Here is a 72,089-nt window from a genome sequence, read left to right as displayed (position 1 = left end):
GGTATACAAAAATGGTTTGAAGCACATACATACTTTAGAATTTTCCTTAAGTGCATACATCACAACATGATACATTTTCAACGATAAGCAAAAATGATTTGCATGTTTAGGATCATGTTTGTGGTGACGACATCTCCCAAACACCAAGTAGAATTTGTCACTTTACTTTGGAAGTATGATATGGACTAAAGAGCAGACATGCTTGCGGCAGCTAAGTCTCCCAAGCAACAAATGGATTAGTCATCCATTCTGGAATGATGTCGTAGGGTAAAAAGGGATCCTCTATCCGCTAAGAAACATGGACTAATGACTAGGCTTTATCTTCTCTACCTCATAGTCGAGGACGACTATGATTTCAAGAGAGAGGTAATGTCATAAAATATAATATCTAACTTTTCCAAATGGTTTTCTCATATTAAACTAATCATTTAATATGGAAAGATAAAAGGGGAACAAAAGTTAGGATATAAATATATGCTTATAGAACTATCTCAACAGGGAACCAAAATGAGAAATAGTTTCATCTCAATAGGGGTCCAAAAGGAGACGGTCTACCAAAGAGCAATGTGCAATAAGTGTCTCTAGATTTATCTCAGCAAGGGACCAAGCAAAGTGATGGTTATATCTCAATAGGGGTCCAAAAGGAGGTAGTCTATCAAAGAGCAACGTGCATCTAATGGAGCTTAAAAGACCTTAGGGTTAGCTTCATTAAAGACCTCCAAAAGTTAGTGTTAAAAAGTCCTTTGACCTTAGGCAAGCTAGGGTTAACCTTGAGGTGGGAATCCTGCCCAAGCATGAGGTGCTAAGATGCTTAAAGTGGTTGTGGGAACCTTGCCCAAAGCTGTTTTCATGCTTAAATGACTAAGGTTCTTGAAGTGTTCAATTCAAAGATAAACTCTCAAGGGGCATAAAACGTTTCCATGCTTGATTGACTAAGTGCTTGAAGTATTCAATTCAAACCAAACGACTTAAGAAGCATAAAAGACACATGTTCAAATGATCCTCCACATGTGGCCCTCATGAGGTGCTTGAATCCTATTGGATAGGTTTTAAAGGGGTCCAATGAGAATTTAGATCCATAAAAATACATAAATAAGTTCTTTCTCTCAAAGAGGAAAAAGAGGACACATGTCCAAATGAAATAATTAAATAATACGAGAGAGAGAGAGAGAGAGAGAGAGAGAGAGAGAGAGAGAGAGAGAGAGAGAGAGGTGGACCAAGCATGAGAGGGGGGTATACTCTCCCACACACACACACATTCTCTCATTGTGTGGAGTGCAAAGTGCAAGAGCTCCATCTCCTTCTCCAAGCTTGTTGAGAAATGGAGAGCCTACACCAACACTCTTGGCTATGGAATGCAAATATAACCAAGAGCCATGCTTCAATGCTTAAGCTTACCATCTTCTTCATCTTCATTACTATGCTATTAAGTTATGCTAAGAAAGAAGAGTGATGATAAGTGAGGAACTATTTCTTTCTCCTATGAATGATTCTTCTTCCTCTTCCCTACCCTCATTCCCCGCTAGCTCTCTCCACCTTCGAAGGTGTTTGAGGCCTTGGGACTGAGGCTTGGGATAGTTAATGCTTTTGAAAATTTTATGTTATGCTCATGATGCATGAAGCTTTCCATCTTCATAGCATCACCAATGTCACAAGGAACACAAAAATTGTATTGTACCAAGTCTCTCTTGATGGAAGAATCTATAATACAAATGCCTTTTGGAGGGGGAACCGGCTCCAAGTAAATCCGGTCCTCAACTATTGTCATGTTCTCTAATACTCTCCTCTCGCTTGCAAAAGTATTGTTCATGCCAAGTCAATTAAGTACTATGTTTATGTTGCTACCATCAATTAAGTTCATCCTCTATGTTCACAAAGTAATCTCACAAAAATGCTCACTCTAATTCTCTTAATACCGCTATTCTCAAAGTTCATAGGCCACTTCCCATTACATATATGATTGCTACTGCAAAAGATATTGTGAATTGAGATCAAGAGGTTTAGCTTTAGGTTGTTTCTATGACTAGGAATAAAATTAAGAGAGGGCAAGATCTTCTACTAATGAAAAGAAGCTCTTTGGATGAGAAATATTATCCCTCTAGTATGAATCAGACTTTCTCGGTTGCAAAGGGCTTTCTAGGATTAACATCACAAAGCAAGATGAAAATGTCTCTTTTAGGCAATTACTAAAGAGAATGAGTTCACGTAAGAGATAAAAAGATAAGAAACTAATAGCAGCAGGGATCTTGGATGTGAGGGATTAGCCCGATTATGATGTGATGGACTTGGACTCTTGTATCAATACAAAGACCTCGAAGAGGAGCTCAAAACTGAGTCAATGAGGATGATTTGTCCTTCTCAAGAGGGCAAAAAAGGTACTCCATTCATGTGTCACCTATAAAAATTGTATGAAATCCAGATGGTTCACTTTAGAGAGCTACAATGACACAATGTGCTTTAGCCAAAGAGAGGAGAGACCTGAGAGAGCAGAGGCAAAGGACCATGCTTGATTCCATCATAGAGGACATGAATCGTCCTTGGCAATGTCTCAAGACAAAAATTGGAGTGCGACATCTCGCTCAGGAACTTTATGGTGTAGGACTTTCTGCATATGGCATGGATTGGAAGAAGGACGGATTTGTTAAGGCACCCACATTTGGCCAGCGGTCAAAAGCTATCAATATAGGAGCAAAATTATTCACATTTACAAGTTGAAAAATGGGTTGGTTACAACAATCCATGAGAACCAGCTTTTAGTTGTGATTGGAGAAACTAGTTTAGGGAACATAACGCAGGTTTACACAATATCTAGGAGAAGCAAGGTACACAACAAAAGGAAAGATTGGTTGCACACAACCTCGGAGAGTGGTTGCTATGCTTGTAGCCAAGAGGGTTGCTTAAGAGTTTGGTTGTAGGCTTGGTGATTTGAGGATTGCATAGGGCCTATGACACTAATCAAGTATATGACGTATGGAATGCTTCAGAGATAAATATTTGTGGATAGCCAGCTCTCATCATATTTTTTTGCCATGCTTGATGAAGAACACGAAAGAAAAATACATATCGATGTCTTCTTTGAAGAGTGTGTGTGCACGGATGCCTACGTGCACAGTGCGGAATGCGGTGCAGTGTACGTGTGGGAAGGAGAGAAGGAGAGAGTAGATCGTGTGGGTGGAGCAAGACTCAACTAATGAGCTGCCCCTTATTTTTTGTATATGTACACCAGAATAAGGTGTCACTGGGCTGCCGCCCATAGCCTGGGCAGTTGGGGAAGGCACAAACACCTGTACCCAACAATCTCCCACTTAAAGGCGAATGTGCCGATAAGTGGGTCCTACTAGCTATACTACTAGTATGTACAAGGAAAACAAGTGAGAGACTCTCTCAACCTATGCCCACTGGCTCGCTCAATCAATCTACTTGCAATCGTATTAGCTCTAGTGGTAGGCGAGCGTGCATACCCACGGTAGATCTTGCATGAAAATCCCATAAACTTATGTGTATGGTATGTAAAACTCCACTTTGCAACATGCTAGTGTCAATCATTGCACGACTGGCAATCCCTGCTGCAAATGGTCCCACTGTAGTTGCTAGGGCGGGCCTCAACACTAACAAGTTGACCATGAGACGCCCAAACGCTGACAATATCTACACAAACCTGGTTGTACTTGCCTCCCTTGTGCTATTTGAAATCACTACATCATAAGGACTACCCATCACGTATGGATGTGTCAATGCCAACACTGGGAGGGCTACATCCCTGTCACCCATAGGCGGAACTATGCACCCTGGCATGTCTCCCATAGGCAAAACTCTGCGTCAGGGCACCAACTCATCAGCCTCTAGCATGAGCATTTCAAAGAACTCCATGCCTGTCATCTCTGTATGTGTCTCTAGGGTGAAGAACTGCTCTACCTCTGCCTGCACAAACTCTAACAACACCTGTTGTGTCTCACTAGAGCACTTCCGCTCTATCTCTGTCTCTACAGAGTCTACTAGCACATCTTGCAAAGCTAAATGCTATGTCTCATGAGCATTGTGGAGCTCACCCGTGAAGGAGATGTATCTTGTCTATCGCTCAAAGAATGACATCAACAACATCGACACTATGCGATCTCGAACCTGATCCACATGCATAGGGTAAACCATGCCATCCCTCGCACCTCTCGCAAGGACCAATGAACCCAAATGCACCGTAAAAAATTGCTCTTGAAGTGAAGTATGGCATCCACAGTCTCTGAGTTGACCAACTAAGATCAAACTCATTGTCATGTCTGGAACATGACGCACATGTCTAATCACATATGATGCACCACTGGGTAATGACAGTCTCACCTCTCTTGCACCAACTATGTCATGCATTAAACCATTAGTCAAGCGCACACTACCAAACATCCCACTAGAATATCTATAAAACTAGCCACAATGTAGAGTGACATGAAATGTAGCATCCACATCTAGCAACCACTGCAAAGGAAGTGCACAATCCACAGACATAAGAACATAAAGAGAAAAAGATGAAGCAAATGTGACATCATCGTCACTAGCATAGGAAGCCATTGCTCCAGCACGTGTCAAAATCTCATTTGCACCACACATAGATCTCTGTTGTTGTCTCATACACCTGAAATAACGGCACCTAATGTGCCTTGTGTGAACACAATGCCAACAACGCAAGTATCGGCAACTACGAGACTGCCGTCTCTCATGAGTCATCACTGTAGACTCTAAACTATCACACATGTCTGCAACTGGATGCCAAGAAACCAAACTATGTCGAGAAAACCTAGGAGAAATTTGGCAAAAATTGATTAAAAAACTCAAGAAAAATCTCACCCGTATACCATGCCAAACTGGCAACAAAGTGGGAGGTAACTTAACCACTACACAATCATGGAACCATGATCAAACTGCATAAAAATCGATGCTCACATATGCATAAAGTCGCTCCACAATTTACAAACAACAAGCATATAATCCGGGACAAACTGCTCAATTGAGCGTAAAGCGCATAACCATATACGCAAGTAGAGAGCAAACTAGCTCAAAACGCATCCCATAAGAGAAATTGCCTGCAAATATCCACAAAGAACCTTGAAGTCATAGACTGCAAGCTTTTGTAGGACACATGTTAAGTACATAAGTAGCACACATGATAGCCTCAAGCAAAAACGCATGTGGTAAAGCTTGACTCTTGACCATACATCATGCCATCTCCGTACGCGATCTATTTTTTCTTTCAATAGCACCATTTTTTTGAGGTGTATACGACATTGTACATTGGTATTTTATCCCATGACTAGCCAAAAATGCATTAAATTCATGAGACATATACTCCCGCCCTCGATCTGAACGGCGGGTGCCCATAGTACATTTAGAGACATTTTAAGCCATAGCCAGAAATTCCTTGAAGCACATAAACACTTCAAACTTAGCTTTTAAGTGGATACACCCATGCATTCCTGGAGCAATCATCAATGAAAGTCATGACGTACAGGTAATTGCCTAAGGATGGAGTTTGCATAGGCCCACAAACATCACTATGCACAAGCTGCAACCTGCATGTAGCCCTTACTAAACCATCCTTTGGAAACTTCGAACGTTGCATCTTACCCAAAGTACAGCCTTTACAAACATGCTTTAGAGGTGCTTTAAGAGGTGGCAAAGAAGCAACCATATAAGATTTCTACAAACATAGCAAACTTGGCAAAATTTAGATGCCCAAAATGTGCATGCCAAAATTTTGCATCTGAAACAACCTTCGAATCCACAACTTCATTTGCAAAATTCTACCCACACTTGTCATACAAAGTGAGCCTGTACAGCCCATGACATAAAATGACAGATGCAACAATTTCATCACAAAAATTGAGATCATGAACTGTACATCTATCATCCACAAATTTGACATCAAGCCCAAGTTTAGCAAGTGCAGATGCAAACAAAAGGTTCTTTTTTATCCCAAGTACATAAAGTGCATCAACAAGTGTGAAAGGACTACTATTTTCAACAATCAACACAATCTTTCCAACTTTGGATAAGAGGCATTGTTGGCACAAGTGACTGAATTCCCATGAGGGACATTCTCCAGAGAGGAAAACAAGTCACGATGAGAGGTAATGTGCTTTGTAGCACTACTGTCAAAGTACCACATATGTGCATATGCAACAACTGACATACATAAGTGCATTATGTACTAAAAGCCCATTTTGCATCTACATCAGTATCACAATCTCCTTTCATAGAAGACTCTACAATTGCTGCACTTGTAGTGGAACCAACCTCGTTCTTCTTAGTGTTACATGGGGTTTTAGTTGCCACTAACAAAAAAATAGTGTATATTTTTATGGAACAAAAGTTGAATGTATAAAGTTTTGGATAACACCTGTGGAGCACGAGATGATGAAGCTAAGAATTCAAGATGATACGACAAAAGCAATTTATGCATCTTAGGGTTTGTCCCATGTTGCATTTGTTTTTTTGCGTATGCTTCCCAAGGATTGGCGACATAGCTAGTTCGCATTGAATCTTCCATTGTTTATGCATTATTGAAGGTTGTTGGAGCCTCAAGATTCATTAGAAAGCCCTATTGACATTGCTTTCAAGTCATTGTAAGATGAGTTTTGGAAAATGTTCCAGAGCCAATTTGATAAATCTTTTGTTGATCACTGGTTCAAATGAGGCACATATATTGCTGAATTTAAGGCTGATTTGAATGCTACTTTCAAGATGAAATTGCCTTGTTTCAAACAAGTTACATAGAGACATTGCTATGTAAGTTTGAACTTGAGGACTGCAAGCCTATTTCCACTCTCATGGAAACAAGTTTGAAGTTGAGTCTTCATGATGCTGGCAATTTTGTTGATGTCACTCTTTACCAAACTATTGTTGGATGCCTCATTTATGTATGCAACACAAGGCTGAATATTCAATTTGCAGTCTCACAGGTCAACATATTTATGCATAGCCCAAGGTCTAAGCATTGGCATGTTGTTAGGTGGATCTTTCACTACTTGAGTGGCACTTTACATCTTGGTTTGTTTTATCCCAAGGTGGGATCATTGCCGCCATATTTACATGATTTTTTGGTCTCAGATTGTGCTAGTTGTTATGACACGCAAGTGTCCACGAATGGTTTTTGTTTCATGCTTGGTAGTTCATGCATATTATGGTTGAGCAAGAAGAAACCTACTATGGAAACTTCCATTTGTGAGGTTGAGTACATGGTAGTCTTCACAGCTATGGTTGAGTGTGTATGGCTCAAATGCCTTATGAGACTGATTTGAGTGTTGGACAGGACACTGCCAACATCATCTACATTGGTAGTCTGAGCGCATTGGCAGTTCCAAGAAACCCAGTTTTCCATGCTCGCAAAAAGCACATTGAGGTGCATTACCACTATGTTAGGGAGAGACTCTCTGTAGGAGAGATCAACTTAGCTCATGTGCCAACAAAGGACAACCTTGCAGATCTTTTCACAAAGGCTTTGTCTCGTGAGAAGTTCAAAGCTTTCTACAAAGCTTTGGGCTTACTCCCCTTTGTGGACTGATCTTATCCTCAAGGCATGGAACTTTCCTATATGTGCCAGCTCTCGTTCACCGCATCACTCCTAGGGGGGATTTGTTACCATACATATGTGGTGGTGATGTGTGTAGACACACTTAGGACTACTGGGGCATTTTTCCCTCACTAGGCGGTTTTTTCCCCCACACATTGTATTTACGTCCATCATTTAGGGCTAACTTATCTTTCCATTGCACACTAAGTAATGCTATTCTCTATTGTGTGCCTTGAGCTTCCTTTGTCTTCTCCAAGCTGTGTGTGTTTCCCTGCAACCCTATTTCCAACAGGAGAAAGTGTCCCCATCCAATTTATCCTCAGCATCAAACATCTTGAACACATATGTGTTGTTGTCAGCCATGGTGAATGCCTACACTTGATGTGAAAATTGTGGAAAAGAGGAGAAACAAAGCAACACCAACACGTGCTGTATAGCACAACCCGAAGAAGACTATAAGGGACGTGCTATGTAGAATATGGTACTAGCAAAATTTTTGCACAAAATGACAAAATTGCCCGCACAATACTGTCTATAGTGGAAATGGAGGCCAAAATGAGCGCGATTTGAAAATATCAAAGTATTTGTCGACTTGCTGACGCTCACCAAAGCTTATTGAAATCTAAGAAAGTGAGTAGGCGTGTTGAAGATGCTGACGACTAAGCTTGAGAGGATGAAACCTGCTCTAATACCAATTGTTGGAAATAGGGTTTCAAGGAAGCGCACATAGCTTGGAGAAGATGAAGGAAGAATAAGGCACACAAGAGAGAGTAGTATTACTAAGTGCGCAATGGAAAGATAAAATAGCCCTAGAGTGATGGGTGTATATACAATGGATGGGGGGGAAAACCTCCTAGTGTGGGAAAAAATGACCCGACGGTCCTAAGTGTGTTCACACACATCAATACCACATATGTATGGTAACATAAATAACCGCATAAGGCGGCAAAAATGTTTGCATCTTATAGTCATCTCAGCTACACTTGACAGTAATAAGTATTTAGACGACTTTGTTTACTATAACATTTTCAGTTCCATGAAGAACATTCCTCATTGAGACTCTGTTTGCAAAGCAACCGAAAAGTGACTATCAAGATGATGCACTTATTAGAGAAAAGAGGTCGGGTCCCGATGTTCCAAAGCTGATAGTACTCCCAATTTATAGTACCCTTCCTAGTGAAATACAGACAAGAAATGATCCAACACCACAAGGAACTGATTATTCTCCCAATTTATAGTGCCCTTACTAGTATAACACATACACAAATTTTTGATCAAGCACCACCAAGAACAGGGAAAGTGGTGGTTGTAACCAACGTTAAAGAGGCATCTTTAGCCATTGATGGAATCTACTATGGAGTAGATCCAAGTTTTGCTAAGTAGAATGTCTATAATCCCAAGTTTAGGTTCAATCCTCTTGTTGTTATGCCCATTTCTCAAGCTTTTGCAAAGCAAAGAACAAAGTGAGCAGACGGAATGGGACTAGGAAAGTGTTATTGCTTGTAAATGGAGAGTGCTACATGAATGAAATGTTACCAACAATGTTTTGAAAATTCCTTAGAATGCTAGGATCACTTGTTGTTGCTACCAAACCATTTGATGGAGCAAACACTTTTTAAAGTTTAGAAAAAACTAAACTCAAGTAAGGATGTACGTAATTCTTGGTTGGCCTAAGGAGAGGAGGTATGGTGACGGATTAGTGACCAAATGGTGCAATAGTGAATGGAAGGCTTAGGTGTTAATCCATCTATGTTTGTGCTTTGGTGATGTATATCATGAAAGCACAAACTAGTGGTGCAATAGTGAATGGAAGGTTTAGGTGCAAATCCATCCAAGTTTGATGAGGTATATCATGAAAGCACAACTAGTGGCCATGTAATGGAACAATGAAAGGAAGGTTTAGACCCCAATCCATCCAAGGTTGTGCTTTGATGCATACAACCAATACCAAAGGTACACTTATACTCCGTATTTCAATTTCCTCTGTTATCTCGTCAAGTATTTAGATTATAAAGCAATGAATTTACATCGTATTTATTGAAAAGTTTGTAGATGATGATGACAAGGATTGAAGAACTTTTTTGATGAGGGAAGGGATACATGGAGAGTACATCATGGCATGGAATTTAGAATATCATAGGCCTACAAAAAATCACTAGTAATGAATTCTTTGTTGTGCAACTACAATATTTGGATAATAAGAAAGTTCCTCCAATAGTGGTGGAGAAGCACAAGTCTTCCTTTAACATTGGGTGGGATAAAAGTGGTGGGGGAAGGGCACATTCTCTATGGTATTATTGTAAATGTGGAGAACGATACCAAATTCATGACATACAATATAATATACAATATGTTGGTATGGTCATTTCTTTTTTTTTAATGGGCACAAGCATCCCAATGCATGAAATGCATCATCCTCTATCTTTAAAATTATAAACTGCACTTTTTTTGCTCCATACCTTTGCTAATGCAAATTTTTATTTGTGTTGTGAGGTGGTAGAGCTTTTTGTAAAATCATCAAGGAGAGATGCTACAAAGCTTTCAAAACAAGCTGTGCCATGAGGTAAAGCTCACACTACTAGCACTTTTGAATTCTTACCATCTGCATGGTGAACTAATCAAGGCAAAATAGTTAACCATCTTGCAAGCAATGTATCACAATGCTCGCCAACAATCAATATACTTCCACTTTCAATACAATGTGTTTGTCATTATTAAGAATGTCTTTGCACTCCATATAAATTTTAGCTTACCTAACACTCGGGATGGTTTGTGGGTCCTACTTTTCCATCCAAGTACTTCACATTGAGCACTTGGAAATTGACCTTCATTGAATAAAATGAGTTGAAGAGTTAAGGTTGGTATGATACTTCCAATTCATTGGAGCCCTTCCAAACTACATGGTCCTTAATAGAGCCATGATCCTTAGTTGATGGCTTTATGACAAAGTTATAGCCAATATTTCTATCGATCGAGTTGTTAATAGGGATAGAACTAGAACAAAATTTAGAAAAAGAATTCTATATGGCTACCCCCAACATCCCCACGAGCATCATTTGTCTTGATCCCTGTTACCATATACATGTGGTAGTGATGTGTGTGAACACACTTAGGACCGCCAGGGCATTTTTTTCCTCACTAGGAGATTTTTTCCCCCGTGCATTGTATATACGCCCATCACTTTAGGGATATCTTAAATTTTCCATTGCACACTAGGTAATACACTCTTCGTTGTGTGCCTTGAGCTTCCTTTGTCTTCTCCAAGCTGTGTGTGTTTTCCTGCAACCCTAATCTCAACAATTGTTATCAAAGCAGGTTGCATGCTCCCGAGCTTAATTGCCAGTAGCTCCAACGCATGCTTGCTCACTTTCACTGATTTTTGTGAGCTTTGGCGAGCGTTTGTAGGTCGACAATTTTTTTTGGATTCAGGCTCATTTTGGCCTCCGTTTTCACTACAGGCAGTGCTGCACATGCTATTTTGTCAATTTGTGCAAAAATTTTGTTAGTGCCTTTTTTTGCATCACAGGTCCCTTACACTTTTTAACCGTTTGTGTTATATAGCACGTGTTGTTCTTGCTTTCCTTCTCCTCTTTTTGACCCGTTTTCACATCAAATGCATCATTTACCATGGCTGACAACAACACATATGTGTTCAAATGTTCGCTACTGAGGACAGATTGGATGGGGACAATTACCACATGTGGGCTTATATGATGCAACATCTTCTTATGTCAAAGGGCATTTGAAACATTGTGCAAGGCATTGATGTACATCCTGGTTCTGAGGATACAGGTGATGTTGAGGATGTTGCAGGTCTTACTGCTGTTAGAGTTATTTTACCTATGAAAGAACAAGCTCATTGGGATGTGAAAGATGCGCAGGCTCATGCATTGATTGTGTTGTCTGTGAAGTGCACTCACATTCATTCAACATAATCTACAAAACAGTCTTGGGATATTTTGGATGGTCTTTATGCAAGTTGCAATGAGGCAAAAATTGCATTGTTGCGTTAAGAGTTGGAGTCGAAGATTACGCATGAGGAAGATGACATGGACACTTTCCTTGATGGTGTCAAGGATACCAATGAGCAACTTATTTTTGCAGGAGAAGTCATTTCAGACAGTTCCCTTGTGCATATTGTTCTTGATGCCTTGCCAAATTCTTACCAGACTTTTGCTAGTACTTGGAGACTTATGACCCAAGGAAATTCTGAAGTTGTCAAATTTGATACATTATGCACATTGTTGTTGCAAGAGTTGCTTTAAAAGGACCAGATAGCGTGCATTTGAACATGCCTTTATTGCTGCTCAAAGAAAAGGTGGTAACAGCAATGCAACCACTTCTTATGGTTCTTCTGCGAGTGGAAAATCACCTGTTCTTAATGCTTTTGCTCTGGCATCAATTCTTCTGGAAATTCTGGTGATAAGGGAAAAAAGAAAATGCGTTGCCATTATTGTAAAGCTAATGATCACTTGATCAAGCAGTGTCCTAAGTTGAAGGCCAAAGAGGCTAAGAAGAAAGAGGCTGGTTCCACTACAAATGCACCTATTGTTGAGTCTTCTGTGAAAGGAGACTGTGATGCTGATGTTGATGCAGAATGGACTTTTAGTGCAGAGTGCACTTATAATCCTGTTTTCCATGATGCATGCATGTAGTTGCTATACATTCACTTGTGTGATATTTTGATAGTGGTGCTTCAAAGAACATTACCTCATATTGTGATTTTTTCACATCTCTTGAGTCTGTCCCTCATGGGAATTCAGTTACTTGTGCCAACAATGCCTCTTGTCCGGTTAAAGGAGTTGGAAAGATTGTGCTTACTGCTACGAATGGCACTTCTTTCACACTTTTTGATGCACTTTATGTACCTGGGATCAAGAAGAATCTTTTTTGTGTATCTGCACTTGCTAGACTTGGTATTGTAATCAAATTTGTGGATGACAGATGTACAATATATGATCTCAATTTCGGTGATGAAATTGTTGCATCTGGCATTTTATGTCGTCGACTGTATAAGCTCGCTTTGTATGACAAGTGGGGGCAAAATTTTGCAAATGCAATTGTGGATTCTAAGGCTATTCTAGATGCCAAACTTTGGCACGCACGTTTGGACATCTGAATTTTTCCAGTTTGCTACGTTTGTAGAAATTTGATATGGTTGATTGTTTGCCGCCTCTTGAAGCACTTGTCAAACATGCTTGTGAAGGTTGTATTTTGGGTAAGATGCAACATTCAAAGTTTCCAATGGATGGTTCAGTTAGGTCCACATGCAGGTTGCAGCTTGTGCATAGTGATGTTTGTGGGCCCATGCAAACTCCGTCCTTGGGAAATTACCTTTACTTCACGACTTTCATTGATGATTTCTCCAGGCATGCCTGGGTATTCTGCTTAAAATGAAGTCCAAATTATGTGCTTTAAACAATTTCTGGCCATGGCCAAAAATGTCTCGAGATGTACTATGGGCACCCTCCATTTCGATCGTGGGGGAGTATATGTCTCATAAATTCAATGCATTTCTCGCTAGCCGTGGGATAAAACACCAATATACAGTGTCTTATATGCCTCAACAAAATGGTGTTGCTGAGAGGAAAAACAGGTCACTTACGGAAATGGCACGATGTATGGTCAAAAGTCAAGCTTTGCGGCATTCATTTTGGCTTGAGGCCATCATGTGTGCTACTTATGTACTTAACAAGTGTCCTACAAAAATGTTAAGTCCTACAAAACCTTTGTAGTCTATTACTCCATATGAAGCATGGCATGATAGAAAGCCTTCTGTTGAGCACATGCATGTTTTTGGATTTTTGGCATATGCTTTGGTGCCACAAACACAACACAAAAAAATTTGGATGATAAGGCTGTCATATGTATTTCTGTTGGTTATAGTGTTGAAAGTAAAGGTTACAGGTTGTATCATCCACAAAAAAAGTGTATCTTGGTCTCACGGGATGTTGTGTTTGTGGAAGATTCTGTTCAGTCCTTGTTGTCATGTACTAGAGACAGTAATGTAACTGGAAATTTATGACACTTTGTTGCCTCTTTTCAGTGGTGGAAGTTCAAATGTAAACTCCAATGAGGCAAATATTTAGCCTATGGGGGTTTCTAAAAATGTTATAGATTAGCCTATTACTGATGCAGATGTACATGATGTACTTGATGAGGAAAGGACTGAGAATGAGTAGGCTAAAGTATGCCTAAATGGCTAGTGCATACTTTGTGTGATAGTAAATTGGATGCACCTTTGTCTAGTCATACTCGTTCAAGTTCTTGCCATGCATCTTATGCATAAAAGTGTTATGCTTTGGCTGTGTCTAGCTTACATGATGTTGAGGAACCTCTATCTTTTGATGAATCACAAAATTCAAAAAATTGGATGGCTCCTATGCAATCAAAATATGATGCACTTCTAGAAAATGAGACATGGACTTTATGTGATTTGCCTCATGGCAGAAAGGCCATTGGTACGAAGTGGGTTTACAAGTTGAAACGCAAGCAGGATGGTGAGATTGATCGCTATAAGGCTTGACTTGTTGCAAAGGGTTATGCACAACAAAAAGGAATAGATTATGAAGAGACTTTTGCTCCCACTTGTTGTATGACTATTGTACATTTTCTTTGTGCATTGGCAGCTCATTTTGGTTGGGATGTACATCAATTTGACATTATTACTGCTTTCTTCAATGGTGACATATTTGAGAAAGTTTATGTAACGCAGCCTCGCGGTTTTGTCAAGAAAGGACAAGAGGATAAAGTGTACAGATGTAAGAAAGCTTTGTATGGGTTGAAGCTATCTTATCACGCTTGGTATGAGAAGGCTGACACTCATTTGGTCAAACGAGGCTTTCGTAATAACAGTGTATGTAAAGCATGAGGGTGATGTACTTCTCATTGTGGTTCTTTATGTGGATGACTTTCTGATCACTAGACCAAATGAGAGACATATTGACGATGTTAAGGCTGATTTGAATGCTACTTTCAAGATGAAAGATTTGTGACTGTTGCATCATTACTTGGGTATACATTTTAAGCAGCATGCTGGTGGTATTGCCTAGTGTCAAAAAAGTTACATAGAGACATTGCTATGTAAGTTTGGACTTGAGGATTGCGAACCTATTGCCACTCCCATGGAAACAGGTTTGAAATTGAGTCTTCATGATGCTGCTGATCCTGCAGATGTCACTCTTTACCAAACTGATGCTGCTGATCCTGCAGATGTCACTCTTCATGATGCTGCTGATCCTGCAGATGTCACTCTTTACCAAACTGCTATTGGATGCCTCGTTTATGTATGCAACACAAGGCCGAATATTCAGTTTGCAATCTCATAGGTCAAAAAATTTATGCATAGCCCAAGGTCTAAGCATTGGTAGGCTGTCAAGAGGATTTTCTGCTACTTGAGTGGCACTTTACATCTTGGCTTGTTTTATCTCAAGGGGGATCATTCCCATCAGACTACATGCTTTTTTGGACTAAGATTGGGTTGGTTGTTTTGACACGCGAGTGTTTACAAGTGGTTTTTGTTTCATGCTTGGCAGTTCATGTATATCATGGTTGAGCAAGAAACAACCTACTGTGGGCACCAAATTGTGAGGCTGAGTACAGGGCGATATTTACAGCTACGGTTGAGTGTGTATGGCTCAGACGCCTTATGGCTGATTTTGGTGTTGGATAGGACACTACCAACACTATCTACACTGACAATCAAAGTGCATTGGCAGTTGCAAGGAACCCATTTTTTCATGCTTGCACAAAGCACATTGAGGTGCATTACCACTATGTCAGGAGAGACTCTCAGCACAAGAGAGATCAGCTTAGCTTATGTGCCAGCACAGGACAACCTTGCAGATCTTTTCACAAAGGCATTGTCTCGTGAGAAGTTTAAATATTTCCACAAAGCTTTGGGCTTACTCCCTTTGTGAATTGATCATGTCCTCATGGCATGGCACTTCCCTTTACTCTATGTGCCAGCTCTCGTTCACCGCATCACTTGAGGGGAATTTGTTACCATATACATGTGGTAGTGATGTATGTGAACACACTTAGGACCTTTTTTCCCTCAATAGGAGATTCCCCCCCCCCCCCCCCCCCCCCCCCCCCCCCCCCCCCCCCCGTGCATTGTCTATACGCCCATCATTCTAAGGCTATCTATATTTCCATTGCACACTAAGTAATACACTCTCTGTTGTGTGCCTTAAGCTTTCTTTGTCTTCTGAAGGCTATGTGTGTTTTCCTGCAACTCTACTTCCAACAATCCCGTCTTGATAAACGAGAATAGTACAACCTACTAACTATTGTGTACCACAGCTACTCATAAAATCTCTATTTTCTCATGAATTTTTTTTGTAAACTCATCTATTTTGATTAATAAAAAACAAGTGAAGAGCACGTAGTTGTGTGGAATGCATGCCTGCGATGAGAAAGGAAAAGAATAAGCACACACAGAGTGGGTGGAGTGCCTCTCATACCAAGTGTGAGAGAGATCCCCCTTATTTCATATTTATAAAGACTAAGGGCATCATGTGTATACAATGGACGGTTGGCCACTAGCACGTGTCTGGGCCAGGGAAGGCACGCCGCCTTTACCCCAACATACGCCCACTTAAAGGTGAGTGTGCTGATAAGTGGACCTACTAAATAACTCTAGTATATACAAGTGACAAGGAGAGAACAAAGACTATATTAGGTGTTATGGTAAAAATCTCGCAGTATGGGAATCTTCAAACACCAAAACTTAAGAGAATACATAGGGTGGGATTAGAAGCATACCATGAATTCATTAAAACAAAAAAGATACCAACACCAATCTTGTTTATAAAATTGAGTAGTACAATGACAATATGAACTCCTATATATCTATTCCTCATTTGATGCCATACCAAGCCTTTGATTCAAACATGGTTGATGTGCACTGGTCAGCCTTGCTTTGGCTTTAAGAGCATGCCTTTCAGGAATTGTAATTCTAGAAAATGTCCTTTGTTTTTTTGGTCTCCAAGACCAAACAATTACATCAACATTTTCCCACACTTGCAGGTCCTTGTAGTTTATAGCCCCAAAACCCTTCCAACAATTAGTGTAATCTTGAGCATTAGTCGTACCACTCTTTCTAGCACAAGGTGCTCAATATTTAATCAAAATCTTTCTATATTATGGTGATGTAGGCTCTTTGTCAATGTTTGACAAATCCATGGCAAGCCAAACGAGATATGTTTCTGTGTCACTTGGTAGTAGCATTACAGATTCACCCTATTGCACATCAATCATGGGGTCAAATTCTTCCCTTGATCTATCCCGTTAAGGTCCACAAAAATGATCATTCAACTCTTCCAAGCCTAAGACATGACTCGGACTTCATTCATAATGGGAAAAAGTTGGTTAACCCTTTAGATAATGCTTCTAGAAGACTTGCCCTTGGCAAGAATATCGCTACATTGAATCATGTTGCTCTTGTATATGAACATTTTATGGTTGATGAGCATGGATTGCAAGAGGGTGATGTGGAGAGAAAGGATAGACAAAACTGGAGATCAGCCCAAAGATGGGCAGGATGTAAGGTGCAAGCGTGTTTGAAGGATTTGGAAGTCAATTTCAGCAAGAAAGCACACTTGGAACAAAAATGTATCTTTCAATAGTAGCTTCATATATTGATATTTTTTTGTCTCCAACTCTCTCATTATTTGAGAGAGTGAAAGCTTCCGGCAAGGTTTCCTTATTTTTCAGGTATTCAGTGTTTAGACAAGGTGTCATTCTTTAGTTTTCCATTAAAATAAGACAATAGTATTCATTTTGTAAGAAATATCTAACGTTGTCTCCTCAGGATGTGGCGCACTTGGATCATGAAACAAGCAATATACACTCTCAAGGAGAATTTCATAAGCAAAGAAACATTCCTTGATATTCAACTCTCTTGCCACTTTGCAGTTCTTCTAATCAAGCTATTCAGAGAAAAGTATACACATCTAGAAGTTCCTTTGTTTGCAACGGGGTCAGACACTTGTGAAAATTTCTTTAGCAAAGTTGGCGGTATGGTTAGAAATCGGAGGAGTTATGATGGAGTTGATTTGTTAAGCAATGCTTGCGTGCTAAACAGGATCGCCGAGATTCAATCAAGCTCCATGCTTGTTTTTCCAGTAGCACACTCTAAGCAAGAAATCATATGGAGTGTGATGAATCATGCACCTGGCGATCCATTTGCCAATCGGTGACTACATGTCTGTATCTTGTGATGAGGACATAGTACGAGCTTTAAGAGAGGGCTTTTGTGAAGCGAAGGATGTGTGCAAAATACTAGGCATTCACGATATCTCTTGGTGCCATGACACATGGCAAGAGAGAGATCTTGAAGATATAATGTTTGACAATGCAAATGACCAAATTTTGGATTATGGAGTTGTTGATGACGTTCCTCTTGAGATAGAGGAAGGTGTAAATGAGTTGAGCACATGTGACAAAGATGACGTGATAATCGCAGAATATGAGTTATGCCATGTGTTTGATGAGATAGTTGATGAAGAGGAGAAAGTTCAGAGCCAGTTCTGTTATTTTGTAGAGAAAGATGGCAAGAAAATGTGTAAGAGTACTCTTGTGAGTCAGCTAAATGGAAATCCAACTCTGTCTAAGGACAAACTAACAAGGGTGAAAAGTGGTTTATTCTTCAATGGATAAAAAGATCAGGTTTCAAACAGGAACTTCTCTTGTAGTAGGCTCAGATTGTGTTGTTTTATTTGAAGGTTTGTCTTCCAAAGACGACACAAGGTGCAAGAGGAAAGGAAAGATCTGTAGACTAGCGAAGGTGGAGATAAAGGTACATGGTATCTTGGAAGAGTTGTGTGTATGAGAAGAAAAGTGGGAGCTGCTATGAAAGAGATCAGGGGTCCTATTGTCTTCTTGACCGGCTTGCAAATGTAGAGATACATCTTGCATGGTATCAAAAAGCTAAGGGTGCAAGGAGCTATACATACGATCTTGTGGACAATCAATGTGTATCCTTAGAGTCTATAATTTCATTGCAAACTTGACGTATGATTTGGAGACTAAGGAATACTAGCTTGATGCTAAGGACTACAAGGTCTTCAGTGAGTATGTGAAAGGTAAATTGACTTCATTTGCAAATTAGGTTCAAGCATGTGCAAGAGAAAAGTTCATGGGATTGGTTTGTACAATAAAGAGCTATATTTATTTGCTAATTCTAAGCGTAACTATTTTGAATCTTACAGGTTGATACTTATGCTGGATGCAAGTGGCAAAGATGAGGGATGACTATGCTTTGAAATATTGACTTATAATTGTGCTCAGTACCTAGTTAGGAGTACTTGCATAAAAAGATGATATGCTCTGTGAAAGATGTTTGTCCGACATGGCATGTGGACCAGTGAAATGTTGATTAAGGGGTGCGCATTTGGTTTAGGAAACTCTCTTCAGACATTTCATTTTGATGTTTTGATTTATGTATTTTATGTACACGGCAGCCATATGACATAAAAGAACGTCCTAAGAAAGAATCTAAAAAGGAAAACTCTATTGCGTCAACTTATGACTCTACCCCTCAAGTGAATGTTATGAATGTGGTACAATAAGAAGCTAAGCAGGAGGGAACTTTTGAAGAGGATTACCTCATAAAATGTTATGGACATGTAAATGGATAAAGAATTGAAGTGTTATTTGATTGTGGAAGTTTGCATGATGTCACAAGTGAATCTCTTGTGAAACACGTACGTCTTCAGGCTTCTCCTTTTCCCACCCTCCCAATGCAGGGGGTTTTTCAAGGCATGGACACTTCGGTCTCTCGAGAAGTTAATAGTGCCAAATTGGTCATTCAACAAACTCAATTTACTCGCCGTATTGTAGTCTCCAACTTGCAGGATGTGATATCATTTTGGGCATTAAGTGGTTTCACATGTCTAAGTCCATTATCGATTGGGAGAAGTTTACGCTTCTCATCAATGATAATTTGTCATAGCAGGTTCTCATTCAAGGCGAGAGCGGTATTCTCCCTCTTCCTCTCATTTCTCATGTCTAGGCTAAAGACAGCTACGTCGAGGAGACCAAGCGGCGGTCATCTATGTCAACCCCACATCACAAAACTTGGGTATTCCTCATAGGTATGATGAGTTGTTTGAAAAGTTTAAGCACTTCCTCCCGAAATGGGATGATTTTTTCCCTACACTTCTACCCACATCAAATACAATGAGCCGCGTGCCTATAGCCATAACATCTTTTGGTCAGCTGATTTTTTGTTTAGTGACCACGGATCAATTTCTACAGTGCCAATAATATTTTGAGTCAATTAGCACACAATGAAGATCCTACAACAACTTACTTATAGGGTCAATTCAAAGATCAAAGGGTCAAAGTCTACCACAAGAGAGCACAATATAAGAAGCAAAATGTAACCTGTACTCAAAACATATGGTAATAGATAGAGACCAAAATATAATCTCAGCGCATTACATCAAGACACAGACTGCCAATTACAAGGGTAGACATAAGCTAAAGTTTGCAAGCACGGGACCAAGGAAAGAACCATGGCAGTAACTAGGCACTATTACAATAAGTATCTAGAGACATTACCAAAAATAATAGCAGGTAGGAGTTAAAAAACCACTCAATAGACTATGGAAAGGTACCAAGACTAAACGATTGGCACTATGCCAAGGAAGTAGCAAGGCAGTCCAATCCTACCATGATAAGGTCCAAGGCACTACCAAAACAAAGCAAATAACCAAAACTACCTACAAAAACTACCAAAAATTTTACCTAAGAGTCCAAGGGTATTCTATGCACCAAAGAGATCAAGAACATACAAAGGCATCTTCTAGTCAAAGGTAGATTTGGTACTGTAATAGGGAAGCACCAAGGCAGTACCATCCTAGATGTCTAAGTATCCATGCACTTCCAAGACAAAGTAAACATACCAAAGCTAGCTAAGAACCAATACCAAATATAGTTGGATGCAGTACCTACAAATCCCAAAGAGACCATGGAAAAGTATCCGAGACAACCCACAATCATTAAAAGTACCAAATAGTATTGTATGCACCAAGACCAAGGACATGCCAAGGAAGTCCTAGAGAAAGCTTTGATTGGTGGTATATCAAGGGAGCACCAATGCATCTAAGACATTACCAAAAATACTAGAAGGCAGGAATTAAAAACTATCAAAGAAACTATGGAAAGGTACCAAGACTAAACGATTGGCACTATGCCAAGGAGGTACCAAAGCGGTCCCATCCTACAATGATAAGGGCCAAGGCTCTACCAAAACAATGCAAAGGACCAAAGCTACCAAAAAGAGTACCAAAGAGTCCAAGGGTACTTATGCACCAAAGAGATCAAGAACATACCAAGGCACCTTCTAGTCAAAGCTAGATTTGGTATAAAACAAGGAAGCACCAAGGTAGTAGATGTCTAAGTACCCAAGCACTTCCAAGACAAAGTAAACATACCAAAGCTAGCTAGAAGAAATACCAAATACAATGGGAGCTGGTACCTATAAATACCAAAGAGACCATGGAAAAGTACCTGAGACAACCCTGCAATCATTAAAAGTACCAAACAGTATTGTATGCACCAAAGACCAGGGAAATGCCAATGCAGTCCTAGAGAAAGCTATGATTGTGGTACATCAAGGAAGCCGCAAGGCAGTACCAAGACAAATCAAACTACCAAAGTTAGGTAGAAGTCGTACCAAAATTAGATGGGGTAGTGTTTATAAATACCAAGGAGACCATGGAAAGGTATCAAAGCCAATCCTACTGTAGTCAATAGTGCCAAAGAGTATTGTATGCACCAAAGACCAAGAATGCTGATGTACAAGGGAAACCTTCGATTGTATGCACAATCCAAAATTGCAAGATGTATTACCAAAATGCATTACACTACTACCAAGGAAGTATCAAATGTACCCAAATGCCCTAATGTAAAACATAGGAGTCCCTAGTCAGATAGACAAACTAGGACCAAGGGAGCATTTACCATACCTGCTTTTGCTCAAGCTCCATTTGGAGCTGTTTTAGTCCTCAGTGACCCCTAGGCATTGTAACATGCATTGGTTTGCTGCAAGATTAGCTTCCACCTCCTTCACCTCTTCGTCCTTAATTGGAATTTGGTTTTGGAGCTCTTGCAATTGCACTGTATACAGTTCGATGTCCACCTTTATCTGCTTGGCCACAGCGTTGGACCCCTCACACCTAAGCAGTGCCTCCTTTTTTAGTTGGATCGAGGTCCTCATCTCAAAGATCCTATCCATAGTGTGCCTGCTCTTGGCAGGCATCCTCTCCACCAATAACTCCAAATTAGCGACATAGTCACAAACCGACAAATTATGCTAATAAGTTGTAGCTAGCCCGGTCTCCGTGCACAAGTTGCTGCTAGACTGTGTAATGTGAGCCTTTTTCCTGCTGTGATGGGCAACCTCAGAGGCACCGTTTTCCTTTCTCCAACCCTCAATCTTCCACTCCAACCCCCCTCCTCTTGCTCTGCACATCTGAATAACATTCTCACCAAACTTGGCCCATGCCACGGTGTGGCTTGTAGGGTCTTTCGTTGTAGCATGGCACCTCTCGAAAGCGTACCCTCGAGCAAACTTTGTTGTAATCTCTCCACAAGATGGTGGTGCTTGATACACCTTGTGGAAGAGCAGCTTGCAATCGTCTATGAAGCGAGGGTGCCCGTGATTAAGATAAATCTTGGCACCTTTGTTGTGCTTAAACTTGAACATTGTTAACCACTGATACTTTGAGAGCATAACTTCATTTAGATCCTTTGGAAGCACCCCTAGTAGGCTTAGCCCATACTCCTCGTGTAGCTCCTCTACTATATGATAGAATTTTGTGAGCATGGGGTAATCTTCCATACCGTTTTTCCCTACAAAGATCAAGTCAATTTGCACATTCCAATAGTTAGAATGTTTTTTTTTACAACATACATAAAGTATCAAATCTCGTAACATGCAAATTGGCATGTGCAATGCAAATCTCAAACATGCCGCTTGCACTAGGACACATGCAAGACCTTGTTTTGAAAATCAGCTACCGTAAACCTTAAAAATTACATCTTTTATTTATGTATTGACATACAGATCAAACAATGCTCGACTAATCTGCATTAATAGCGCTGCATGCAAAAATGTTCAATATGTAGTTTTCATCAGAACATGCACAACTCACCTGTGCTCTTTGATGTAGACCTATCGTCGTCGACCAGGATAAAAGAACCTCGATGTTCCACTACATGCTTTCACCCTTCACTATATACGCCCATCACTCTAGGGCTAACTTATCGTTCCATTGTGCACTAATCACTCTCTGTGTTGTGTGCCTTGAGCTTCTTCATCTTCTCGAAGTTGTGTGTGTTTCCCTACAACCCTATTTCCAACAGAATTAGTAGAAGCTCACGTGTCAAAAGTTGACGAGTAGGCTTCGATGACCCCGTTGATAGCGAGTTTGCCAAGTTTTGTGTAGCTCGTTTTTTTTTTTTGGCCTTCTCTTTGCAAGCGACTGCTCACACATAGACCACAAAGCTGAGGCTATGGATGCCTTACTTGGCTATGGCGAATGGAGATGCACAACAAACATGGTGAAGAAAAAACATAGAGAGAGAGAGAGAGAGAGAGAGAGAGAGAGAGAGAGAGAGAGAGAGAGAGAGAGAGAGAGAGAGAGAGAGATCAACACACAAAAAAACCACCACTCTCATTAATTTAATGAGCCTTTACGTATAATAGTCTAACTACTAACTACTCTACAAGAGTTGTTGAATGCATGCACCAAAAAAAGAAGCGTGTGTGTGTGTTCGTGCTTCATGGGCAATTCCCACCAAGTAGACGGGCTTGAACCCAACAAAAAGCAACCTTAAGCATACTTATCAATTATTTTACATATTCCTATTAACATGCCTTAATCAGGTTTTTGCGAGGAGAAATTGTGAGTATAATAGAACCACAGCGATGGGTTTGCAACTATGCCACTTTTTGGCATAGTTGTTCAAATAATTAGGCACATGCCTTAGTTAGGTTTATGTGAGGAGAGTTGTGGGTATAATAGAACCATGCAAATGGGTTCACAACTATGCTACTTTTTGGCATAGTTGTTCAAATAATTGAGCCAAAATTTTTAATAGAAAGAATTTGTGCTACAATGAGCAACATAGCTCACCTAAGGACCAATGTTTGTGTCTCATCGTCTCAAGGTTGCACAAGGTGGTGCGGGATGCACACTAGCTACACCGCTAGTGCTCTCTCTCTCTCTCTCTCTCTCTCTCTCTCTCTCTCTCTCTCTCTCTCTCTCTCTCCACACACCACCACATGTGCCAACCATTCGGCTTCCACCTACTTGTGCATATCAACTGAGGGAACTATATCCCCACATGAACACTCTAAAAGCTTAGTTGAGGGTAGTAATCACGATTGATTCTTGATGGGCATCCCTAACCTTCAAATTTACTAGATTTTATAAATTTTCCCCGCATCTTAGTGCATATTTTGAAGGGTGGCTCACATTTGACCCACAAAATGCCTCAACATGGGTAAAATGGACGGCAAAAGCAACCTTGTTTATTAGTAATGTTTCATTGTTTCATTTGAGGGAAAAAAAAGAAGAAGAAAGAAAACTTATTTCAAACGGATAACTTATGCATCGTGTGACCACAGCCTAACAAATGGAACTAGCGTGAGGAGACCCCATTTGTGCACACGCGGAATATATAAGTGATCGAACCTGCAAAGCTCGACGTGACACAGCAATGATCCTCTGGTTGGAGATTGCCTGGCATTTTACAGAAAGCGGCACTTCTTCTCTAGCTTTTCCTGCATCATGGGTTTGTGGGAGGCATTCCTCAATTGGCTACGCAGGTTCGCACTCTGTCACTGAGATCCTGCTTGAAGCTTCTGCTTGATGACCTAATACATGCAACTCTACAGACTTCGTTCTAGGCATTTTTTGAATTTCTTTGAAGAGAGATTGGTTGCCGTGGACTACGGCCTGATTAGGGCAGAATTCTAGTATTTTGTTGTCAGTGTTGGCAAGCGATGCTTGCCAGGAGAGTAAGGAAGAAGGAGTAACTTTCTTGGCCAATTGGTGATAATCTGAAGAGGTGAATGCAGAGCGTTCATCTCCCTTGTTCTCTGAATCCTGATGTAAAGTGTAGTGGGGATTCCCATCCATCACATGAACTGCATTGATACTTCATGTGAAAAGACAACGTGTTTTGGTCACCGTTTTGTCTTGTCCCACAGTCAATTCTTTGACTGCAAAACAAGTGTTAATAGTAATGACTGAAATGATGGATTTTTTGAGCAATATCAAATATGTTGCATCTTTCCAAGCTACTAGGTGGAGCAATAGATGCTCTACATCAATGCCCTTCAATAGGGGTATAAATAACAACTTTGACCAGCAAAATGTCTTTCTTTTTGAATGGAATGTTTTCCTTGCTTTTCGAACAAGTTGAGTGCAGAAGTCAAAAGACACATTTGCGAAATGGTTTCAGGAACACACAAGAGGTCAATTGTGTGAATATCTTACAGGCTTGTAGTGAGCCCAAGCGCGCGCGCGCGCACACACACACACACACACACACACACACACACACACACACACACACACACACACATGAAGATGAGTCTCCCAAGGTCAGGCACAGCCACAAAGCAGCCGTCTTTTTCTAGATCTAGGAGGGTATCCCAGGAGATGACCCTTAGAACTCCCAAGCATAGGTCATACTGTGAATATGTTCAAGTCCGTGCCGAGTGCAATTCAAGAAGATAAAGGACCGGATCCTAGCATTCAGAAATCTTATGAGCATTGATACTACTCTAATGAAATCATCCAATGTGAAATCAAGAGTTTGTCTTCATGAGAACTCTTTGCAACATTCTTCTTCAGTGCCATGATCAAGCTGATTTAAAGTGAGAGAGAGAGAGAGAGAGAGAGAGAGAGAGAGAGAGAGAGAGAGAGATTTATCATCCAACAATCATGTCCTCTCAAAGACACCAAGTTTTGGATCGTAGAAGAACTCACTCCGCTACAACTCAAACGCAAAAGTGAAGAGCTCAAGAAAGTACATGAAGCCCGCAAACAAGGTAAATGGGCAATCTACCGCGGTGGTAAAGCTATCATCCAGGAGTTCCGAAACCCCAAACCAGTTCTCTCCACATTTGACCCCTCTTAGGTTCCCCCTTTTTTCCTTATCTTCCCTATGGACCCTCAGTCCTTAACTGATATGTATCGTCATCGTCTGCTTAAGACGCAACCGCTGTAATGTTTGTTTTCGGTCCCATGGGTCATATCTGACCTCCGTGGATGATAATGCAATCTATCTATCTATCTATCTCTTTCAGGTGTGTGTGTGCTAATAAAAATAGGAAAATGCTATAACCTTCCTATCACCCAAGTGTGGGAGATTGGTTATGCCATTTCCCTCTTGAATAGTAGGTCTTGAGTTCAACTCTCCTCGTCGGATAGATCTTTAAGGTCTCTTGGGATTGTTTCCTACGACGTCAAAATATGCTCTCTCTCTCTCTCTCTCTCTCTCTCTCTCTCTCTCTCTCTCTCTCGCGCGCGCGCAGTCTCCCCTTGGTCTCTATGCTTTCGCATCGTCGACTTTGACATGGTATCAAAGCCTTGGTGGAGCAAGGCATCTCGTTGAGAAGAACCGAAGAGACCCCCCCCCCCCCCCCCCCCCCCCCCCCCCCCACGCGCGCGCGCACACACACACACACACACCAAACCCCCCAACTCCCTTGTCGGCGGCGCCACACCTCCCCCTTCTCTGCTACTTGCGTTCTAAAACGCTATTAATCGGGAGCTCCTTCGTTTTCTGTTGCTACTTCCCCTAGTGCCCCGCTGAGTTTGTGCCGCTCCTAGCATTTTGAAACGCCAACGTTTGGGGCACCGTTGACAACCACAAGGCGAGAAGCTTAGCATTTTTCCGCCAGCGTTTTGATACGTGAGCAATCAACGGTGCCCCTCTTCTCCCGCGTGCGTTTTGAAACGTTGCCTTTGACGGCGACACCTTGGTCCCACCCACTGCCGACAACACCATACTTCCCCTCTTTACTAGAGTTTTGAAATGCTGATCTTGTTGCGCGTTTGTGAGCGCCCATTGGGCAGTAAGGTGAAACCCCCCACGGCCAACTATCTAGGTGTCTTGGAGTGCGAATTTTTGGAGCTAACATCCCCCCCCCCGGTAGAGTTTGGTGAAAAGCTTGGAAGTTGTTGCGGCCACCCCTTGGAGTGCAAGAAGGAACCTATTATCTTCAGATCTTGCAACTTCATTATGGCCCCCCCTTGCTCGAGCGCCAGCGACATTGATGACCAACACAAACTATATGTCACTACGGAATTGAGATGGTGAAATCTAGGTTTTACACTTCCACAAATCCTTTTCTTTCTTTCCTTGTGTTAGAGATTTCTTCTAGCTTGAAAGATGGTTCCTTTTACTTTTCCCTGAAGAGGGAATGAGAGAGTGCGGTAGCCCAGTGCTCTTTATAGGGCTGAAATTGGACCTATAAATTTCTTTAGGCTTGGGTAGGGCAAACCATCCACCAGACCCAACACATAAATCATAAAAATGATTCATTAAAAATTTGGGCAGGGGGGTCAGTTTTGGGTGAAATTGTCGCACATCTGCCCACGCGAGAATCCGATCGACGCGGGGAATGGCTCATTGGATTCTCTAACCTAAAACTACATGCATGTCATGCCAAATGCCCACCATATTGTAATAACATCTGTCATAACGCGTGTACATACCATTTATGCAAGAGGGTTCCAAAATTGGAAAAACTAATCTAATGGATTCATCCGAACATGCCCACCGTATTGTAACAACATCTGTCAAAACGCGTGTACAAACCATTTATGCAAGAGGGTTCCAAAATTGGAAAACCTAATCTAATGGATTTGTCCGGACATACAGGTCCTGCAAAGAGGCTCACAAAATTGTTGATACTAATCCTCCTAGGATTCTAGACACTCCTATCTAGGAAGAAGGGGAAAACTAGCTCTGGATGTCGACGAAGCATGCCCACGTGGCACATAGAGCCAAGTGCACATGACATCCCCTCCTGCTTAAGGTGAGGGAGGTACCGGTACCGATCTGCATGGCCCCCTTGTATGAGGCTAGCAAATCTTGGTGGTCGGTGAAAAATTCCTTGTTCACCCAAGCCGCTTCATGTGTCCTTCGATCTTTGAATTTGAAGAAATATTACTTTGCTTCCTTCTTATTGACACTCTGTAATGGAAGCATTTGAAAATGCTTCGACTTGGTGACAATGATCTACGGTGGTTCTGCATTTGGATTGCTCCTTGGAAGTCCACCCTTGTGGCGGCAACTCGACAGGTCCACTGTGGAAACTCGCTGTGCCTCCTGTAGAGGCTCCAAGGGAACGACCATGTGAGGTTGCGGCTTCTGGAATTTGACCATCCCTGTCCCGAGTACCCTGAAATTTACACAAAACTGAAATGAGTTTGATTTCTTACGAACAAAGAGAATTGGTAACCCAAAAGACTGTATCTTGGGAGGGCGAGGCCTCCTAAGCAAGAAATCACATGGTTTTGGCCTCTCTTTATCCCGTTGAGAGAAAATTTTACCTACGTCTTCCGCATCATGCAATTGGTCAGAGACAATGTCCATACGTCGATGGGGATGGTGTGTAGGGGAATGATGATCTTGGGAAAGTAGGGAATTGACCTTGACAAGACCTTCGCTATACATGTCAGGAATACCCAAGTTCCTTGATGTGGGATTGACAGAGATGACTGCCGCTTGGGCTCCTCGATGTAGCTCTCTGTTTTGCTGGACGTGAGAGATGAGAGGGACAAAGGGAATACCACTCTCGCCTCGAATGAGGACGGGTTGCAATACATTATCTTTGATGAGAAACATGAGCTTCTCCCAATTGATAATGGGCTTGAACCGGCCAAACCACATAATGCCCAAAATAATGGCACATCTTGCAAGTTTAAGTACTACAAAACGACGAGTGAATTGGGTTTGTTGAATGATTAATTTGACATCATCACGTTCTTGAAAGATCAAAGCATCCATGCCTTTAGAGAACCTTGAAGATGTGCACATTTCACAAGAGATTCACTTATGAGATTGTGAGAACTTCTAGAATCAAACAACACAATGACCCTTTGACCATTCACACGTCTATAACATTTTATGAGTTCATATCCTTCAAAAGCTCCCTCTTGCTTAGCTTCTTGCTTTAACCACTGTCACGTGACACATCCAACCCTATGTGTCCGTGGACAAGCTACAGCATGATCAAGGTTCAGTGAGTCCAGTCAGTTTAGATTAGAAGTGATCTGGCACTTTTGTGAATCTATCCGTAGACTGTGCATGCCTAGACACTTAGTGTAGCTGCATATCCTCTGGTCGCACACAACATGATCATAAGCATTCCCATCAGAATCCTTCAGGGAATTTTCCAGTGCATTTAGCCTATTTTTCCTATTTTTGACATTTTTCACTTATTATTTTTAAGTGACTTTTGTTGGAAAGTAGGTAGGGCAATTTTGCTAAGTTTGTATATAAGCAAACTAGAGCTAGCACTATTTGGCAGAAGAGGCAACAGGAGCCGAGCTCAGCAGGCAACTTCTCAACAAGACCTTTGGCAGATTTCCTCTAAGCAAAGAAAGAACCATTCCCATAGCTTAGCGTTTTCCTTCCATAGGTATCCCTAGCGTTTTGGATCAGATCTTCACCACCGGCATATCCCATCCCCTAGCGTTTTGAAGAAGATTATCGCCAGCAGACCATCCACAACACCTAGCGTTTTTGAAGGAAGCCAGTGATTTGACAGATCCTTGACCAAGCGTTTTTGGATCCCAGCATATGCAGATTTGCAGCGTTTTTCAGCCACAGCGATGCTACGATTTGCAGCAGTAGAAGACCTTCAAGTTCAGCCCTAAAGAAGTAGCAGATTCAACCGGAAGGACCCTCAGTTTTCAGCCCTTAAGAACCTCAGTTTTCAACCCTAAACTTGCAGATTTTCAGTGTCAAAGACCCACAGAAACAGCCCCCAAAATCAGCGTTTTTGGACTAGTCGTAGATTTCAGCCCATAGCGTTTTTGGACATCTGTAGAAAGATTGCAGATTTCAGCCCTTAGGTCGACTTCGTCATCCCCGTCGTCATCGCCTACATAGCCTAAACTTGCATCAGTCTCATGCATACAGTTTGTACCAGATTGTGCAATCATAAGTAGACCACTCTCGCCGACGAGAGTGGGGCCTTCGGAGGAGGGTTTTACAACAGTCTCTGGTGTCGTATCTCTCTTCTCTCTCTATCTCTCAGTCTCATACACTTGCACGCAGAGTGTCCATTCGCTTTGTTTATGATCATAGCATTCTCTCTCTAAGAACGGAAGGCTCTCCCTTCCATAAGAACAAAAGGAACCTTGAGCACAGTTCGGAGCACTCATCTTGAGCAAAGCGCAAACATTCATTCCGCTGCACCTAACAACCACACTCATAGCATTCACTTGAGGGGTTGAGTTAGAAGTTGATGCAATAGAGTTTTCATTTTAGATTCTTTCTTAGGACACGCCCTTTTGATGTGACCTACTACGTGACAATGAAAACACTTATGTTCCTTTGCAATCTTTCATCAGGTGTGAGTTGACAAAAAACAATGGCTGATGTTGTCCAAAAACTCTAGCTAGTCTACAAGGCTGAAAAACGCTAGGATTGAGATTTGCAAAAACGATGGGCTGCCTGCTCCTGCTAGCGCTCTGCAATCTAATATAAAGCTTGGCTGCCTGGTTCCCTCTATAGGGCTGAAATTGGACTTATAAATTTCTTTAGGGTTAGGTAGGGCAAACTATCCACCGGACTTAACAAATAAATCATAAAAATGATTTATTAAAAAGTTTGGCCAGGGGGTTAGTTTTGGGTGAAATGTCGCACATCTGCCCACCCAAGAATCCGATCAACGCGGGGAATGGCTTGTTGGATTCCTCTAACCTAAAACTACATGCATGTCATGCCAGATGCCCACCATAGTGTAATAACATTTGTCAAAACGCGTGTACAAACCGTTTATGCAAGAGGGTTCCAAAATTGGAAACCTAATCTAATGGATTTGTTCAGACATGCAGGTCCTGCGAAGAGGCTCACAAAATTTCCAATCTCGGGTCAATCACGAATGGTCGCAACTTTGGCGGGGTCCATCTACCTTCCGTTGAGACGATGTGTAACAAACTGCTGACGTGTCAATCCATTGAAGAACGGAGCTACCGGCCGAGGGGCCTAAGAAGAACAAGTAACAGAAGAAGAAGTCCTACCAACTTATGGGGACCCCGTTCGATGGGGCCCAAAGTGACAAAGGATTAAAATAAAGCATGACCTACACACACACACACAAACTGATGATGTGGTAGATTTCCGAAAATTGCGCTGATAGGATGACGTGGCAGGCTGTACGGATTTCCGCGTTTTGGGCTGGCTGTTGACGTGGCAGGCTGTTCGGATTTCCGTAAATTGCGCTGGCAGCTTTTTGGCTTTGCTTTTGGACCAAAAGCTTTTGAGTTTGAAGGCTTTTCACTATAATTGCGTTTTAGGCCAAGGGCCTTTAAATATGAGGTTAGGGCTCATTCTCTGGCATGCTTCCTGGAGAAGGTGCAGACTGTGGAGCATCGGCTTGTACTGAGTTGATGCAATATAAAGAAATACCGAAAGGGGCGCCAAGGTTTGGGGCCAATACTCTCTGGGGTGGAATTCGGCCACTCCGTGTCGCGTGTCGTCTCTCTTTTTCAGTTCAGTTGTTATTGAAGTGCTAAATGTCTGTTCAGTCTGTTCTTTTCTATTTGCACGTGGTGCCCGTCTTGTGACACGATGTGCCCAAAAAGTGCTATCTTTGGCAAGAAAAACTCGCTTTTTTTCGCATTTACCACCAATCTATGTTGCCGCAATGCTTGGAAAGTTTGTAACAGATGGTGTCTGTGCTCTGTCTCATTCTTGGAGAAAGACGATGATGTCGTCGAAGAAGGTGTCTACAAATGATCGGTACTCTCTAAAAATCCTATCCATCATGCGGTGGAATGTAACAAGAGCATTCGTGAGATAAAAGGGCATCACCAAATATTCGTACAAACCAAAAATCGTCCTGAAAGCTGTCTTGCAGACATCCCCAGGAGCAATTCGGATCTGATGATAACCACTCTTCAGATCAATTTTGCTAAAGCAAGTAGAACCGTGAAATCCGTCGAGTATATCATCGATGCTCAGGATAGGGAATTCGTTCTTGATGGTGATTTTTTTGAGAGCTTTATAGTCAATGCACTTACTCCAAGGTCCATCTTTCTTTCAGACTAGCAACATAGGTGAATAGAATGGTGAAGTACTAGGCTGGATGAGATCTTTCTCAAGAATGTGGTTCATTATTTCTTTATTTGGGCTCGGCTAACTCAATAAGGTGGCCAATTTGGTGGTGTACTATCGTGAATCAAGTCAATCGTGTGATCTTCAATCGCGCTGAGCTTGCAGAAAATCTTGTTGTTCCTTTTTGAGATCTGGCATATTTGACCTTTGATTATCATTCAATTCTTTCAAGAAGATCGCGTGAACAAAAAGACTAGATTTCATTAATTGGGAAAATGTTGAAGCCGATACAAGTGGGGCAGACTCACCTTTTAGTTTTACATCCAAGTACAATTTCTTTGTCCTTCTCATTCTTCAAGATGGCTTTCCTCGCCCTATAATCGCGACCACGACGTTGTTCTTGTGGAACCAAGGGATTCCTAGAAGGACCGTCAAGAACGTCACACCTTCCAAAGGCATGATGTAAATGTCCTTGTGCCCTAAATACCCTTGACAATGCAACCGAAGTTTGCCAATGACAAGTGTAATGGCAACATCTTGTCCAGGTGCCGCTAGAACTACCTCAATCGGTGGTCCCATTTCCTCGAATGTAATTCCAAGTCGAGCCGCCAATTCGGTTGAATTGAAGTTGGCCTTGGCTCCATCATCAAAGAAAATAAGGGCTTTTTGGTCGTGCACGTAGACCCATGCTCTGCAAAGTTCAATACTTTCGTCCATCTGATGAAGGGTGTGTCCCCACAAAGTCTGGTACTAGTCATGCTTTCGTCTTTCCTTTTCTTCTGCGCTCTTCGGCTGCTGTGGAACTCTCTGGCTTGTCTTCTGGTTGTCCCCTAGGTGCCTTGTATAGGCACCGAGTCGATACATGCCCGTGTTCTCCACATCCGAAGCAGATACTCAATTTGCTCTTCTCTTGACAACTGAGGGGTTGAATCTCTCTTTTTCTGAAGTTTTCCTCTTCGTTTGTTACGGTTGTTCGAATTTTGTCCGGTCCTTGCTGTCAAGAGTTGATCAATGGGATACGTAAGAGTTCCTGCATGCATTGCAAACCCTTGCTTAGCATTTCCCATTAGTTGTTGTATGGACTCGGACTTTTGCAATAAAGAGTAAGCCCATATCTCTTTAGGTAGACCACAACAAAATTGCTCTATCTGTTGCTTAAAGGTGATCTTTTTGAAAGAAGAGGCCGGTAGAAAAATATCCCAAAATCTTTGGAAGTATCTTCCTTGGTCATTCTAAGGTGATTTTAAGCGGTGATTGGCTATGTCATAGATCTGCATCCTTTTTTGGGGTACCACATAAGGCATCTTAGAGTGGATACGAATGATTTTGGAGGCACAACCTAGGGGTTTCACAGTCCCTCGGCTTTTGTGAGCTGCCATATGAGGTTTTTTACAGCAAATTCTTTATATCAATCAGATACATAGCATATGACTTTGTGGGTTTTGCTGCATCGCCTGAGGTGGACAACGCTTTAGGCAGATTTGTGTAGGCTTACCACAAGCCAGCTAACTACTTCGATTAGACAATATTTATCCCTAGTTGTATCCTGTGGTTTGTTTTGGGATTTTTCTCCATGATCTTATTGTATACCTTTCAAGGTTTTTCCCATAAATCTTTTGTATGGAGCTTTGGTCGATTTTATGTAATGCAAAGGGTGAAAGGCTTTTCTGAGAGAGAGAGAGAGAGAGAGAGAGAGAGAGAGCAATGACTTTTGCAGCCTTTTCTTCAAGCAAGAAATGGAACTTTCTTTGATCGGGCTACAAAATGCTGGAAAAACTTCTCTTGTGAACGTTGTAGCGGTACTATTTAGTTTGTTGAGCTTACATTAATCAGTTTTGTATTTGTTAGCTCATAATTGTGTACATGTGATTTTGCAGATGGGTGGCTACAGTGAAGACATGATTCCAACTGTGAGTAGTTTAATTGTGCATTTTCAACTTTGAGTATTATGCATATTATGCTGACAATGCTAACTATTGTGCATTTGTCTGTACATGGGTGCATGGTTGGTGTTTCTCGTGCACGTGTGCACATACAGGGAGAGAGAGAGACGTACACACATACACAAATATATATATCTACATAGTATACATACATGTGTATACACGCTCACACATATACATATGCAGGATTTTTGCGTTTAGTGCTGGCTGACCTAGAAGCTAGCTTTTGGGGTCAAGAGGCTTTTGGACTCGTAGCATTTCATGTAATTGCTTTTGAGAGCCCTAAGGGCCTTTAAATTGAAACCCACGTCCACTCTCTGGCTCAGTCTGGCTGACGAGCAAAGCATAGCAGAGAGGACCCTCATGCCTTGTAACTTTGCTCAAGCATTAATACAAAAATAAATACCGAAAGGGCGCCAATCTTTGGGGCCAATCTGTCTGGGCACGAAACTACGTCAGGCCGTGTGGACTCAATTGAACTGTCATTAAAGTTGTGAAGTGTTTTTTTAAAAAGTGTCTCACGTGACACATCCAACCCTATGTGTCCATGGACAAGCTACAGCATGATCAGGGTTCAGTCAGTCTAGTCAGTCTAGATTAGAAGTGATCTGGCACTTTTGTGAGTCTATTCGTAGACCGTGCATGCCCAGTCACTTAGTGTAGATGCATATCCTCTGGTTGCACACAGCATGATCATAAGCATTCCCATCAGAATCCCCTTCAGGGGAATTTTCCAGTGCATTTAGCCTATTTTACCTATTTTTGGCATTTTTCACTTATTAATTTAAGTGACTTTCCAACAAAAGTAGGTAGGGCAATTTGGGTAAGAAAATATATAAGAAAACCAAAGTTAGCACTAAATGGCAGAAGAGGCAACACGAGCCAAGCTCAACAGGCAACTTCTCAGCAAGACCAAGCCTTGGTGGATTCCCTCCAAGCAGCAGATCCCCCTCATCCTAGCGTTTTCAGTCAGCACCATAGCCTAGCGTTTTTGCATCAGTAGGTCCTCGCTAGAAGATCCCAGCAGATAGCGTTTTTGCATCAGCATCCTCGCCAGCAGGAAACCTTAGCCTAGCGTTTTTGGGAACTTCAACCTCTAGCGTTTTTGGTCCCAATTTCAGCCCTTTGCGGATTCAGCATGCAACGTTTTTTCATCATTAAAGACCGTCAAGATCAGCTCCTAAAGGAGTAGCACATTCAGCCCGGAAGGACCTCAGTATTCAGCCTTAAGCAACCTCAGTTTTCAGCCCTAAACCTGCAGATTTTCAGCGTCAAAGACCCACAGAAAACAGCCCATAAATCAGCGTTTTTGGACTAGTCGCAGATTTTAGCCCATAGCGTTTTTGGACAGCAGTAGAAAGATTGCAAATTTCAGCCCTTAGGTTGACTTCGTCATCCCCCCCGTCGTCGTCAACATAGCCTAGACTTGCATCAGTCTCATGCATCACCATTGTACCAGATTGTGCAATCATAAGTAGACCACTCTCGTTGATGAGAGTGGGGCCTTCGGAGGAGGGTTTTACAATGTCTCTGGTGTCGTATCTCTCTTCTCTTTCTATCTCTCAGTCTCATTCACTTTCACGCATAGTGTCCATTCACTTTGTTATGATCATTGCACTCTCTCATTAAGAACGGAAGGCTCTACCTTCCATAAGAACAAAAAGGAACCTTGAGCACAGTTCGGAGCACTCATCTTGAGCAAAGCGCAAACATTCATTCCGTTGCACCTAACATTGGTATCAAAGCTTTGGCAATGTTCTGTATCACTCAAGGAAAGAATCACAAGAATTTTTTTTGCTTGTTGCGGTCGCACGAACCCAAGTTCGCTTGGGCGTGTCGATTCCTAATCGTGTTTTTGAAGAGTGACAGGAATCCCAGGAAAGAAGGGCTTGTCCAGTCTCCCCTTGTGTCTATTTTCACTCATTGAGAGCGGACCGTGCACTTAGCGGCCGGCCAATCGACGTGAGGTGGGAAAAAGCAACCTTGGTGTGAGCGCAAGGCCGGCAAGGGGTGCGCCCGCAGAAAAGAGCAGAACTTGGGTAAAGAGAAGATCCTTCTCTAACACGGTTTGTAGGCGAAAGAAGAACCTCAAGAACCTCAAGAAGCTCAAGAACCAAGACCCGTAAGAACCCAAGTTCCTCGTGAACTTAAGAACCCAAGATCCCCAAGAACCCAAGTTCCTCGTGAACTTAAGAACCCAAGACTACAAGAACCCACAAGAACCCACGACTTCATGATGGTTATCACTCGAAGCGGAATGGATACTTCGTTTGGAGGTGATGAGCATGAGAGAGGTGAAGAAGAATTTTCCCCACCAGGAGTTTTTTCCGACCCTCCCCCTTCCCCATCTACGTGAAGGATTACACTAACTCCTATGGAGTTGGACCAGATGTGTATGGAAAGGAAGTTAGAACGCGAAGCAAGAAGAGCAGAAAGAAAAGTAGAAATGGAGCGCGAAAACCAAGAAAGAATAACAGCTATAGCGTGTGAGCGCGAGCAAGCACGCTTGGAAGCCAAAGAAAGACAAGCCAAATTGGATCGTGAGTGCGTAGAAAGACAAGCAGAGAACAAAGCAATACAAGAACAAAGCGACCGACAAAACAAAGAGTTCTAGTGACTCTATTTCAAGTTCAGACACAGATGCAAGAGATTTGGGGACCGGAGACTCTCTTAGTCTCTTCTTCTCCCAAGCATGATACACATGATTTGCATGATGATTTGAATGATGATGATAAGCATGATGCTTTGAATGACAATGATTTACATGATGATTTGGATGATAATGATGAGCATGATGATTTATTTGCATGATCAAGATGTGATTTCTCACAAGCATGATGAGTTGCATGAAGATGATGTGATTGTTCACAAGGATGATGTGTTAGTGGATGTTTTTTTCTAGCGAAGCTAACGTCGTTGTAGATTCGATCAATCACGAAGAACCGATGTTGGCTTTCGAGTCGAGGTCCAAAGAACCTCCACAGGACGATTCGATCATTCAGGAAGAACCGATCTTGGCTCTCGAGCCTCGGTCCAAAGAACCATTACAGGAAGTATTATGTGTTCGCATGATTGATACGCACGCATTGTTCGAGTGTTTCATTCGTGATCGTTTCCTGTATTTTAGTCAGCGTCTTTATGTGATCCCTTTTCCTAGGCAAGACATATTGTACGTTGAGCACGTTTCACTCATGAATGAGCACGGATGCATGCGGATTGTTCATGAAAAGTTGAAAAGTATGTATGTAAGGAAGTCACATTCGATGTCTCTTCCTTGGCATGACACATTGGTAGAACGAGCACATGAAAGTTTGAGCACCAAGCATAGGCATTTCCGTTGTGAATTGCCACAGTTGATTGCTCTAGATCAAAAGAGAAAGATTCGATCTCATTGTTTACATGTGTTTGATAAACAGCTTGTCACTTTGTCTCTATGTTCATCTACATTGCATACACAGCCTTTGGAGAAGACAAGATTTTTTCCACTCACTTTACATGAAATAGGTATGTTCATGGTTTTGTGTTGGAAATGGTTTCATGAATTTTTAGCCATGGAGATTCTTGAAAAAGAAAGAAGCATGACTCTGGACGAAGTTGAAGCATTGAAGGAGCCACAGAAGACTTTGTGTCGCTTTCAGCGCGGCCCAAAGAAGCAAGCGTTGCAGACCTTTATGAAGTTCAAGTACCGCACGACCCACACATCAGATTGGGCCAGCAAAGAGTCCCTTCCAGGATTCCGGATGCTATCGGCGATCTCCCTCGACGCCATACAGTTCGGTACCAGTATTTCACTTTGAAAAGGAGGGGATGTCACGTGACACATCCAACCCTATGTGTCCGTGGACAAAGCTACAGCATGATGAGGGTTCAGTTAGTCCAGTCAATCTAGATTAGAAGTGATCTGGCACTCTTGTGAGTCTATTCGTAGACCGTGCATGCCCAGTCACTTAGTGTAGATGCATATCCTCTGGTTGCACACAACATGATTTTAAGCATTTCCATCAGAATCCATCAGAATTCCCTTCAGGGGAATTTTCCAGTGCATTTAGTCTATTTTACCTATTTTTGGCATTTTTCACTTATTAATTTAAGTGACTTTCCAACAAAAGTAGGTAGGGCAATTTGGGTAAGAAAATATATAAGCAAACCAAAGTTAGCACTAAATGGCAGAAGAGGCAACACGAGCCAAGCTCAGCAGGCAACTTCTCAGCAAGACCAAGCCTTGGTGGATTCCCTCCAAGCAGCAGATCCCCCCATCCTAGCGTTTTTAGTCAGCACCATAGCTTGGCGTTTTTGCATCAGTAGGTCCTTGCCAGAAGATCCCAGCAGATAGCGTTTTTGCATCAGCATCCTTGCCAGCAGGAAACCTGTTTTTGGGAACTTCAGCCTCTAGCGTTTTTGGTCCCAATTTCAGCCCTTTGCAGATTCAGCATGCAGCGTTTTTTCATCATTAAAGACCGTCAAGATCAGCCCCTAAAGAAGTAGCACATTCAGCCCGGAAGGACCTCAGTTTTCAGCCTTAAGCAACCTCAGTTTTCAGCCCTAAACCTGCAGATTTTCAGCGTCAAAGACCCACAGAAAACAGCCCCCAAATCAGTGTTTTTGGACTAGTCGCAGATTTCAGCCCATAGCGTTTTTGGACAGCAGTAGAAAGATTGCAGATTTCAGTCCTTCGGTAGACTTCGTCATCCCCGTCGTCATCGTCAACATAGCCTAGACTTGCATCAGTCTCATGCATCACCATTGTACCAGATTGTGCAATCATAAGTAGACCACTCTCGCCGACGAGAGTGGGGCCTTCGGAGGAGGGTTTTACGTCTTTGGTGTCATATCTCTCTTCTCTCTCTATCTCTCAGTCTCATTCACTTTGTTATGATCATTGCACTCTCTCATTAAGAACAAAAAGGAACCTTGAGCACAGTTCGGAGCACTCATCTTGAGCAAAGCGCAAACATTCATTCCGCTGCACCTAACAGTGATTCTCTTGTGTGTCGTATCAGAATCTCGACTTGGGGTTTACAGTGGCATCAGAGCTCAGGCAATTTTCCTTCCACCGAAAAATCCGATCCCTTTTTCTGTGACACACATGGATTCAGGTGATGACTCCCGGAAGAATCATACGACCCGACCCAACAATTCTAGATTGGGTGAAAACACTGGAAATTCGAATGGAACAGCAAATGTAGAATACGGGCCACCTCGGCCTATGGAGTACAAACGAATGAGATGTAGTGTCAACAACAAGTTGATGCTTGTGCGAAATAGATGCTTCAGTTTTTGAAGGATCCCTAGTATGCAAAATTTTTGACCCGGCACCCGATTGATGAGATACACTCCCGGTGGTGAACGACCATCGATTCACCCTTGAAGTCAGCTCTAAAGAAACCTCCTGTTCCACGGATGCCCACTGAAGATGAACTTGACGACATTGTCGAAAGACGAGTCAAGCAACTTCTGGGAGCCAAGAAGCATCCAAGGAGACGGAGCAAGGAGCACACTACCCGGGTTACTTGGGTCGCCAGACCTCTTTTGCAAATGCACGAAAACCATAGCAGCATGCACGCTTAGAGGGTTTGTCCAGTTTGTCCTCATCTTCTTCCGACAATTCTGATAGCTCTCTCTTTTCTGATTCACGTGATGAGGACAGAAAGGGCAAGAAGTGACGAAAGAACCAGGGATATGGAAAGAACAAGAAGGCCAAAAAAAGCAGATCCCGACAATTTTTTGTCAGTGTTGAGGAGGATTCATCCTCTTCTGAGAGTTTGGACTCTGAGGACCAGATGTTTTATTCAAAGAGGAAACATTTTTATAGAGCAAATCAATATGACTTTCTCGAAGATAAGAACAAGAAGACTAAAGAATTCAAGGAGGGCGGACAAGCAAGACGGAGGAACAAACATCCGACTATCTCAAAGAAGGCAAGTGAACAAGGGCATAAGAGTTCTAAAGTAGCCGAAGAACGTGGAAGAAAAGGAAAGATGAAAGTAGGATTGGTACTAGATTGTGTGGGGACTGACTGAGATCAGATGACACAGAGCTTTGTTGAGCATGGGGCAACGCACGAGATCAAGAGGCCCTCATCTTCTTGGAGGGAGGAGCCAAGGCCATTTCACCCAAATTGACGGCTCGACTTGGAATTACGCCCGACATAATGGGTCCAGAGGCAGAGGCTGTTCTAGCAGCACCCAGATGGGATGTTGCCATTAGCCCTGTCATTGGCAAACTTCGTTTGCGTTGTTAGGGGTATTTAGGGCACGAGGACTTCTACATCATGCCTTTGGAAGGGTGTGACGTCCTCCTAGGAATGAAGGGTAGAGAAATTGTACTTGATGTAAAACTGAAGGCCAAGTTTGTCCCACTTGTATCGGCTTTGGCCATTTCTAAATTCATGAAATCCAGTCTTTTTGTTTACTCGATCTTCTTGAAAGAACCGAATGATGAACAACGATCAAATTTGTTTGAATTGGAAAAGGAATGACAAGAATTTCTACACGCACATGCTGACTGTTTCTCTGAAGGCTTACCAGGTGAGTTACCTCCTCGTTCTGAGGATCACACGATTGATTTGATTCTCGGTAGTACATAAATAAATAACGAACCAAGTAAAAGAACTTCTTGAGAAGGGTCTCATCCAACCTAGCACTTCACCTTTCTGTTCTCCGGTGTTGCTAATACTAACGAAAGATGGATCTTGGAGGATGTGCATTGACTATAGAGCTCTCAATAAATCACCATCAAGAACAGATTCCCTATTCCACGGATCAATGATATACTCGACAGAGGGATCCTCTTGTTTTAGGAGAATTGATATGAAGAGTGGATATTATCAGGTTCAAATTGCTTCAGGGGACGTCTACAAGACAGCTTTCCGGACAACTTTTGATTTGTACGAATATTTGGTTATGCCTCTTGGTCTTAGAATGCTCCAGCGACATTCAACAGAATGAAGGATAGGATTTTGAGAGAGTATCGATCATTTGTAGGCACTTTCTTTGACAACATCACTGTATTCTCCAAGAATGAAGCAGAACATAGACATTATCTGCTTCAGGTCTTTCAGAATTTGCAAAAGCATAAATTGTTTATTAACGCGCAAATTTTTCTTACCTGAGATACGTTTCTTGGGACACATCGTCTCTGCAGCAGCAGGAGTAAAGATGGGACCGGGCAGACTATTCGTGAGTGGCTTGACTTAAAGAATGTTCATGAAGTTCGAATCTTTTTGGGCTTGTGCTCTTATTATCGGCGGTTCATTACGAAAATTTGGAGAGATAGCTTTTGCTTTTCATCTACTACTCAGAAAGGGGTTCCTTTCATGTGGGGACTACCAGAGATTACCGCTTTTCAAACTCTCAAAGAAAAATTGACTACGGGACTAGTGTTGGCCTTGCTAGACTTGCAAAAGCCATTCAAAGTTTATTGTGATGCTTGTGGTCGTAGTGTAGGAGCAGTTTTGATGCAAGAAGGCCATGTCATTGCTTACGAGAGTTGGATGTTTTCACGTCCTGAATTGGTGGCACTGACTTATGAGAAAGAGCTATCGGCAGTTATCCATGCTCTTACACAGTGGCGGCATTGTCTACTTGGAGCTGACTTTATCGTTTTAATAGATCATCAGAGTTTACGCTACTTGTTGCAAAAGCAGCTTTCGGAAAAGCAGATGCGATGGGCTAACATATTGTCACAGTTCCATTTCTAGATAGTCCATGTTTAGGGACATAAGAACTTAGTGGCAGATGCGTTATCTCAAAAGCCCTTGGTTCTGTCTATTTCCATGATACACCATCGAAGCTTTGAGGATATTGGTAGACCAATACGCCACAAATCCTGATTTTATAGACATCTTTGATCGGATTTAGAATGGGAAGACCGTTGCAAGCTATTCCATACGGGACGGCTACTTGATGCGGAAAACAATGTTGTGTGTTACACAGCCTTTGAGGGAAATTTTTTTGACAGAGTGCCATTGTTTACCTTTCTCGGGCCATCGCGGCATAAATACTACCTTGAAGGGTGTTGAATATTACTTTTACTGGCCGAGACTCAAAAAGGATGTGGACGAGTGTCACAGACGGTGACGTGGCTACCCAGTACACACACGCACCCTTTTGGCCAGGACAGTGATGAAATGGCTGCCCTATGGGAATTCTTGAAAATGATCTGAAAAGCTGACGTGGTTGGCTACACGGCAGCTCCGACAATTGCTGAAACTTGCCATGTGGCAGTTGTACGGACGTCTGCAAATCGCAACGCTTTTTGCGGCAGAATTTTCGACAGATTTTTGGCTAGCTTTTGCGTGGTTGCTTTTCTACGCAAGAGGAGAAAGGGAGAGAGCTTTTATTTTTTAAAGCTCACCTTATATTTTTACCAAGCCGTGTGAGAGGTGGTGCATTATTTTTAAATGCTTTTTACTGGCCAGCTTTTAGAGCAGCTTTTGGGGCTCTGCTTTTGGCATCCCTTGTAACCTCTTTAAAGAGTTGTTGGGCTCTCACTTCTCAGAGCATTTGGACGCAGAGTCTGAGAGTGAGTCCCGACGACTTGCTTGTACTTTGAGTTGCAGATTAATACAAAAAGAAATACTGAAAGGGGCGCCGGTCTTTGGGGCCAATATCTCTAGGCACGGAACTCGGCCGTCCGTGCCAGTGTCGAATCAATTGTGAACTGTAAACTGTTTTGAAGTGATTATTTGTGGTGTCGCGGTAGATTCTCGACTTGGAGTGTCCAAGTCCATTACAGTGGTATCAAAGCACGACCAATTTCTCTTCTACGGGAAATTGGTTCCTTTTTCCGCGGCATTTATGGCTTCAGGCAGAGATCGGTGGACTTCCTCTGCATCCGGAGATGCGGGAAGAGATCACAACGAAGATTCACGCGGGGAGTATGGCCCGCCTCGGCCTACTCAGGTGGAGCTCGAAAAGATGGAGCGTTGATGATTGATCGGCGATGCAACAAAGATGATGCCAATTTTTGCGAAGGACCCAAAATTTGCAAAATATATGAGCGAGACCTCTTTCGATGAGGTGCACACACAGTGGCGATGGACCACAGAGCCACCCCTCAAACGGGCTCTCAAGAAACCTCCTACGTCCATGATGTACACAGAGCAAGAATTAGAAGAGGGGGTTGATGCACGAATTGCTCAGCTTTTTGATGCGCAAAACCAAGCTAAAACACACGACAAAAAGCAGAAGAAAGGCGCTGACTTCCCGGGTTATTTGGGTCGTTGGTCTACTTTTGAATCGACAAGAAAGCAGAAGAAGCGTGTTCGGTTTAAAGGAGTACCCAATTCTTCTTCTTCTGACAGTTCTTATAAATCTCAAGCGAAGAAGACAGAAAAGGCAAAAAGTGAAGCAAAAAGCTAAGCTTCGGAAAGGGCAAGAAAAAGGCAAAGAAGTCTAAATCTCGCCCCGTGGTTGACAGTTCTACAGAGATAGTTCAGACTCTGATGACAGCATCTTTTATGCAAAGAAGAAGAATTTTTATAAAGCCAACCAGTATGACTTTCTGGAAGACAAAAGCAAGAAAGTCCGAGAGTGTAAGGAAGGTGGACAGTAAATTAAATTTGACAGGTTTTTTGGTTATAGAGATGCTTCGAAGGTGTTGTCTTTTATACAATAGTTTGACATAGCTTTCTCTGGAGGGCGTTACTCAGAGCACTCTAAGATTCGGAGAGCTGCCTCTTACTTTAAGGGGAATGCTCGAACTTGGTGGTCCATGCTTCTATTAAACAAGACAGCGCCAGTTAAATGCTGATTTTAAAAGGCTTTTTATTTCTTCATGGCTGACTTGAGAGTATGAACGCGACATACGAACTGCTTGGAACCATCTTCGGATGACCAAGAAGGGTACAGTAAACGCTTATTGCGAGAGATTCTGGAGCTCTTTTCAACCCGCCTCTCATTTAAGAAGACCTCGTTCAAGGAACAGATTGAACGGTTTACCTTGGGTCTTCCTACAGAGATCCGAGATCACTGCTTGGAACAAAAGTCAGGTTCCATTCAGGAGTTGATGAGTCATGCGAAACGGGGTTTTGCCATTCACTCTGGCAGTCTGACCTACCCCACATATGAGATCATGACGCAAAGAGCCGAACAGACTTCGAAAAATGAAAGTAGAAAGAGAAAGAGCAACCCAGAACAGAAAGACAAGGATGCACGACCCAAGCTTACTCCTCAAGAGAGGGCGCGCTACATCAAGGAGGGGAAGTGCTTTGGATGCGGGGAAACTGGGCATATCTCTGCGAAGTGCCCTAAAAAGGCACAGAAAGAACAGAACGACAAGGAGGACGAGAGGCATGAGAGTTCGAGAGCAGCTGAGGATCGTGGGAGAAAAGGCAAGATGAAAACAGGACTGGTTCCAGATTGCATGGGTACTGATCCCAACACGATGGATGAGAGTACAGAACTTTGCCGAGCTTGGGACAAAGTGAAAGACCAAGAAGCCTTGATCTTCTTTGATGGAGGAGCCAAGGCCAACTTCATTTCACCGGAATTGGCGGCGCGGCTCGAGATCACTCCCGATCGGATGGGACCACTTGCAGAGGCAGTTCTAGTGGCACCCGACAGGGAAGTAGCCATTACACCTGTCATTGGCAAACTTCGGTTGCATTGTTAGGGGTATTTGGGGCATGAAGACTTTTACATAATGCTTTTGGAAGAAGTGGATATCATCAGATTCGAATCGCGCCGGGAGACGTCTACAAGACAGCCTTTCGGACGACTTTTGGGTTATTTGAGTTTTTGGTGATGCCTTTTGGCTTAACCAATGCTCCTGCGACATTTAACCAGATGATGGACATGATTTTTAGAGAGTACAGACTATTCATTGGCACTTTCTTTGACGACATCATTGTTTTCTCCAAGGATGAGGCAGAACATAGAGAACATCTGATTCAAGTCTTTCAGGCATTACGAGATCACAAGTTAGTGATTAATGCGAAGAAAAGTGAATTTTTCCTACCAGAGATACACTTTTTGTGACACATTGTGTCAGCAGCAGGAGTGCAGATGGATCTGGCCAAGATAGAAACTATCCGTGATTGGCCTCATTTGAAGAATGTCCATGAAGTTAGAAGCCTCTTGGGATTGTGCTCGTACTACAGGCGGTTCATTCGAAAGTTTGCAGAGGTTGCTTCCCCTTTTCATATTTTGACACAGAAAGGAGTCCCTTTCTCGTGGGGACCCACAAAGGTGACTACCTTTCAGACATTGAAAGAGAAATTGACTACAGGACCAGTTTTGACTTTGCCAGATTTGCAGAAGTCATTTGAAGTGTATTGTGATGCTTGTGGTCGTAGTCTGGGTGTGGTCTTAATGCAAGAAGGCCATGTCATTGCCTACGAGAGCCGATTGTTCTCATGGCCGGAATTGACATCACAAATTTATGAGAAAGAGCTCTTGGTGGTTATCCATGCTCTTACTCAGTGGCGGCATTACCTACTCGGAGCGGATTTTACTGTCTTCATAGGCCATCAGAGTTTACGCTACTTCTTGTCACAGAAGCAGCTGTCGAAAAAGCAGATGCGGTGGGCGAACATCTTGTCACAGTTTCACTTCCAGATTGTCCATGCGCAGGGACATAATAATTTGGTGGCAGATGCTTTGTCTCGGAAGCTGTTGGTTCTTGTATTTCCGCGATACATCATAGGAGCTTCGAGGATATGGTCGATCAGTATGCCACAGATACAGATTTTGCAGACATTTTCACACGGATACGGGATGGGGAGACAGTAGCGGGATATTCCATTCGAGATGGCTACTTGATGAGGAAAACCATGTTGTGCGTTACACAGGTGTTGAGGGAAAAAGTTATGACCGAATGCCATTGTCCGCCTTTTACGGGTCACCGCGGCATTGCTACCACCTTGAAAGGGGTAGAGAGATACTTCTTTTGGCCGAGACTCAATAAGGATGTGGACGAGTTTGTGCGTAGTTGCTTGGTATGCCAGAAGGTCAAGTTTGACAGGCATAAAGCACAGGGATTGTTACAGCCTTTACCCATACCCACCCGCCCCTGGGAAAGTAATGCAATGGATTTCATTTTTGATCTCCCGAGAACACAGAGTCGTCATGATGGTGTCTGGACTGTTATTGACAGATTTAGCAAGCATGCTCATTTCATTTTAGTGAAGAAAACAGTCAAGCCGGATCACTTAGCGAGACTGTTTGTGGCCCAGATTTTCAGATTACATGGCATGCCTAAGACGATTGTCTCTGACAGGGACCCCAGATTCACGAGTTTGTTTTGGAAGGCAATTTGGGAGAACATTGGCACGCGGTTGCAATTCTCATCATCTTTCCACCCGCAAATTGACGAGCAATCTGAGATTGCCAATTCAGTGGTTTTAGATTTATTGAAGTCTTATATCTCGGATATAACAAGAGCGGAGTTACTCCGCTCCTTTGTCAACAGATGCCTCGATTCTTGAATATTAGAGTCACTGATGTCTCTTTGAGCTTCAGGGATACTGAGAGCTGACAATATTCTGCTGTATGACTTTATGAAATGGAATTCCGGATTATATGAAACTGATTTGTTCTTGACTTGTTTAAGTGCAGGAACTGATAGATGAAATGACTGCAGCATTTTGGTCTGAATGATCTTGATAGACATGGTTGCAATAGCGATTAGTCAATTGGGCATCTATGAGGTCTTTAGTAGATCTAGATGCGATTGCTAATTGCATTGCTGATAAATTATGGTCTGAGATCCGAATGAATGTTGAATGTGATTTGTCATGTGATGTCCTGTGATGTCTAGTGATGTCCTGTGATGTGACTGTTGATTGGAGAACTTGGAAATGGGGATTCCTGAAAATGAATCTGATTTATGTGTACTCTCTCATGTGATTTTGTTTGAGTGCAGGATTGAAAGACGAAATGACTGCAGCATTTTGGTCTTCAGATTCTATTGACATGATCGCAATAAGAGACGACATCAGTGGGGTCCGGTGTGAATCTAGATGCGATTGCTAAATACATTGCCAAGATCATGGTCTTGGATGTGGATGTATTTTCTCTGATTTGATTTGAATGTGATTGTGAATTTTCACTGATTGCCGTCTTAAGTGCAAGTGCTAGATTTGTGTCGTCTAGTGCGTCGGTACTTAGTGTCAGTATCTACTGAACTGGTTTATTGCTCGTGTCTATTTTTGCAGGCGTAATCGAGGGTGATTACAATTGTTTCCAGAGGGGGGTGTCACAAAATGATGACGTGGCGTGTCCACTTGGACAACAGATTTGAGATAAGTTGTTCCAACTTATGGGATGGGGCCCTTGGGACATAAAGTATTTAAAAAGAAAGCCTAGCGTGGGGAGCTACTGACGTGGCAAGCCGTAGGGACCCTCGCAAATTGTGTTGGCTTGCTGACGTGGTAGGCCGTACGGATTTCCACGTTTAGCGCTAGCTGCCCTAGGCACTAGCTTTTGGAGTCGAGGCTTTTGGACTCATAGCTTTTCATGTAACTGCTTTTGAGAGCCCTAAGGGCCTTTAAATTGAAACCCAAGCCACTTTCTGGCTCAGTCTGGCCGACGAGCAGAGCAGAGCAAAGAGGACCCTCGGGCCTTGTAACTTTGCTCAAGCATTAATACGAAAATAAATACCGAAAGGGGCGCCAATCTTCGGGGCCAATCTCTCTGGGCACGGAACTACGCCAGGGTGTGTTGACTCAATTGAATTGTGATTAAAGTTGTGTAGTGTTTTTTTTATAAAACTGATTCTCTCGTGTGTCGTATCAGAATCACGACTTGGGGTGTCCAAGTCTGTTACAGGCTGCTCATACTTCCTGAGCTGAGAGGCTCTGCCAGCTTTGCCCAGAGAGACTGACTGAGGACAAGGAGCACTTTGTCTGCAGATATAGAGCATATGAGAGTACCAGAGATAGACATGAGGCTCTTTTCACAAGACAGCCCACCCTATGACAGATCCTGAGTCTAGAGATCAATACTAGTAGTCTAGTTTGGCCATTTTCTAGTGGACATAGACGTAAAGAGATAATGCTGGCACCTGCAGCGGCAGTAGAGGTTGGCAGACAGTCACAACGTAGAGACTTCTTCCGGAGGACGACAACCCTACTGGCACCCGTCATAGACACACACAGAGGGTCACCTTACAGCAGGCTGAGGCAGTCAGAGCTAGGAGACGCCCCCAAGCTTCAAGACTCCATCGCATACAGATCCAAGAGACTGTTGCTCCGTGTTTTGTCCTCCTCTACCCGCATGTATCGGCATTGTGTGATGTTCCTTTGACACCATCATTTGGTTCCAGGTCAAAGGTACTCAGGCATTTGCTTCATCTTTGGCAGCCTCTTGTCCTTTGGTCTTTCTTCTATTGAGGAAGTTTGTTTTAACCTCTTTCCCACCTCTTATTTCCATGCTGATAATGTTAGGTACTCCTAGACAATTGTGATTTCACTAGTAGATTTGTGCATGCTAATGTTAGCTTTTCCTCCTATCAATGAGTTATCCTTCATTGGTCACTAGATGTATACACTGTGCTATCGTAGGTTCAGCTGCTCTCATCATCATTACATGGCGTGGTTTAGATTGTCATGTTGTGGGTTTTAATCTCTCTTTTGGACAGCAGTTTGCCATTTTCATCGGCACTACTTTGCATTGGTTGATGAAAGGGGTGTCAAAGGAGCACCTTCAAGATATTTTCACAGGCCCTCGGTAGTCGTTGCGACACTTGCTCCATTATGCCAAGCATCTCATGCCCCATATCACACTTGTTCTCCTTAGTTCAGTTCAGGGCCCAGGTCTTCTATCATATCGGCAGCTTTTTTTACTTCGTTAGCGTAGGAGGCAATTTCAAATCCCTGGCCTCTCCTCTTTTTTTAAAAAAACCCCAGCGATGAAAAGCTCTAAAAAAAACTATGCTGTTAAAAGCTACCAAGTGAATAAAATAAAAAAAGCATGCCCTCGGCCATCCTTCAATGGCACGGGTAAGTCGGGCAAAGGCAAGCTTGTTTTTTTTGGTTGCCCGACTTACCCGTGCCATGCCTTATCATACATAAGCACTTCGGTCCTCGAGTTTCATTTCTCCACTAGCCCAGCGAGCTTGCCTTACAAAGAGGTCCCACTCTCACTGTTGTATTAATTTTTTGGTATTGCTTCGCTTGTATTTTTGAGACCCATCTGCTTCTGTCTCTTCCATTTGCTCCCCTTGTTCCTTGTACCTATTGTGTGTGCACGCTGACACTTACATATTGAGAAGACGTTCTTTGCCTGATTTCAGGTCGGATTCAACATGAGGAAAGTGACAAGAGGTAATGTGACGATCAAGCTGTGGGATCTTGGAGGACAACCACGTTTTCGAAGTATGTGGGAGCGATACTGTCGAGGGGTTTCAGCCATAGTGTAAGTGTGTTGTTCTGACAATAGGCAAGTTTGCAGGCAAGGCAAGAGAGGAGCTCATGATTTGATACTCGTACAGATATGTTGTTGATGCAGCAGACAGAGAGAACGTGGCAATTTCACGGAGTGAGCTGCATGACTTACTCAGTAAGCCATCTTTGTATGGCATTCCACTTCTTGTTCTGGGAAACAAGATTGACAAGCCGAACGTGCTCTCTAAGCAAGCACTTGTTGATGAAATGTAAGTACTTTTTTTCCGCGATATTATGCAGCACATTAGCAGAGAAGTTGCTTGTCATTATTGGCCAATGCACTAAACTGCAGGAATCTTTCATCCCTTCCTGATCGTGAAATATGCTGCTTCATGATTTCATGCAAGAATTCAACCAATATTGATGTTATGATTGATTGGCTAGTGAAACATTCTAAGAGCAAGAGCTAGTCAGCATTAATTTGTGTCGCGATCGTTCCACTGGGTGTATTGCTGCAGTATTCCTTACTATTTGATAGACATTGCACTGTTTCACCCAGATGTAATCTTAATTGGTGTAGTGGTCACTTTGTAACATATACTAGGAACAAATATCCGCTTTTTTGCGGGAAAGAGTCTGGACTTCATTTGAATATAGCGAACTCAGACAAGTGCAGATTTTCTGCAAGGATAGTTGGGCCAAGTCAATGGTAGTAAGATGCTCTCTCTCTCTCTCTCTCTCTCTCTCTCTCTCTCTCTCTCCCCCCCGAACCCCTGAAATGAATCAATTGTTGGTTAAACATAGAGAGGGCAGTCACCAAGATATAATACACAAAAATGCCAATCAGAACAGGCACACAATCCTCAAATAATATAGAATAAAAAACACCAAGGCTATTTTTTGGCTTTAAATCTCTTAGATCTCCCAACATATACATTTTTCTCTAATCCAAGAAGGGTTTCTTCTTTTTGTTGCCTATGCTTTGAATGTATCTCCCATCGTGTATATGCAGCTGCTAAAGGTCTTGCTGTATTGCAAAAGAAACAATCTGTTGGAAGCCTTATGAAAAATACTAAAAAGAGTATCTCCATGTATCACAGGTAGGGATAAATTGAAGGGGATTCTTTGCAAGAGGGAGGTGGAGAATAACCCGAAGAGTAGGAGTGAATGCACCATCGTATGGTTATTCGCACTCCAACACCACACCTAGATGACTATCAAGCTCTAAACTATGGAACGGATTCCATGCAAGAGCTCACTTAACTAGCTTGCTTCAATGTCTCAACCCATAGAAGCAAACAAGCCAAAATGTACAATTTTAACAAAATGGCAAAAGAGGAGGGGAGTGTACACTATAGGGCTTATGCAAAACAGCAAAGTGGCATGATACTGCAAGCCTTCAAGAGTACGCTCTCAACAAATTCTTATAGCTTCGTAGTATTTGTGTCTCACCAAAGGTCAGTTTGATGAGAAGTTAATTGTGTAACCCATGGCATGGCCCCTATGTCTTTCACAAAGTGGTTGAGGTAATGGGCCACACAGAAAACTTACAATGAAGTGATGATAACTCGCTTACCCTATTGCGTTCTCCATCCGCACATATGGCAATGACATGACACGTTCTCTAGTGTTGTTGCCCACTTAGTCACAAGCACGTCGACACTCTTCTATGTCATGGGAGTCAAAGAAGTATATCTCCCCTATGAGTAGGCAACATCTCCATGGATTCAACGCTTGCGAGTGTCCCTCCACCCACCAACAAGTGGTTGGCCGCCATCCCCATGCTTCCCTTCTCCTTCTCGAGGAGAGGGGTGGATGGTCTCCAAAGAGGGGGGCACAAAACAGGGGCCATATTGCACAATTAACTTGTACATAGCCCAAAAATATAGAGATATATTAAAAAAACAAGCAAATTTCGGATTTAAACCTAAAAATTCCTTATGAGCATGAAGGAGCATTGTATATGACTAGTGACTACCATCACCCAAGAAGTGAAAAGCAAGGACTTCTCATGCCACTCGAAATGCTATGTGGTCATGATATGAGAATTGTGCTGCAGACATGTCCACCTCTTTCAATTGAGTGTTTCAATTCTCATCAGGTTTTCTGGCAAGCTTGGATGTGGGGTTGGCGTACTCACTAAGGATGTGGGTTGAAGGCTACTTGAGGATTGCGTTTTGCTACCCTGGCCGCCTCATAAACCACAAGCTTGTCGAGGAGCTCTTGCCTGTTCTTGAAAAAAACCTCCTTGCAAAATTTCACTTCATAATAGGGCACATGCAAGAAGTGAGCGCACACTTTGTTAGCGCCCCCATTTTGCTTGTAGTTGTAAAGCTTGCATACCCATGGTCTTCTTCTCTCTACTTCATCCCACCAATTCCATCAATGTACAGCCGTCCTCCTTCGTGTGTTTCCAGGGTGGAAGCGGCATCTTTGGATCCAGGTTGAGTAGAGAGGGGTTTGAGAGGTGTATTCCATAGATGATGTAAGGAGAGAATAGGGATGGGGGCGAAAGCATAGTTAGAATGGATGGAGACGGTGTAGGGAATGACCATTCCCTGAAAGAAAGGGCGACCGGCGGATGCTGGGAGCCATGGTGGGAGCGCTTTCTGAAGGGAATGGTCAGTGGATGACCATTATGGCCGTCATATGTCCAGGGGAGGGGGGCCATGCAGCTTGCGCAGACGACACAGAGGACGCTCAGTTGCATGGAGTCAATTTTCCACGTGCTAACATGGTGAACGTTGGTTAATATTTCGATTGTTGACGTGCGACCTAATCATTTGCAAAGCTTGAAAATCATTCTCCATGCTGATGTGCACACATCCGAGGATTGCAACCGGCTTAGCTGAGATCTGCAGCCCCCTGACATTGGACTTTGACAGAAGAAGAGGAAAGAGAGACTAGACTGAAGATGGAATGGATGAAGAGTGGAGATGAGAGAGAAGGGAAAGGGATGGAGGGAGAGTGCAGATGGAATGAGAGCTTAGAGAAGGACTAGATAGTAGCAAGAAATGCTTGGAAGTTGGAGTAGAGAGCAATTCTTGAGGCATGAGGCTTAAGCATGGAGGAGAGCACACTTATATAGCGAATGCATAAGGCCTTGAGACTCGAGTCTTTTGTGTGTGTGTGTGTGTGTGTGAGAGAGAGAGAGAGAGAGAGAGAGAGAGAGTTGTGTGTGAGTGAGTAAAATGGAGGCTCATGATGGTGTATGCAGGAGAAGCATATAGAAACATAAAACTATATCACTAAATGATTGGGAGAACGATTGAACTACATATAGGCTTGCGTTCATGGTGACTCAGTTTGACCTCGCGAAGAGAGGGTGAGCAATGTCGTGGGAATGGGTGTGCAATGTTTGTGGGTGTGTGAAGCGTGAGCTCTCTCTCGCTCTCTCTCTCTCTCTCTCTCTCTCTCTCACACACACACACACACACACACACACACACACACACACACACACACACACGTGCATGCGCATGTGGGGTGAATTAGTCTTGATTCGACGAGGCCGGAGGAAGAAAAGCTTGGTGCAAGCCTGTCACCGCCTCGTGTGAACGATGTTGGAGAAGGAAGAGCGAAGAAGAGAGAGAGGTTGAGAGAGGCTATCAGCTCTTCCGAAATTGGGTGTTTGTTGGGGGGGGCGGGTTGTTGGAAGAAAAATGGCAGGCCTGGAGGAAGACAACCTCAGCTACAACGAACCAACTCTTGCCACACAACCCTTGTGCACAAAATTTTAACCGCCTCATACTAAATTTGGCCTTAGGCACAAAACATATAAGCCACTACAAATGGCATTGAAAAACAGTGAGAATTTGAATGGTGAGTGCTTTAATTTGAAAACCATCATTGTTTGTTGATGAATGCCATAGATTGAAATGCAATCTCATACACCCCAATGGCATAAATTGTGCACATTTGTAAAGCATGATGTGTGTCCTTATGAGGAATGTCTGTTGCTTTGTGGTGTGTGTGTGTGTGTGTGTGTGTGTGTGTGTGTGTGTGTGTGTGAGAGAGAGAGAGAGAGAGAGAGAGAGAGAGAGATGTTAAGAAAGAGAGAAGGAGAGATCTTGAGCTCTTACAAGCACATACAAGTAGAGATGGAGACAAAACATTCTACTTCTTCTTCACCATTGACTCAAGATAAGAAGTCTACAAATGAAAAAATGCAACATAAGAGGAAAGTAGTACAACGGTTTAGTGTGAAATGCTAGTGAGCGAGTTGGATGGATAAGTCTGCCATCACTTAGGTAGGTAGACCAAGTCAGTGTATTTCATTTGTAGTATCATTGGCAAAGATATACATGTCCACCAAGGTGCACCAATTATGATGATTGTTGTGATGAGTAGTACATGTTGAGCTTGACATCTCAACACTCGCCCTCAAGCTCAATGCCATCCCTCGTATGCAAGTATCGCTCAAAACTACTGTAGCTTTTGTGCTCCAAGGGCCTTCGTAGAGATATCTGCAACTTACTTATTTGTCATCAAGTACTCAAGGTTGATGTCGCCTGCCAAGACCCTCTCTTTGATGAAGTGTTAATGCACCTCAATGTGATTTTTCCTTGTATGAAACACTGGGTTATGATCCAACTGCATGAGGTTGTCACAATAGATGACAACCGGTCTCTATACATGTACGCCAAGGACCTAACATAGCATTCCTAGCCATGCTACTTCACATGCCACCATTGCACATGGTAGCATTCTTGAGCGCTTGACCTACATCATTCCCCAACTTCAAATTTTGATCCAAGGGCATTGCAATCAGCTTACAATCGGTAATCCAACTGGGTGTAGCTCAAGTCTGGACGTGAGGTAGTCAAGTAGATTAAGCTAACAACCATCTTCTTGTACATGGTAGCATTTTTTAGCACTTGATCTACATCATTTTCCAACTTCAAATTTTCATATAAGGGCATTGCAATCGATAATCAGTCATACCATAAGTTTCCAACAAGTCCAAAGCATATTGTCTTTATGACAGCCATACACCCTCTTTTGTGCGAACACTTTCAATGCCCAATAAATATTGCAAGTCTCTCATGTCTTTCATCTTAAAATCCTGTATAAGTAGAGCTTGTATACCCTCTACTTCAGCCCCATTATCACCTCCAACAATCAAGGCATCCACATAGATGCGTATCACCACATTTTTGCTTTATTCTTTCGCACATACAACGAATGATATGAATTAGACATCTCAAACCCCAAAGATATGAGGAATGCCACAAGCTCTAGGTGCTTACTTCAACCTATATAATTCTTTCTTTGACCTTTAAATTCCTTATAAGACCAGGAAAACACATCCTTATACTCCTTGAGCATTAGAATGAATAACTCTTCTTCAAACAATCTATTCTAAAAGCTTTTGTGCATCCTAGAACCACCAGTTGGGCATTCTTAACAAGTTTTGGAAGGCAAGGTGCTTCTTGTACTATGACTTCACGATTTGAAACATGTTTTTTAAAGAAACGTGTGTCTGAGATTCACCATTTGGCCATTCTAAATAGCTAGTAGAATGGGAGGTGCAATGTATACCCATATCTTGGCTCTTCTAAGTAAGTAGAAGACAAATGAGTGAAACTTAGATCTACCTTTTTTCCATTCTAAACAAGTATTAGAAGGTGAAGGCATCTTAAACCAAACATTCCAAACAAGTTGTGGAAGGGTGGGTGGTGTATTCAATAAATTGGTACTTTACTATTCTATGAACTTTGTGTAAGGATGGATGCATCCTAGATCCACCATATGTCCAATCTAAAAAAGTTCTTGAGAAGAGCAAGGAAATTTGCCATCCAATGTGGAAGAGAAAGTGCATCCTTCGTATAGCACTTAGCTATTGTAAACAAGCTTTACAGGGGTTTGGTGCATCCAAAATCCACTACTTGGCTATTCTCACCATGGTACACAATAATAAATGCATTCTAAATGAACTATTGCATAAATAACTAATGCATAAGTATATGGTCTTCTAAAATCTATATGATGATGTCCATCTTGATACATAAACTTTGAAATAGAGAATTATTATGCTAGCTCAAAGATATTATGAAATTCAATAGACATCACTCTAGGACCATATTTATGTATCAAATTAAGTATTCATTGCATAACATGGTAAGACCATCACAATTTACAATTTCTATCACGATACATACTCAATAATGAGTTAGTTTTGAATTTATCAATAACTTTCACGTAAGGGATTTTACCATGAGACTCAAGTAATGTCATGTAAATTCATATTTTGCAAGAAGTTCTTCACCACTTTCTATATGGTGTAAGGTCTCAACACAAAAATAGCCACATTTCTCCAAGCTAATGTGTGTTGTGGTGGCTTTATGCCATTGTGAAAAATTGGCATCAAAATTATAACATACATTTGGGCCCATAATCACACCATGAGCACTATTTATATATCCTGCCAAATTTCCATCTGCTACATCATCAACAATGTAAATCATCCACACAATTGACATTTGGATTCTTCAGAAGGGAGTACCTAGCTCTTGGAGATACCTCACACAACTTCTTCCTAGTCTCATGGAAGTACTTATCACCACCATAATGGAAAATAGTCATACTCTTTTGAAGAGGTGTAAGCACAAAAAGCCCATAACCGGCTCCTTGTATATTTGAAGTTCGTACTTCAAACATGTCACCACTTATCGCCATAATGGAAAATAGTCATACTCTTTTGAAGTGAGTACCTAGCTGCCCTTCGAGATACCTCACACAACTTCTTCCAATCCTCATGGAAATACTTATCACCGTCATAATGGAGAATAGTCATACTCTTTTGAAGAGGTATATGCACAGAAATCCCATAAACGGCTCTTTGTATGTTTTGAAGTGAGTGCCTAGCTGTCCTTGGAGATACCTCACACAACTTCTTCCAAATCTCATGGAAATACTTATCACCTCCATAATGGAGAATAGTCATACTCTTTTGAATAGGTGTATGAACAAAAAGCCCATAACCAGCTCCTTGTATATTTGAAACTCATACTTCAAACATGACACCACTTATCTCAAAAAAATTATCCTTTGAAATAAAAAAAGTTTGTATACCAAAAGGATCATCGTGCCACACATAATGTGCAAGACATTGTCTTTTAATACCTGTTATCACTTTTGAGTACGGAATACAAAATTTTTTAACATATTTTTGTTTAAAAAATGTCAAACATTGTAGACTATGTATTTTAGTTTTATTTTGTATATCATGAAGTATCAAATTAGCATAGTAAAGAATTAACTTTTCATATGTTAATTTACATTGAAGGGATTTTTAGTAGATATGTTACTTCAAATTATTGATGTAATGAGTGATAATTTATGTTGTCTACGATTTTATACATCAAATTATTGATGTAATAAGTAATAATTTATTTTACCTACGATTTTATACTTTTTTAAAAAAGTTCACTACATAATACTTTTGAACACAAATAAACTCAAAGATCTTCAATCGATGATTATATACTTGACAATATAAATGATGACAACGTCATTATATTTTTTTAAAAATATTAAATTTATTTTCAAATAAATAGCTTAATTACATAACAAGTGGGTATAGAAGCTTAGCTCATACTTGCTTCAAGGCTAAAAAATTCCATAACGGATAACAAGTGGGTATAGAAGCTTAGCTCATACTTGCTTCAAGGCTAAAAAATTCCATAACGGATATGGGTGTCTCACTTGTCAATGCTCCTACCGTACTTGATACTCCATGTTCATCAATAACTGATCTACTTATCCGTTAAATGACTTATGTGTATCCTAAAACCCATAAGTCATTTAAAACAAGTTTTCAAAGTAGTGCATCTTGAATCCTTTATAATTAGCCATTTAAAATACTTTTTCAAGATTTTATGCATCTTAGATCCACCACTTGGCCAGTCTCAAAATTTTGTGGATGCATCCTTAACCTTGTCAATATAAATGAACAATGGAATAATGGATGCATCTAAGATCCACCCCTTTGAAATTTTAAACAAAGTGTGTGTGATAGGTAGACTCTAGATCCACCACTTGGCCATTTTTATCAAGTCTTGAATGTGGGTGCATCTAACCAAGTCTTGGAAGGTGGATGCAATGGTTGGTGTCTTCTAAATCCACCAACTTACAATTTGAAACAAACTGCGTGGGATAGAAAGACCCTAGATCCACCAATTGTTCTTATAAACCAGGTCTTGATGGTGGGTGCATCCAAGATCTACCACTTGGCTATTCTAAACCAATATTGGAAGGTGGATGCAATGGTTTGTTTTTGTTAGATCTACAACCTTGCAATGTCAAACAAAGTGTGTGGGATAGGTAAATCCTATTTCAACCACTCGGTTGTTCTAACCGAGTCTTGAAGGTGGTTGCATCCAAGATTTAGCACTTGGCCATCTAACCAAGTCTTGCAAGGTGGATGCAATAGTTGGTTTCTTCTACATCTAGGACCTTGCAATTTTCAACAATGTGTGTGGGATAATGTGGAACGGGTGTCTAACCTCACTCCTATCTTATTGCAGACATAGAAGGAACCACGAATATAATTGTCAATCCATGGGATGAAGCCTACTTGACTAGTGCATAGAGGCTACAAGAGGTTGTCAATCTCTTGGAAAACAACAAACAACTCGCATCTAACTCAAGCTACACTCAAATGACTGAAATCACCAAAAGCTAATCGATCATCGGCAAACAAATCACATCCGTTTCAACATCAAACGACATCCAAACATTATGAAACTTTTAGGACATGTTTATAAAACCTAAGCACACATGCTTATGGTCTCAAATCTCACTTTAGGTCAAGTGCAAAAATCACGATTATTAATAGCAGTGAGTTTTTGACCTAGTTGTTTTCGACGTAGAATGCATCTAAATGCTTAGCAATGATGCCACAATACCCCGCCTATACTTACTTTATGATTTTGAAGCTTAATTCCTACTTATGATGAAATTAGGCCACGGGTCGGCGACGCCAAAAGTACCGGATTACCATAAAATGCTTACATTAATGCGTAGAGCTCTTATCTGCAGTTGCAACGCAGCAAACGGCACTGCAATGTGACAATCGGGAAGGGAGTAGGAAGCACGAGAAGGAGAGAAGTGAGCACCGTTAGCTCACGCTGTGTTTCTATTATCCAAGAACTTATCAAAAACTTACGAAAAATTGGCTTTTATACCTTAGCCAAGGTTTTTGTGGTTAAAACTAATAATATGGGAGCTCTAACTAAAGATAGGTTGATACAATCTGGAAGCTTGTAACCCTGGCTCATCAATTACACTCTTTATTTGGAAAGTAAGAGTTATAATATTCTTGACTCATCAAAATAATAAGTGTTTTTACAATTAAAGCTCCAAAAAATGATATTCGAGTTATCCGAGTTAGCTTGCTGCTAACATTCCCCCCCTCCTTGACTGTATCGTCCCTTGACACAGCTTCATGGGTTGAAGTAGTCTTCGGGTTGATGGCTGGGGAGGCGGTTCTTAAGCGCATTTAATGCTTTCTCATATCCGATTATTCTTTGTTTGTCAGGAACCTGCAAGAACTGCATCGTGACTCTGTTTTAATCTCAATGGCTGAATAGCCAACAAATCTAGATGTGAGGTTACTAATCAGTGGCCCAAATATCTTCGTTCGCCAAGTGATGAAACCTGTATAGAATGCTTCCTCAAATTCCAATATATGCTAGAGGAAAAAAAAATGCATCTGGCGTAGAAGCTGTAAAGGACTTCTTCTGAAGGTTGGCCACTTAAGTCATAACAGAGGCCCTTATTGCCTTTGAGGAACGACATCCATGGCGCTCTTGCTTGCTTTGGCTTGTGAAAAGACTGAATACATGTGAGCAACATTCTACAAATTTTATATAGCATGGCACATGAGAGGTCAGGAAGGCTTTTGAAGAAAGTCATGGCGCCCGTTAGGGTTTTCACCATGTATTCCTCTGTTTTGGTGTTCCCTACTATGGAGCTGGCAATCGTGGATAGTTCAGCCATGTAGGCCGCTTCTTTTTCAGTGCTTCAAATGCTTTTCATGTCCTTACCCTTGGTACAGAATAGAATGTTGGGTTTGTACCAAGGGTAAGGAGGAGAATGTTGGGCCTGTTGGGTCTCTGGTTGTCCCTCTCGCAGCAGCTGATTGACTCTCTTTAGTTCAGATATCTCTTTAAGCAGTTGTTCTTCTCGTTGTACCTGCATCAGTGCAAGGTCTCTTCTCTGTGATTAGTCTAGCTTCAGCTCTAGCTTGAGTTCCTTGTTTTTCTTTTCCAAAGTCTTATAGACTTCATCTGTACTTTTTATTGAAGCGACAACATGATTTTTCCTTATCTGTCTCAAAAATGCTTCCTGATCATTAATCCTTTGCTCCAAGTATTACAGAGATGTGTTTGCTACATCGAGCTGCAGTTGGATCTTCTGTACTGACAGAGTTGTGGTTAGGAGTTCATTTGTTACCTCTATCAGCTGTTGATCTTTAGCATTGCAGGCATCGGATAACTTGGTTAGAAGCTCTCCCAGCTCCTCCATTTCTTTCCGTTGCTTCTCTTTGGCCAGCTGGTGCTGCTCTGCTTCATCTTTCAGCTCTTTGATCTGTCTCTGTAGATCTGAAATGATGTTCATCCTATCAATAATTAATTCGAGCTCCCTAGCCTTAGAACTATGGCTAAGTGTTGATGTTCGTATCTTTTCTGTCATCTGCTACATCTGCTTGGCATATTCATTTACTTGCATGATCACTTCATCATTTGTCTCCCATTCTTCAGACTTTGTAGGCTGTGTAGATGTTTCAGCTGTTTCGGTTTGTGGCTCCTCGGGTGGTTCTGTGGTGGCTGCTTGTGGTTGCAACGGGGGTTCTACTTCTTCTTGAGGCATTGCAATTGCATCGATTGCTTTTGCTTCTTGAGGCTTTGTGGATGCCTCGACTGTTTCTTGTTGGGTGGTCATAGAAGGTGTGGCCTCTGTTTGTACTGTTGGATTTGGTTGTTCAAAACTTGTTGCTGCCTATTGTTCAGGCTCTTTTTCTTTGGTTTCCTCACTCTCATTGGGTTTAGCTGTGGTTGATGGGCTAGGGCATGGCATTGGACCATCTGCCTGCTCCGTAGCGGGTAGGTGGGCTTTGAGACATCTCCTCCTGGTAGTGTTGTGTCTTGATTTGTTCCATAGCCTCCGCTTGTAATTGTTTTTCGACCGCTTATTCCCTTGCATTCCTCTCAGTTTCTTGAGCTTCTTTTAACTTTAGGGCTTTTGTCTCTACGTACATGCATTCAAGAAAGTCTATGGGGTCCTCTGCTTCTTTCCTTGCGGGGTTTTTGGTTCTAAGTCCCCTTATCTCTCTTGGAATCCATCTTTTTGGGTCCTCACCTGTAGCTTAACAGCTTCTTTCATAAGTTTGTTTTTCCCTTTCAAACCTCGCCTTCTTTTGCTGAGGTTCTTCTTGATGTGCAGCTACAACTTCTTCTTCATCTCTTCAATTCTAGCCCTCCTCTCCTCATTGTCTGAGCAATCACTACTATGAGCTTCATGAGAGCTTTCTGCCGATTCTTTATCTGACTTATAAACTCTCTTTGATGAACGTGTGGTTCTAGGAGTAGGAGAAGGTTGCGCAGATACAATCCATTTGTTTTGATATGAGGCTGGCGCAAATTGTCAGCCATGCAAATAGCATGGTATGCTATTCTCGACAGTACTTCAAGCGTGCCTAGATATGTGATTTTACCTTCTTTCTTGGTGCCCTTCAGCGTTGTCATCACATACTGCACATGATCAATTGGCTGCCTTGTTGTCAACTTCAACACTTAGGTGAAGGTAGTTGCAGCCGCATGGTTTGGGTGGTGTACTGTGGCGGTCTCCTTGCTAAAAAATGGAAGTGCTGATGGTATAGACAAGTTGGTTCTTCCACTTCATTAGGAAAAAAATGGACTCTCCATGGGCCTTGTAAGAATACCTAATTTAAAGGAAGCCTGCCAAGATTAAGGGGGACAAAGGCTTTGAATGGGGCTATTTTGGTAGGGTCTCCTCCACCTTTGACCCCTAAAAAGGTAGGGGGAAGGGGGGGGGGGGGGGGGGTAACCATTTAAAAAGTAGGGAAGGGGGGAGGTAAACCATTTGAAAAGTAGGGGGTCTTCTCTCTCTAACTTTTTGGCCAACTTGTAAGTGGCCTCTTAACTCTCCCATGCCACCTAAGCAAATCCGTGGGTCAAAGAGGTAAAAAAAAATGACTTTTTTCAAAAACTTTCAAAAAAACTCTATTCCCCCCTAAAAAGTACCCCCAACATATACACATAATAAAAAAAAGATTTTTAAGTTAAATTACTCAAAATTCAACATTTTTTGACTCCCTCCAAACTTTTAGGAAATTCCCCCTAAAATTGAAAACTTTCCCTCCTAATCTAAGCTCCTCTCCTACACCCATCCCCCTTGCACCTGCACCTGCTGCTGCACCTACACACCCATCTCTCCATCCTTCAAGCTCCATCTCTCCATCCTACAAGCTCTATCTCTCCATCCTTCAAGATCCATCTCTCCATCCTACAATGCCTCTGGACGACGTGACCAATGTCCCAGCAAGCTCTTGACGCGGTAGGTCTCCAGGGCTTTTCCTACGCCTACCTCAAGAGTATGTTCCGACAAAGAAAACATGCTTGGGTACATTACCTTCAGCCAAGGAACGTCGCGCTCAAGGGGAGAAGAATGTGGATCTCTGGACAGAAGGATGCTTGTATCCAAAGGATCCTTCTCTCAATGTTCATCCATCTTTTACAAACATTCCATCACTGTTGCAATACGTTGGAAATGGAGAGCAAGGTTTGTTGGGCTACTGCAAGAGACTCAACAAACACGAGATTGCGCGGTCCAAGATCTACTGACGTCATTGGCAGTTGCTCAATGGGAGTTTCCACAATCTTCAAGATCAGATGCAAACAGCTACTAGTGCGCTTGAGGAGGCAAAGAGCACCATCACAACCAAGGAAAATGTAATTAAAAAGCTTGAGGATACTCTTTCACACATGAAGAGTACTGCCATGGGAGGTAGGGTGAGGAAACGAGAGTTGTCCAAAATTCAAACTCTTGCACCACGTGGAGGTGCAAGAAAATGAGAGTTGTCTGAAATTCAGACTCTTGCACCACGTGGAGGTGCAAGAAAACGAAGGGTGACAACTATGAGGTAACATGTTCTGTCCCTCATGTTGTTTAAGTCTAATACGGCTCATCATTGTTGTTTTGGGCAATAGGAACTTCGTCCAAGAAATGTGCGGCGGCGAGAATGCGGAAGCTAGGGCTACTTTACTTCGTTCTTGTTTCAACAAAGAGGATTTTATTGGGATGCTTGATGCTCCAGAGGCAAAACACTTGAAAGAGCAATCACTAAGAGAGTTCTTAGTGATTTTTCTAATATTGTCACTGATCTAGATGTTCAGGATATTTGTGATGCTATTGGGGTTAGTACCAAGGGCTATCAAGCAATACATCAAGTGTTAAAAGATGCATTAAGAAGTCAAGGAGTCACGGAAAACCTATTCCCACTTCCTCACAGAGTGCAGATTGCCAAGAAGGTGTCAAATGAAGATGTTGTTCACCGATCAGGGGACTACTTGTATATTGAAGACACGATGCCTGTTCAGCCGCTCCGTAGCAAATCACAAGGAAGGAAGGGCCGCGGGAAGGGAAGCGGTGCTGTTTCTAACAGTGTGTTGCGGACCGAAGGGTTTGTTTACACCAAATTCAACAATATCTTTGTGGACTTGATACGATTGCAGCAGTCCATGGTTGTTTTCTACAATTTGAGTGATGCAGGTTAGTTTAGAGTTTCCTACATGCTCTATGATGTGTCATAACAAGCATTCCAAGGCTTTATGTTGTTGGCAGTTCTTGAAGGCAAGCTTGTGTTCGTGCTGAAGTTGGATGACTGTGTAATTGTTAAAGGGAGAAAGTTGGAGAGAATGAGCATCACGCTTATGAATGAAGACCTAGCTTATGCCAAGCAATCTTGCAGTTCGAGTGAAGCAACAAAGCCCTCTTTTAGTGTGCAATCAGAGAAGGATATATGGTGGCTTGGTGCAATTGAAGTTCCGAAAGAGACACATGAAGTCCTTGCATGGATTTTCAGTAGAATCCCATGGGTCACAGAGGTCATTAAAGCTCAAATAAATGGTGAGAAGCTCATGGTTCCAGGACGTGGGGAGTTTGATGTTGAATGGCATTTAGGTGGTGATCTAAAGACCATAAAGTGCATGCTTGGATGCAAACAAGGTGCAAATTATTTACTTCCCTGTCCATTCTGTACGAAAGGGCACAAGACAAGTCGAGCAACTCAAGTGGAAGGTCAAGACGAAGATAATGATGACCATATAAATAGGGAGTGGCAAACTTCGGTTCTTTCATGTGATATGCTGCAGGTGCCCAATAGGGATAACAAAGATCCTGGGTGGAACCCCATAATTCCTTTCTCCCTCAACAATGTTCACTTTTGTACATTGCATGCATTTATGCGAATATTTGATAGGATCCTAAAGCATCACATTGATTATGCTTTCACAATGAAGCCCCTTCAATGGTCAAAAGACTCCTTGTAGGGGGTGGAGACGCTCCTTAATGAGATTGGATGTCACCGATCAAGGGTGAACATTGTAGCAGAGACTTGTAGGGAGAAGACATATGAGGTGGCATAGAAGGTTTCCATGAATGGAGCCAAGGCACGTCGATTTTTCAAGAAGATGTCAAAGTCTCCAATGCAGGTATCCAAGGCAAGTGTCGATCTAGCAAGTGAGAAGTGGTGGGAGTTGTGGAAAGATTTGTGTTCATGCACGACGGACAAAGATCCCAATGTGGAGGTTGCTAACCAACGCAAGCTAGTATGGTCATCCTTTCAAAAGGTTGTGCAATTGATGAATCTTTCAAGCACCACCGTTGAGCAGCGAGAGGAGTTCAAGAAGGTGCTTTATGAATTCACAAAGTCCGCTAAGGACGGATGGTCTGAAAGCAAGATTACACACTACATGGTTTGTTTTAACGGACTTAATACATATGCAATGTTTGAAAATGCAACTTTTCTATTCGCTTATCTCTTTTTTGGTTGTTTTAGCACATTCTCTATGCGCATGGTGCATACTTCATGGACCGCTATGGTTCGCTTGATATATGGAGTACACAAGGCATGGAGAAGTCCCACTATCGAGGAAAAGGAGTTTACTTCAAGAATACTCGGCATGGTGGTGGTAGTTCACACTCCAACTACCTCCAAGAGATGTTTAACTGGTTTTTTAGGCACACCTTTGGGAGAACTCGTACTATTGAGAAAGCAAGAGAATCGATGTTAGCAAAGCAGTTACGCAACGCTTCTCGTACTGCAGCATCCGAGAAGTGGAAACGCTTGCGAGCGTCCTTGGGCCATGAAGCTTGGCGTGCAACTAAATATTGAAAAGGCAGCGTTTGGGCGTCGCGTCAGCCGTCCGCATGATTCAGGTTTAGTTGTTAAATTCAATTGCTTTATTTGAGTTTCACTCAATTGGCCGCATAGTGTGAAAGGGCCCAAATCTCAAAAAAACCTATTTAAAGGTTGAAGGGGCTCATTTTGTCATTTTCCCTACTAGGTGCTACCATGGCAAGAACAAAACAAACGGCTAGGATTGCATATCCAAAGGGGCCGGATGGCCAACAACTCAAAGGTACAGCAACAGAAGCTGGAACTTCACAAGCTCAAGGTGAAGTCCACACAGAAGAAAGTTAGAGCTTCAAATCAGCATGGCCAGTCCTCTACAACAGCAAAAGAGAGACGGAAGCATCGCCTTGTTGTCTATTCATCGGACTCCAAGGATTCTGATGGCAACAGGGAGGATGAAAGCGACCAGGGCAAAGAAACAAACAGCCAAAAGCAACCATCAGAAGGCTTTGAAGAGACGCAAACGGATGAAGATGCCCCATGGGTTGGCGTCCAAATACAAACTTATCAGGATCACATGTCTATTGGGGGTAAGACACTTTCTAAAGGGAGTGGACCTACACCATCACATCCGGTCAATAGTGAAGAGCACGAATCAGATGGAGAGTGGGTGAAATCAGATTATGAGGTGTTGGAAGTGCCTATGCAGAAAAAAAAGAGAAAGAGCATTGTCTACAAGAAGAGGAAGCAAGCTGCCCCGACTCGTGCCAAAAATGCACCTCCACGTCGACCTCACAAGGTACGAAAGCGCAGCCGTGCTTTTGCGGAGATTCGACACTATCAAAAGAGCACCGAGATCTTGATTCGGAGGGCCCCTTTTGCAAGGCTATGCAGGGAGGTTTTGCAATTGTACAACACTCAGTTTCGGATGGGCGCCGTGGCCATAGAGGCAGTCCAAGAGGTAGCAGAGCAATATTTAACTGGCATATTCGAGGATTCTAACCTCTGTGCCATCCATGCAAAGTGTGTAACCATTATGCCCAAGGATATGCAGCTTGCTCGTCGTTTGCGCCATGAGGAGTAGCTTGTAATTAGGCATCAACCTTTTTGTATTTACGGAACTCCAAGATTGGGACGAATTTGAATACAAGCGTCTTTTGATTGTATATCCCACTCTGTGCATTGTATTGGGAAGGATTTGAATATAAGCGTCTTTTATTGTATACCCCACTACGCATTGTATTGTTTTAATTCTGTACCATGCAATGTAGCACTGGTTCAAGTTTTGTCTACCTTCTATTGTATGTATGTAGCCATTAGCTTGTTATTGTGAAAAATTGCCTACGTTTAGCACCTTGGCTAAGTGGGGCATGCACTTCCTGATGTATCCATGCTATGTGACTCACTATTTCATGGCAAAAACATCTACAAAGTGTTGAAAATGGCTTGGAATGCCCCTAAATTGGCTGCCACAAGGGCGTGCATTTGGGGCTTCCAGAGGCCTATGGATGGACATAATGCGCGCCCTTGTGGCAGCCTTTCCTAGTGCTTTCTAGACACTTTCCAGTGGTTTCCAGACAATTTTGACAAGCAATAAGTATGTTTTGTTTGCTTCAATGCTTCAATTATCATAGATGCTGCTGGCAATCATCCCCCCTTAGTCCATGTCAGTCCTATACTCCAAAAAGGGCTTAGATATTGCCACAAAGTTTACTCTTGTGGTTTGTTAATACAACTTTAGGTATCTGGGGCAAGATGGGCTTAAGGTTACCTGGTCACTCTGTTTTGTAACTGGGTATGCTCCTATACTCCAAAAAGGGCTTAGATATTGCCACAGTTTACTCTTGTGGTTTGTTGATACAACTTTAGGTATCTGGGGCAAGATGGGCTTAAGGTTACCTGGGTATCCATGTCTTTCTCTTTTGCAACTGGGTTTAAATGTCTTGTCACTCTGTTTTGTACCTGGGTATGCTCTTAGATGTGTCCAATTTCATCTACCACAAGGGCGCGCATTTGCACAGTTCATCAGCTGATGGAAAGCCCCAATGCATGCCCTTGTGGCAGCATATTTTAGGGACTTCCAAGCCCTTTACTAGGCACATACATAAATTTGGAAGCCTAGATATAACAAAGTATGCATTTTTTAAATTTTAATGCCTGCCAGACCCTTTAGTATTCATAGGAGAAATTATGGTGCTTCTCATACACAATGGAAGCCCAACATATAAGAAATTCAAAAGCTTGCAAGAAAGAGAGTCATAGACAACAAAAAGTAGTTTCATTAAAGAAATCAATGCTTTACATGATATCCGGCTTTTGCTTTAGGATCTTTCTAATTACAATTTTCTAGCGCTTGGCCTTTTGGGGTGGCTCCCTGTTAAGTAAAGTGGTTGTGATTTCTTGGGTGTCATTAACCCCTACAGCTTGGTTCATGCCGACATGGGCAATAAGGCGCGCGCGAAAGTTTACACCGAAAGTGGATATTGCAAAATCTTTCTTTACAAGCACTACAAGGTTGGCCGTTTGGGCAAGTGTTGTTAAACACAACGCCTTGGAGAGTGAACGGAGAGCAAAAATTTTGTAGCGACCATTGGGAGAGTAGTCGGCATGGACAAACACCACGACACCAGTGGGAAGTGTGCCGAGGTAGTGAGCAAGTGCCGCTTGAGGTCCGAACGGCGTCCTCCTCCCCCCTGACCGTTGCGCCCAGGCGTCAATCTCTAGAACATTCTGTAGAACATAGGTTTTCTGAGATATGGCACATAATTATCATATAACATTAACAAAATCATTTGTAACAATCAAATGTAAGTGAGCATCTATACCTCTTGTCTATGATCCTCCTCATCGGCATCCGGGTGCAAGTAAAGATCCACTCTTGACTTCCCCTTTGGATCAAGCAAAACAGGTGTTGCAGCAGGTGGTGGTGAATCCACTCTTGCGCGTTTAGCCAAACACATGGCTTGCACGGCCACAAACTCCTCCTCAGAGACCTTGGCCTGCTCAGCCGCTGCCACCTCGGCTTGTGCGATCGCCACTGTGTCCGCCAAAGTATTCCCCATGGGCAGTAGGAGATCATCGTCATGGGAGGTTGTGGTATCAAGATCAAACTTGCCATGGGCATCGAGGATGGCGAAACACTCATCCATGCGAAGCTTAAAGGATTTCTCCAGATCGTGCATAAACACAAACTCCTCCCCACCCACCACAATGGAGGAGAAGTGGGTAATCTCTACCTCAGGGATGGCATCCCGAGTGGTGGTTCCTTCTGGCGGTCCGGAGGATAAACCGATTGATGGAGAGGCCTCCAAGAGGCCTTGAATCCCTACAGGGTAGGTCAAGGCAAGCGTCCTCTCCTCTGCGGATGAGTCAATGGCCGCGGGCCGCGGGCTTGGGGTCCTTCACATCAGCCAATACCCCGCCGATATGCAAGTGAGGTAGCACTACGTCAAGGCCTTCTGGGCACTCGTGAAGGAGGAAGATCATTATGGATTGAACAGAGAAAAAAGTGTTTCCAATCCTTCCCTTACGCATTGCTCGCACATCATCAGCTTCAAGCCGCACATATTGTCCGGCGGGTTGTGCTATGGTGGCAAAGCGTGCAAGCCGCTGATGAAATGGCATGTCCCCTTGGTAGATGTGGTGGAGAAGGCCTTCAGGGACCCATTGCCCTGACCGGTTTGGTAACTCAACAATGAATCTCCCCATGCACGTGGAAATGTATGAAGTAATGTGCTCAAGAGATTGATAGTGGAGGGTCAAGGTGGTTTCCAAATCGGGTTGGGTTGTGAAAAATGCTTGAAGCTCAGGGCAATTTGCATGCCCAACCTTAGTAAGGAATGCATCTAAAGCACTAGTAGCAGCCATTTCTTCTCTTTGCGTGATTGGGTATGCTAGGTCTCTCTGCAATGCTGGGATGAAAATGGTGAAATGAGGAGGTGGTCCTCCTTATATAGACATATTCCATCTCGAAAAAAATAAAAAATATGCATTTAAAAAATAAATTTACACCACCTTAAAACTCAAGTACAACACCTTAAAACTTTTCAAAATCTTTAATAAAATATCCAATATATAAACGATTAAAGTTACAAGCCAATTCACTTAGACAAGATGATTTCGTCTGTAGCCCAATCTTTGTAAACAAGCATAGTGGCCTCCATCCGCCTTCCAATCTATACAACCAAAATTGGCCAATCAAAATACAAAAACCCACAAAAAATAAGAAAAGGTAGCTAAGCAAGCACAAAGCAGACCTTGCGTTGTTCTAGTTTGAAACTTGCATTACCGACATCCTCGAATCCCATTATGACAAAGTGTTCCCGAAGATTGGGAAGAGTCCAATGCGGATTCACTGCAACCACCTCCACCTCGTTATTGGGCATGCGGACATGAATTTCAAAGGACTGAATCTCTTCGGCTGTCAGCTGCAAGGGTATCCATTTGCCACGTTTGTGCATCCACCTCTCATAGCTAAACCGTGCATACAAGGTGCACCTTGCTTTCAAATACCGAAGGCAAAGCTATGTGGGGGACACATTGCACTTATAACGGTCACCATCATGCAAACCGTCAACATAGCTCCAATTGACACCTAGAATGGTGTCCATTGCATCTATGTCAACTTCTTTGCAAACAAACATTGTTGGTGTTTCTACAATCGGCAGAGAGCGGAATGCATGCACAAACAAATGAATGGGAAAATGCCAACTGAGACCCATCGATCTGGTTGCCTTACCAAACTTTAGGGACCCTTGGAAATCTTGCAGCACCTTGCGCTTGAAAGAAGCAAAGCCCAATGGTGTGGAGTTGGCCATTCTGCACTCTGCAATGAGGGTGTCTCCACGGCTTCTAACCTACCATAGCTTTGGCTTGACTTCGGCACCACGTACTTGTGGGAGTACATGAATATTCGCTGCTCGGTAAGTTTTTTCGATGAAACATTAGGAAACATAAGCTCCCCAATGTGAGCATGCACAACCATAAGCTCCCCAATGTGAGCATGCTGCTCCTCAACTAAGCTGGATGGAAAAAAATCTTTACAAATGCCCTTAGTTAAACATAATGATCACATAAACGTAAACATGACATATGCATGGGATAGCTAAACCATGAAAACTTACAATGAGGTGCAAATTGAGTTGAAGCTCTCTTGAGGTGGAGCTCAGCTGCAATGTAGACGTGTTGCACGATGGCCACCGTTCCGGACTTTGTTTCTTTGAATGCCAATAGCCGGCCCTTCCAATGACGTTCCAATACGCCTCAACACCGTACGCGATGAGGTACAGCACGTGACGGTTGCATGTAGATCCATGCACCCTTCTTGAATACTTGAGGGATCCATACCCCCTCTGAGTCTTTTGTGTTGTACAACACAATCTCCTCTATCTCTGGTTTGGGCCGTCTCTGCGTGGACATGCTTGGGAATTTGGGCTAAGGAAGGGATTTGAAAGAGTTGAGTACTGAGGGGAGGGTGAGGTGAGCTGCCTATGGTGGCTATGGTGGCTTTGACAGTGGAGATAGAGAAAGAGGGGAGGAGTGAGAGGTAGAGAGGATAGTGGAGCTGTGGGCTATGGAGTGTGGGACTGTAGAGGGTTGATGGAGGTGTGAGCGAAGGGGGAGCTATGGAGAGAGAGGAAGAGAGTGGTGGAAAGCTTTTGGCTATGGCTGCCTTGACTGTAGAGAGAGAATGGGAGGAGGGAGAAGAGGGAGAGTGTGGGAGAGAAAAGTAATGAGGGAGAGAGAGAAAAGTGGATTTTGGGGGGAAAAATTGACTTTTTAAAGTCAGTTTATGTTTTGGGGCAGTTTTGGAGGCAAATGGGTCAACTTTGGAACTTTTAAAATTTTTTTAATTTTTAGGGTTTTTATGCATGCGCGTTTTTTTTGGGGGGGTCCCTCCCTCTTTTATGACACCTCTCTCCTCCTATTTACCCCCCCCCCCCCCCCCCCCCCCCCCCCAAGCCTACCTCCCACCTCTCTCTAAGAACCAAGCATTGAAGAGGGAGACAATTAGGCTGCACCCCTACCATTCCTCCCCCTCTATGTGATATCCCAAGAGCCTTCTCATTGGTTCTCCCTTAAGCCCTCACTAATCAAAAAGGCCCAAGGAGAGTCCATATTTTTCCTAATGTGCCTTTGGATGAGGTCGACAAAAGTTGCAGGAGCAGTCTCCTTGTGAATGTGTCTGCTGTGTTTCTGTCTCGGGCCTGCATTGTCATCCCTTCAGTCGCGACAGCTTTAGTGCCTCGGCTACAATCTCTTTTGTGATCACTACTTCAACTTTCTGCCCTTGTTGGTATGTGATTTGGGTTGATCCATCCTCTTTGATAGTAGACAATAACTCATAGGCTTTCTAGAAATCTATGTCGCATGGTTCCTAGTCGTAGAAGTCCCTGAGGCCCGGCCTTCTGTTGGCTTCTTTTGTGTCTGGCTTTGTAGCTACATCATATATTTCCTTCGGTAGCATTTGCAGTTCCACTTGGTGTCCTTCCTCGCTCTTGAACCTGCCTATGAAATCCATGGTGTTGTTTTCTTCAAGCTGTTCTCTTGACAAGTATGTTGCCTTGGCTGTCTTCATTGAACTTGGGTCTAGCTGGTAGGGTGGCAGCTCTTGCAACTTTTCCTTGTGGGACGTCCTTTTCTTGTCCTTCTCGGCAGCTTGCATTGCTCCTGCTAGGGGAATATAGTACCAAAGTTAGAAAATTTTACAAATTCCGCTCTGAAATGCCTTAAGTCTGAATTGCTGACAAATTGAGTCCAATTTGCTTCAAATCAATTTTGGAGCATGCATAGATGCATAAAAACATGTAACGATCAAAATCATATAGTTCAAGCAAAAATTTGTAACAAAAGTAAATAATCGTGATTATCTATAACTGGGGTTTTTTTCCAACTTTTTGCATTTTTGACATGATAGGCTTGAAATATATAGCATTTAGGTGCTCTGAGTGAAGTGTGGGCTCAATTGAGTGCATGGGGTGGAAATGGTACCAATTTAGACTTTCAATCTCTGAAACAATAGATAAAAAGGGATTTTGAGATCCAAATTTGCTCAAATTTGGTGAGTGGACTTGAGACATCATGTGCTTTGGTCCCATAAGGTCAAAGTTGCAATTTTCTCCCATTTTGGCAAACAAATTTTTATAAATCAAAATGTACATTTTTTTTGTGCAACTTGGTTCTAGGCATGATATAGACTCCGTGTATGAGATAGGGGGTGATTTGGATCAGAAAATGTGACAAATAACTCAAAAATTGGATTGGAAAGACTTTGGTGTGTTTTTTTTGACAATTTCCAAGTTTTCCTTGATCATTTTGGCTCATACTTGAAATGTGGCATGTAATAGGTGTGGACAAGTGATAGGTGAAGTGAAGGTACCATTTTCAAGCCAAAAAAGTCCAAAAGTAATTAATCGCGACTATTTACAACAGTATTTTTTTTTTTGGGTAAAACTTGACAATTTTTTGACCTAAATATATCAATACATCTAAAACAAGTCTTAAATTGAATTTGGTAAAGTTTTATCGTGTCGGTATCACTTTGTGCTTTAACGACTCTGA

General features: G+C 42.4%; 1 protein-coding gene and 1 pseudogene across 1 annotated transcript; both read left to right on the top strand.

Moving 5' to 3' along the window:
* Positions 1-1,956: 1,956 nt before the first annotated feature.
* LOC147457393 (putative pre-mRNA-splicing factor ATP-dependent RNA helicase DEAH5 pseudogene) lies at positions 1,957-9,025 on the top strand (annotated as a pseudogene).
* A 15,218-nt stretch (positions 9,026-24,243) lies between these two features.
* On the top strand, positions 24,244-49,854 carry LOC147457392 (ADP-ribosylation factor-like protein 8a). The gene is made up of 6 exons (XM_086512275.1): positions 24,244-24,401; positions 33,597-33,678; positions 33,757-33,789; positions 49,057-49,178; positions 49,255-49,416; positions 49,500-49,854. The coding sequence occupies exons 1-6, from the start codon at positions 24,364-24,366 to the stop codon at positions 49,615-49,617; spliced, it is 555 nt and encodes a 184-aa protein (XP_086368401.1). The 5' UTR covers positions 24,244-24,363; the 3' UTR covers positions 49,618-49,854.
* The last annotated feature ends 22,235 nt before the right edge of the window (positions 49,855-72,089 follow it).

This window comes from Adiantum capillus-veneris, chromosome 5 (genome assembly GCF_014529385.1).
Source record: "Adiantum capillus-veneris isolate H3 chromosome 5, ASM1452938v2, whole genome shotgun sequence".
NCBI lineage: Eukaryota > Viridiplantae > Streptophyta > Polypodiopsida > Polypodiales > Pteridaceae > Adiantum > Adiantum capillus-veneris.
This window is presented reverse-complemented; position numbering and strand designations above follow the sequence as displayed.

Excerpts from the sequence above, each read along its gene's own strand:
- LOC147457392 (XM_086512275.1), top strand. The coding sequence starts at position 24,364 with ATGGGTTTGTGGGAGGCATTCCTCAATTGGCTACGCAG. Across the intron at positions 33,790-49,056 it reads GTGAAGACATGATTCCAACT|GTCGGATTCAACATGAGGAA; the intron begins GTGAGTAGTTTA and ends GCCTGATTTCAG. Across the intron at positions 49,417-49,499 it reads CAAGCACTTGTTGATGAAAT|GAATCTTTCATCCCTTCCTG; the intron begins GTAAGTACTTTT and ends ACTAAACTGCAG.